The sequence below is a fragment of the Notamacropus eugenii genome, chromosome 1 (genome assembly GCF_028372415.1).
Source record: "Notamacropus eugenii isolate mMacEug1 chromosome 1, mMacEug1.pri_v2, whole genome shotgun sequence".
Taxonomy (NCBI): Eukaryota; Metazoa; Chordata; class Mammalia; order Diprotodontia; family Macropodidae; genus Notamacropus; species Notamacropus eugenii.
In genome coordinates, this window is record NC_092872.1 from 623697299 (window position 1) to 623769387 (window position 72089).

Genomic DNA, 72089 nt, shown 5'->3' on the forward strand with positions numbered 1-72089 from the left:
TTGGGATAACTTTGATCACTAAACTTTTTAAAAATTGTTTCACCCCTCCATTGCTTCTCTCTTCTTTACGAGATGACACTACTCATAACCTTATCAACATAGGATGACTGATTTAAAATGAAAAGGGACCATTGTTTCCTTACCCTTTTCTGTAAGATGTTACAAACAAGTTTATACTGCTGTGAGACATGGAACACAACAGTCTCTAAAGAACAAAAGACAATGGAAAGGCACACAGTGGGTATGAGCAGGCTAAAACATATAACTAATATGGTACTTTGAAAAACAGAAGTGAAAGATGCCATCAAGGAAATGTATGATTAAAAAAAGAAGATGGGCTGATCACTTTGTAAGGATGAAGAGTGCCATTCCATTGGTATCCTCATAATGTCAGGAGAAAATCAATAAAAGTCTAGGACATATGGATGCTGGATTGAATTTATGAACAGATATAAGCAAAAGTTACAGAGGATGGGTAAGCCTGGATGGGTTGATATCTGCATCACTAGAAGGGAGGGAGATCACTGAAATTCTAGATCTGTTTGAATATTTGAACATATCTGTAACCAGAAGACCAACCTGAATTTGGAGAAGCCTATAATCAAGAAGTTGACCACAAGGTAAGGAGTTATTTTGGCCACAGTAACATATGAAGACTATCTATTTGATGATAGTTGGGATGTACATGGAATTTTTGAAATACTGAAGAAGTATCATAAGATGCATACTTGGGTAAATTGAGAAACTATTTGGAGCTATATTTTTTCAGATCATGAATAATATTAACTAGCATTTATATAGTATTTTAAGCTATACAAAACACTTTATGTGCATTATCTTATTTGATCCTCGTAACAACCTTGTGAGATAGATGCTATTATTATTCCAGTTTTACAGGCAAGGAAACAGATAAGGCAGAGAGAAATGCTATGACGCTTGCCCAGGGTCACACAGTTAGCAAGCACATGAGGCAGGGTTTGAACTCAAATCTCCCTGTTTCCAAGTCCAAAACCCTATCCATTGTGTCATCTAGCTGCTGTATAAGAGTACTGTTTAGCAAGGCTTTACTAAATGATGCTTTAGCATCCTCTTTTTTCTACGTTTCACTGGTTAGTGATATCCAAATGGACAGGAGAAAGAAAATGAGAGAAAAGGGACAGAAATGAAGAGTAAGAAACCAATGGAAGAGGGATGGGGAAGGGTGGGAGATCAGAAGGAACTGGAGAGAGAGCATAGTAGGGTAACAAACACTGGATTTTGGAGATAAAGAAATGACTTGTGTTTGATTCCTGAATCTGCTTCTTATTATCTCTATGGCCTTGGGAAAAATGTATCCCTTTGCAAGGCTTCAGTTTCATCATCTATGAAATGAAGGGCTTGGATTTTATGATTTCTATAGTTTCCTACAGCTCTAAACTTTATGGGAAAAAGAAAAGATAGGGTCTGGAGTAGCATAGGGCCACTTGGTGTTAGGTAAATTGGTGAGGAGGGAAAGTGATGGTAGAATATCACCAGGGATTGCCCCATGGACATGAGTGCATGAGTTTGCTTGGGCCTGCAGTATACACTGTCTAAAGGACCAAACTGACTTCTAGGGGGCAGATTAGGCTCTGGATACCCTAAAATGTCATGTGAGACTACCCTGAACTCTATCCATTCTTGTTTCCTAAGGGGAAAGTTATAGGCTACTAGCACTCAAAAAGAGAACTTCCTTTCCCCTCCTTCCCTTCCAACTCCTTGTTCTTGAATTAAAGGGTCCAAGTAAAGTCATAAAAATTGTAAAGGTTTGAATAATAGCCCTGGAGATGCATAAAAGTCAGTTGGTTTCTTTGGCAGTTAGGCTACTTCTCTATAAAAGAGAGCTCTATTCACAATTGGAGTCTAGGCAGCAGGAACCCCTTGCTCCTTCCTTCCCTGGCCTCATGGGAAATGACAAGATCAGCAGCTTGCTAACACCACCCTCTGCCTCCTCCCTTACCTCGCTCACTGCCTTGGAGGTTCAGAGCATTTTGCTTCAAAGGGACAGCCATAGGAGTGTGGCCTGAGGGGAATCTAGGGAGCTGCTGGAAACTTTCTTTATAAGCTCACCTCCTCCCTTCTTCCCACTGTCATCCTTGAGCTGCTTTGATCATCACAGGACCAGGAGATGCCTATTAGCAAAGGGGCCTGCTTGTCTAGATGGCACAATTAGCGACAATTCTTGGAGACACAGTGCAGCGGAGCAGGATGAAGCTGGAATCTGGAGCCAGAAGACCTGGGTTTGAGTTTCAATTTTAGCAGTACTTTTACCTGTTGGAGATTATGTTCCCTAATTGGTAAAATGAGAAAAATAGGTTATCTAATCTTATGAAGTAAATGCTCTCTAAACTTCAAAGAGTTTTATATATATATATATATATATATATATATATATATGTGAGATATTATTTTCCTTCAAAGAAATGGAGGCTTCATTCTTCTCTCTATCCCCTGTATCTTCTTCCACTTTTCATTTTTCTCTGAGTTCTCAGGAGCCAATAGCCCTTATCCAATCTGGTGTGTTTTAATCATTTTACTTGGCACCTCATAAAGATAAATAAATGTTATGACCCTCTGTACTGTAATAGCAGTGGATTTGTAGTAAGTAGAAAGAGTTCTGAGCTGGCATGCTGGAGACCTGAGTTCTAATCCTGATTCTGCATGACTTTGGGCAAATCATTGCTTCTCTCAGTCTTTGGTTTCCCCATCTGTAAAAGGAGGGGCTTGGAAAAGAAGATCTCTAAAATGCCTTTCAGCCCTACCTAACATCAAGTTGGGCTCTCACATCTGGGGCTTGCACTGGTAGGTAATGACAGGCTACCTGAGAGAAAAGATTGGCCGATGGGCCATATGACACCAGTCACCACATATGTGCCCGTCTTCATTCTCTGGGGTGCTGCTGTGGTATACTGGAGCACATATCTAAGTCCATGCCATGCCATCATTACTCTGTGATGAATATACATTCAGCTCTTATTCTGTGCTCAACCCCTTGGGGGATACTGTGGTACAGTAGAAAGTGATGACTTTGGAGAGGCACATAGTAGGTATGAGCAGCTTAACACATGCAACTAATAAGGAACTTTGAAGAAAAGGAGAAGGAAGTGCACCATTAAAAGGGAAACCAGGTTGGTCACTTGAGAATGAAGGATAACGGGTGGTGTTTCATTGGTATCCTCAAAATGTCAGGAGAAAATACATACAAGTCCCAGGATAGAGGGACCTTGGGTTGAAGTTATGGAGAGATGTGCATAAGAGTAGTTTGGATAGGTATGTATGGATTATTATCTGCATCATTGGAGGAAAATCATTGAGAACTCCAAGATTTAAATATTGGCTTTGTCAGTTGCTACTTGTGTGACCAAGATACTTCACATCTTTGAGCCTTAATTTCTTTATCTATAAAATAAAGGGGTTGGACTAGATTTCCTATAAGGTCCTTTCAAAGTCTAGAGATATGATCCTAATTATAAGGTATAGCTTCTTCCCTCGAAGTACAAATAGTATAGCGGAGGAGACTAGATTAAGTCAAATCAACAAGTGAGACAACAATACTAAAGTAATATGGAACCAAAATGTAAATTAGTACATAGGCCTGCATACACCAGGAATTTAGTATGAGGAGATTAGCATTGTAGGCTGGGGTTATTCTGGGAAGACTTCAAGGAAGAGAACGTCTTTAACTGCACTGGAAAGACGTGGAGGAAGAAGAGGAAAATATTTCAGAAGATGGAGGAATGAACATGGAAGGAAAAAAATGGCTGAATTAATGACTGAATGAATGAGAAAGAATTTAAGTACTTACTATGGGTAGAGAAATCTGTTGAATGCCAGGGATGCAAAAAGAGAAATAAGACTGATCTTGTTTTCAAGGAGCTCACATTCTAATGGGGAGGGCTACACATGTACATATACATATGCATATATACACACATGCACATATATACACACACTTATATACATATACGTGTAGGTATATACATTATGTGTTTATATAGCTATATGTGTATACCTCTGTACATACATATTTGTATATGTATGAAGGTTTTAGCTGCAAATCCAGTGGAAAGATCCAGTGATCCTGATGGTACAGGAACAAGGCACATAGATGGTAATGTATTTTCTTTAATGTAATTTCCATTCCTAACAGAATATCCATTTCTGCTGGTGAGATGTTTATTACTGGTCATGATTTTGCTGTTGAAAATGTTCTTTTCTAGATTTTTGTAGCAGTTACTTCTGAGATCGCACTGGCAAAGGCCGTTGCCAGATCACATCTCCACAAAGGTTTTTTCCTGCACCATGACTGGGAATAAGGTGAGAGGATAGAAGTAGGGGCAGTGATCAGGGTAGAACTGCTGTTCTTCTTAATTTAAGTTTTAATCCCAAATTCTCTCTCCCCTTACCTTTCCCCGTTCATTGAGAAAGGCAAGAAAGATAAAAATGATTACAAATATCTATAGACATACAAAACAAATTTCCATATTAGCCATGTTCTAAGAATTAAAAACAAGAAAAATAAAGAAACAGAAGGAAATATTCTTTAGTCTGCACTCTGAGTCCCTTTCTGGAGATGGATAGCATATTTTATCATGAGTCTTTTGGAATTGTGGTTGGTCATTGTGATGGTCAAAATTCCCAAGTCTTTCAAAGTTATTTGTCTTTATAATGTTGTTGTTTTGCATAAATTGCTCCCTGGTTCTGCTTACTTCACTTTGTATCAGTTTATACAAGACTTCTCAGGTCTCTGAAACCATTCCTTTCATCAGTTCTTTCAGCACATACCATTCCATCATCTTCATATACCATAATTTGTTTGGCCATTCCCCAACTGATGGGCATTATCTCAGTTTCCAATTTTTTGCTAGCATAAAAAAAGAGTTGCTCTAAACATTTGTGTATATATGGGACCTTTTCCTCTTTCTTTGTTCTCCTTGGGGTGGAGAACTAGGAGTGGTATCTCTGGGTCAAAAGAGTATGGATAGTTTAATAGCTTTTTGGGCATCATTCCAAATTGCTTTCCAGAGTGACTATTTCATAGTTCTACCATTACTGTACCTATTTTCCTGGACATTAGTGTACCTATTTTCCTATATCCCCCCTAGCACTTGCCATTTGTCATCTTGGCCAATCTGATGGATGGATGTGAGGTGGTGCTTTGGAATTGTTTTAATTTGCATTTCTCTAATTATTTGTGATTTAGAACATTTTAAAAATATAGTTATTGCAAACTTTGATTTCTTCCCTTGAAAGCTGCATGTATGTATACACAGATATATATATATAGATGTGTCTATATATATATATCTGTGTATACATATATACACAAATATCTCTATATCTATCTATCTTTCTATGTATCTATGTATGTATCTGTCTGTCTATCTACTTTGTCCATTTATTAATTGGAGAATGGTTTTCATTCTTGTAAATTCGACTCTATTCCCTACATATTTTAGAAATGAGTCTTATCAGGGAAATTTACTTCAAAGATTTTTTTTTTCTCTGTTTCCATTCTTCCTTAGTTTTAGAGGCATTGGTTTCATTTGTTCAAAATCTTTTTAATTTTATGTAATCAACATTATCCACTTTACTTCCTGTGAACTTTGCTATTTCTGGTTTGGTCATGAACTTTTCCTCTATCCATCGTTCTATCAGTTAATTTCTTCTGTGCTCCTCTAATTGGCTTATTTTATTTGCTTAATTTGCTTATCCTTTTGGTCTAAATCCTATATCTGTTTTGAGATTATCTTGGAGTAACATTTGACATGTTGGTCTCTGCCTAGTTTCTTCCAGACAATTTTCTAATTTTCCCAGCAGTTTAATCAAATAGTGACCTCAATAAAACTGGGATCTTAGGGTTTATCAAATACTAGGTTACTGTGCTGATTTGGTTGTTGGCCCTATAATATTAAAAGCAGTCCTAGGCACTATTGGGACCAAGTGAAATACATCATGAACAATCTGGTCATGCTTCCAGAGGTTCCAGGAATGAGTGGAAGAAATGTTGGCAAAGGTATTTAAGGATAAGAAAGGGTTCATGTTATAGATGGTCAATAATTAAGCAGCCTATAATTTTGTTACCTTTAGTCAGATTTAGTTGTTTGAGAGTAAAGATTGTCAAATCCTGCCTCTTGTGAGTTTTCTAGAAAGTTTTCCTGGTACAGGCATACATTGCTACGTTTTCCCTAATGTACTGATAAGGGAATAGGCATCTGGGGTAATAGCTGGTTGCATTTGCATTTTGTTTCCTGGGATGTCTTCTGTGCTGTGGCTATTCATGGTGCTTAACTAGTAAAGCTATTTGGTGGGGCAGGCAGTTCAGTCTTACGCTAAGGGGTGAGTGTGCAGCAGTATGTCCCTTCAGCCACAGACCAGGCAACATTTCTGATATAGTGAGTACTCTGAGACTCTGGACTATTTTAGGAATCCCAGGTATAATGTGTGGAGCAGTCACTGACCATCTTGACTAGAGTAGAGAGTCCATGTTGGAGAGTTATAAGAATAGCTACCCTTTATATAGCACCTTAAAATTTACAAAACACTTTATACGTATGAACTTATTTGGCCTTCACAAATACTGTAATGTAGGTGCTATGATCTCCATTTCACAGATGAGGAAATTGAGGTTTAGAGAGGTTAAATAGCTTGCTTAGGATCACTTGTTTTTTAAGCATCTGAGGCAGGATTTGAACACAGGTCAGAGAGAAGTTCTAGTCTATCATCTTGTTTGGGACAGCTAAGTGGTTATTTGGGGGGTGGGCAGTTTAGTCTTATGCTAATGGGTAAGTATACACCAGTATGTCCGTTCAACCACAGGAAAGGCAGCATTTCTGATATGGATAAAACACTGAACTTGGAATCCTGAAGATTCATCTTCCTGAGTTCAAATCTGGCCTCAGACACATGTATTTGTGTGACCTTGGACAAGCCACTTAGCCCTGTTTGCCTCAGATCCCTCATCTGTAAAATGAGCTAGAGAAGGAAATGGCAAACCACTCTAGTGTCTTTGCCAAGAAAACTCCAAATGGGGTCATAAAGTGTCAGACATGACTGAAAAATGACTGAAATATTATCTTGTTGCTCATGTGACCTAGAAGTTGAGGAGATGAGGTAGAAAGACAAGATGGGGCCAGTTGATTGAAAAGTAGGATTGCTAGGCTAATATGTTTTGATTTGATCCAGTAGAGATGATTACATATCAGGAATCAGTGTGAAGGAAGGACCAGAGGGGAAGGAAGCTAGAAATATGAACACTATTATTGTAATGTAGGGATGCCATGAAGAGGGCATAAACTAAGATGGTAATGGTGGAAATAGAAAGGAAGTTATAAGTCCAAAAGTCATTGTGAATGAAGACTTGTAAGGACCAAGTAGCTAATTTAAAAATACTTTTATATTCAATCTCTATTGTCTAAACTCTTAATTATGGATGAAAGATGGTGGAAATTAAATTGAGCCTGGGACATGTGGAGAATAGTGTAAAGGTGAGAAAGTTCAAGGATGAAGAGTTAACGGGGGTAAGGCATATTAAGTTTGTTGTGGTCCTTAGCCATCTAAATAGAGAGAGTTCTATAGGCCACAGGAAATAATGGCATTGGAAGATGGGGTAGGAACCACCGCTAGAGATGTACATGTAGGAATCATGAGCATAACAGCATAGAGGAATGGAAAGAATCTGGATTGAGAGGATCTGGGTTCAAATTTCTGCTCTCTCCCTTTTATGATCTCATGGCAAATCACTTATTTCCTTTTGTTTCCTTATCTGTAAAATGAGAGAGTTAAATGGAATGACTTCCAAGAGGTCTTCTAGCACCAAACTGATGGGCTTATGAATGAAAGACGAGGGTCTAGCTGGAAGGTTTAGCTGAAAATATTGCTGGGTCACCAGTATGCCCACCATCCACTGCCATGTGTCATGGATCCTGTTTTTACTTTAGGTGTAGTGGCAGGTACATGGTATAATGGATAGAGAGCTGGAGGTGAAGTCATTAAGACCATAGTTCAAATCTGTCCTCAGATATTTACTGTCTCTGTGTGGACAAGTCATTTAGCCTGTGTTTCACTTTCCTCAGCTATAAAAAGGGTATTAAAATAGTATTTGTCTCATAGAGTTGTTGTGAGGATCAGCTAAGGTAATAGTTGTAAAGCAATGAGTACAGTGCCTGGCACTTAATAGGGGCTTGTTTCCTTCCCTCCTTAGGGACAGCCACTAGCACTAACACTTCCTTATTTTTAATAAAGAGGAATCAGAAATGTCAGGGAAAAGATAGAATCATAGAATCTCAGAGGGAGAAGGTGCCTGCAGTCCAACTCAGATCCAATGTATGAATGTCCTTTACAACACCATTGACAAGTGGTCATCCAAAAGAATGAGCCCAGTCCCAGAAGCCGAAATATATAGCCAATGTGTGACTGTGAGGATAAGCCTTCCCTAACCACCTTTCCCAATCATTCTCTGGCTTAGGTACTTGCCTCATACTACAAGAATAGACAAGTGGCAATTAAGATAAAATGAGGAATTGCATTCTAAAGATTTCAGGAGCCTGTCTCAACACAACCCAATCCTCCTACATGTTGGGAGATGGTATCAGAGTAATAGGGCCTAGAGTAAATGGCCCTATTAAAGATCCTTGAGGGCATCTTCCCTTTTAAGAGATAGCATAGAAAACCTCTTCCTTCTTTTAGGGATCCTTGTGTAGACACTGGTAACTAGTATTGCTCACATTTGGCAGTTGTATAGCAAGTATGATAGATGTTTAATTCAGGGCTTTGAAGGATGATAGCTGCTTGTAATGGGGGACAGTGAATGATATTTATGATAATGGAGAAAAAACTAGAATGTTAAGATCTGAGAATAGGAGTTAAAAAAACACTTTAAATATGAGTTTCCATTCTTTTTATTATACATGTATGTTCATGTTGGTGCGTGTGTGTGTGTGTGTTTTGTATAAGTGTGGTAATGTCAGGTGTGTGCTGATGTCAGGTTTAACAATCAGCTCTCTGAAAAAAATGTACATGACACACCTTTGAAATATGCATGATCAACATCTCCATCATTATTTAAAGTCTAGATGATCCAGAAAACAGTAAATCAAATCCTAATTTGTAGTGTTTACTGATTTTCAAGGTGCAAATACTCTCAGAAAATTTAATTGGCTCTGGAGAGCTGGTTTGAGCTAGCTTCAGCATACCTCTGGGTACAATGGAAAGAATCAAAGCTATGTGATCATTTTAATTATTTTCAGTCTTAGTTCCTTTTCTGTGTGTGTGTAATCCCTACAACTACCCAGATACTGAGAAAAGTTTCAAGAGTTATAAATATTGTCTTTCTATATAGGAATGTAAACAGTTCAACTTTAGTAAGTCCCTTGTGATTTCTCTTTCCTGTATATCTTTTCATGCTTCTCTTGATTCTTGTGTTTGAAAGTCGAATTTTCTTTTCAGCGCTGGTCTTTTCATCAAGAATGCTTCAAAGTCCTCTATTTCATTGAATGACCATTTTTTTTAAGTATTATACTCAGTTTTGCTGGGTCAGAAATTCTTGGTTTTAATCCTAATTCCTTTGACTTCTGGAATATCATATTCCATGGCCTTCGATCCCTTAAGATAGAAGATGCTAGATCTTGTGTTATCCTGATTGCATTTCCATAATACTCAAATTGTTTCTTTCTAGTTGCTTGCAATATTTTCTCCTTGACCTGGGAACTCTGGAATTTGGCTACAATATTCCTAGGAGATTTTTGGACCTCTTTCAGGAGGTGATTAGTGGATTCTTTCAATATTTATTTTACCCCCTGGTTCTAGAATATCAGGACAGTTTTCCTTGATAATGTCATGAAAGATGATGTCTAGGCTCTTTTTTTGATCATGGCTTTCAGGCAGTCCCATAAATTTTAAATTGTCTCTCCTGGATCTATTTTCCAGGTCAGTTGTTTTTCCAATGAGATAGTTCACATTATCTTCTATTTTTTCATTCTTTTTGTTTTGTTTTATAATTTCTTGGTTTCTTATAAACTCATTACCTTCCATCTGTTCCATTCTAATTTTTAAAGAACTATTTTCTTCAGTAAACTTTTGAACCTCCTTTTCCATTTAGCTTATTTTGCTTTTTAAAGCATTCTTCTCCTCATTGGCTTTTTGGACCTCTTTTGCTAATTGAGTTAGCCTATTTTTAAAGGTATTATTTTCTTCAGCATTTTTTTGGGTTTCCTTTAGCAAGCTGTTGATTCACTTTTCATGATTTTCTTGCATCTCTCTCATTTCTCTTTCCAAATTTTCCTCCATCTCTCTTACTTGCTGTTCAAAATCCTTTTTGAGCTCTTCCATGGCCTGAGACCATTGCATATTTATATTGGTTGTTTGGAATGCAGAAACTTTGACTTTTATGTCTTCTCCTGATGATAAGCATTGTTCTTCCTCATCTGAAAGGATGGGAGAAAATACCTGTTCATCAAGAAAGTAATCTTCTATAGTCTTATTTTTTTCCCCTTTTTTGGGCATTTTCCCAACCAGTTACTTGACTTTTGGGTCCTTTGTCAAGAGCAGGGTATGCTCTGGGGACCTGTAATTTCTCAGTTCCTCCAAGGTGGCACAATCAAGCCTGTGCACTGGTCTGGGAGCAACAAGAAACTTTTCTGCCCAGAATCTGTGAGTAGTAGATTTCCCTTTCCACAACCATCTCCAGTTCTGCCACACCAGCACTCAGGCCTGAGATTCAGAACAGCTGCTGAATTCCTCCAGGGGCTTTAAGTTGACGGCTCCAACAATGGACGCTGCCTGCTGCCTGCTGCAGCCACCACAGTTGCTGCCTGCTGCTGCTGCTGTTGCCTCTTCATCGTCTGGAGCCGGAGCTGGGGGGGACCCTGCTCCCTTCTCACTCAGCTGAAAAAGTCCTCTCACTGACCTTTGAAGCTGCCTTTGGCACCTGTGGGTTGAAGGATCTGTGAACCTCTGCTGCTGCTGGGGATTCCACCCTGAGGCCTGCTCTGTTCCTGCTCCTCCTATAGTGGCCAAGGCTGGGCTGTGCTCCACTCCACCTCTGATATGACAGACCTTTCCATCAGCCTTCCAGGTCACCATGGGCTGGAAATCTCCTCCACTCCACTGTTTTGTGGCTTCTGCTGCTCTAGAATTTACTGAGAGTGCTTCTTTACAGATATTTTGTGGGCTATGGGGAAGAGCTAGAGTATGTGCGTCTTTCTATTCCACCATCTTGGCTCTACCCTCTTAGCTCCTTATCTATAAAATGAACATAATAATACTTGTGTTGCCTTCCTCATATAGTTCTTGTAAGAAAAGTATTCTGTAAACCACAGAGCACTATAGAAATGTTAATGATCACAGGTTTTAGAGCCAGAAGGAGACCTAACAGATTATCTATCTAACCTCCTCATTTTATAGTTGAGATAACTGAGAATTTGGAGGTAGAGTAGGTTGGGATGGGAGGTCAATGGTACTAGAAAAACCAAAGGACATAGAGATGCCAGAAAGTAAGAAAAAGCCCCACTATAACCATCATAAAAATGTATTTGAGCCCTAAAAATAACTACAAAGCATTTTACCTAATTCCTTTTCATCTCTGTCCTATTTAGGGAACTGGAATGATATTTTTCTGGTGTATGGGCACAGAAAGGAACAGGAATAGTTAGTCAATAAACATTTTTGAAGTGCCTACTATGTGCCAGGCACTGTGCTTAGTGTTGGGGATACATATTGAGGGATTCACCTACAGAGTCCCTCAGAACCAGGCCAGGTCCAAGTTGAGGTTATCTGGAAGGTGAATCTAACCCCACTATTCAGGATGAACAGAGGGCTAGCAGGTCTTTAAAAAAATTTAATGCTAATGAATTCTAAGTGGACAAAGATGATTGAACCTGATTCTGCTAGTGGTAAGAAGGATTTAAGATTGAGAAGTCATACATAGACAGTACCATTAGATTAAATTCTATTCAGCCAATATGTAGAGTGTCCTTGATATGTTAATCTTCTTCTAGGCACTCTGGGGATATGAAATATACAAAAGATATGGTGATTACCTTCATGAAGCTTATAATTTAGTTGGCAAGACAGGAAATTTATACATATAATTATCATTAGGATTATAGAATTTTGAGCTGGAAGAGACATGAGAGATCAAATACGTGATATAGCAACTAATATCTCAGTTTCCAGAAGTCAAACTTCTAGTAATCATCTTGACCACAGTTTGGAAGCTGGATTTCTAAGAAGATAACTATCAGTAAGAATAGATTCACACTCAGCACTTGTGAGTCTAATTGAATATTGTGTTGGAAGGCAAGGCTGCTGGTTTAACTAAGTTGGTTATGTGGCTTTCCCTGACAATCAAAAGCAATGGAAATTGACAGCAGAGAGTGAGAGACAAGAAGAATGATCAATTAGAAAACCACAGTATTTTGGGATTTGTTAGAAGAGGGATAAAAATAATGATAAAATGTAAAATAAATATCATATATATGTAAAATACATACAAAAGTAATTTACAAACATTTTATATATATCATCTCATTTGAAACAACAACCCCGGGAGGCAGGTGCTGTCATTATCTTCCTTTAACAGGTGAGGAAACTGAGATAGGTTAAATGACGTTCGGAGACATAAAACTAGTGAATATCTGAATCAAGATTGGATCCTGTCTCCAAGTGGTACCCTTTATATCCTGCCTCTATAGCTCTCTTCATCTCAATTAATCCTTGAGGGCATTTCATGTCTGTGATGACACAGATAGCCAAGAGTTAAGAAACTAGTATGTTGCTGACTCCAGAAATATAATGATTGTCATTTATAATGATGAACCTGAATCACTGAGAAAATATGAAAAAATGTTGAATTTAATTATAATGTGCATACTAAGTTTGCTACTTTCACTAAAATCCACTGATGTTTCAGCATGATATAGAAGTGGCCCTAGGTTTTTAAAAGCTATGCTACCAGTGGAGGTCCAAACCCTGACAATTTGTACCAAGCTAGAATGGCTTTTGAGTATACGCAGGCCCACCAATGAACGTTGTTTGTTGTTCAATGGTCAGCCTAGCTAAGTTATCATTTGAAAGTGGGTCATCAGGTGGTGATCTATTTTGGCAATAGAAATCACAAAGATCATTGCATAGGAAAATTTCCTCTTGGGTTGGTAGAGGGAGGACCCACACTAATGAAATATCAGGGGACTCTCTCTACTAAAGAATGGATACATGTAACATGCTTTAGAAAGATTTCCATTAAAAATATAAAAGATGTTTTTTTGGATTTAAAGAAGTAGACTTTCACTTATCTGGAAAATTGACTCATCAAAAATGGCTTATTCCCTGAAAAAGTTAGATGAATGAGGCAACTCTTTATATAGTTAATTACCAAAATAAATGGTAATTGCAAGGAGTGTATTAGGAGTTTCAAGACAATAAGTGCATTAGGAGTTCAGAGAAGACAGAGATCAATGTGAATGAGTGTGAGCAGAGAAGACTTCATGAAAGACAGGAAGTGGGCCCTTAAAGATGGGTAGGATTTGGATAGGCAGAGAAAAGAGTAATCGATAGAAGGTATAGGAACCAGCGCTAAAATAAAGACACAGTTAGGAGGTTTGCTTCCTGATGGACCTGAGAAGGTCGTTACATCTCTTCAGTCCAGCACTGAACCATCTATGGAAGCTAATTAGTTAATTGGAAGCATGACAGATTGATAGAGTTAGCAGGGCAGGGGCTGAGACTTGGTCAATCCATAAATATCTGAATGCCCACCGTATGCTACGTATGGAGAGGGGACTAGCCTAGGATCATTCAGCAAGTAAGAAATGGTACTGGGAATTGGACCCGGATTTTCTGGCTTCAAACCTGATACTCTTTCCATTAAACATTGCAACACTTGGGAGATGTCATGCCTAAGTTAACTTACCAAGCCACTTTGAGTCCCCAGTGGTCAGTCTAGGTTGAGAGAGCTGGGGGCAGTGTCTGGGTTGCCCTTGGTTCCCTGACTCAGAGAGTGGTTATAGGGATTTGGGGGTTGGGGGAGGAGAGCAGTCCTTTTGTAGGAAGAAGGGGGTGGGGCAAGAACCTCTTTCTTCACACTTGCCCTTCTTTTCTCCTCCTTAGTCTCCTCCCCTTCCCACTGAAGTGGCCTGGGACTGATAATCAGACTGGGCAGCACCAGAAGAGCTTTGCAGACGAGATTAAAAGCAAATCAAAGAAGAAAAATTGTGGCTCGGTTTATGTCTTCCTAATTAAAACCCCGCCAGTCTCCCTTCTTTTTCTTTCCAGCTAATGTTACACTAACGAGCTGAGTTTAGTGGCATTTATGTAGATAAAAGTCCCAATGATTGATCTCAATGGCTTGTTAAAATTAGTTTCAGTCCACCATATTGATTTAATTCCATTGCTTGAAAGTGCTAATTAATAATGATAATAAAAGTGTCTCGGCCCATTATTATCAGTGGGCAGGCAGGGGGGAGATGGCTGTTTTCAGTGTCACTTGCTTTGTCTAAGGGTGGCCTTTGAAAACTGGGCTGGGGGTGGTGCAGAAGGCAGGGGCTGAGGGGTGGGCGAGAAGAAGGGGTGCTGGAATTCCCTCAGGGAATTGCAGGGGTTTCTGCAATCAGGAAACTTTTTTATGATACTTCTGGAAGCTTCTGGTAAGCATACACCTCTGAATGGGTTTGCAGCACCAGGAAGGATGAGCTTCCTGATCAAGTCTCTTAGGTAGAAAGGAAGGCGTAATTTTCATCTGCGTATCACTGGAGGATGAGCGTGTGAGGTGGCGCTCTGTCTGAATTAAAGCTAGGTGCCAAGCAGAGGTGCTCCAGTCCAAGCCTCAAGGTGGAGAGAGCCCCTTGGTCACCAGGCTGATGCTCCAAAACTTAGCTTGCCCAGCCCCATCTCAGTGGTAGCAGAAGACAGGGTTTAGAAATATGGAGGGACAAGGAGAAATGAGAAAGGAGTGGAGGGATGGGGGAGGTGAGAAGAGTTGGACAGGGTTGAAAAGGAGTGGGGAAAAGACAGCCTTTGGGATGAGGCTATAGGAGAGGAGGCACGATTTAGTTGAGTAAGAAGACATAGATTCTGCCAATTAGAAGTTGGGTGATTTTGGACAAGTTATTTGCCATCTGTGAACCTGGATTAACTTGTTTGTAAAACTAAAGGACTGAACAACCTGATCCAACTCTGACGTTCTGAAATCTGTGGGAGTTAGAAATTCCTCACGATTAATCCAGCTTTACTTATTTTGCTTAGGGGTGTTTCTTCATCCTCCACATGTCCCAAGTTTATGTCAGTTACAAAGGCATATATCCCCCCTCTAAAAAAATTATGTGGACCTGGATTGGGAAGCAGGGGAAAATTATCCACTGCTAAGGTCTCCCTTTTCTTAATACTGTGCCCTTATGCTGGTCCTTATGCCTAGAAAGTTCTTCCCTATTGTGTGTACATTTTTAAAAGTCCATTAAACACTTCCCTCTCTTTGAAGTACAAGGTGGTCAGCGTTGGTCAAGACAGCGGTACACAGAATGGTGTCAAGGAGCCTTAAAGGCAGGGGTGAGATAAGTGAAGTCAGAAGTCCAAATGTTCAGGTCAAGAGTGGAGCAAGACTGGATCAGGAGAAACAGTGTAGGTTTCATTGGTACCAGAAGGTCACCAACAGGACCAGGAACATGATGCTGAATGATGGTGAATAAATAAACAGGTCAAGGCTTCAGGGGTGGCAGGGGAGGAGATGAAAGCTGATGAGGATAAACTGAAAAGTAAATGGCAGTTTGAAATGAAGCTGTCTTACCTGTTAGTCACTCACTTTCTTAATGCGAATCGGTTGTTATAACATGGGGGAGGGGGGTTCATACATCCTTGCTGCTTTGCTTATCCAATTTCTACTGAACACTCATAATTTATTGCCAGTGCCACTTAGAATAATAGAGCTGGGAGTAACCTTAGGTTTTCTTTACTTAATGCATACCTCCTCTCCACCCCCATCACTTTACAAATGAGGAATCTCTGACCTAGACAGGAGAGTTAACTTGCTTAATTAAGGTTTCACAGCTAGTTGGTGGCAGCATTAGGGAAAAGGACTCAGATTTCCTAACTTCTAAATGTACTATACCATGCTACCTTTAAAACCTGACTCAAATGCCATCTTCTACATGAAGACTTCCATGATTCCCTGCCCCTTCCCACACCCCTTGAGAAATAATTAGACACCACTGGCTGCATGTAGTCTTTCCTGAAGGCTCCACTGAATTTCCTGCTCCTTTGTGCCTCCTTTCTTGTCTATTTACATTCTACTTTGCATTATTCAATTCAGTACCATTCACTTCAACAACATTTAGCAAAAGGCTACCGTGTAAGGCACTGTGCTGGATGCTGTGGATACAAATCAGCAAAAATAAAAGTCTCTGTTCTCAAGGAATTTAAATTCTACTGGGGAATACAACATGCACATAGAAAAATAAATACAAGATCATTTGAAGCCAGAGAAAGCTCTAATGAAGAAATAACACCTGAGGTAACCTTTGAGGGAAGATAAAGATTCTGGAATGTGGAGATGAGAAGGTAGCACATTTTAGACATGAGCTACAATCTTGTGTGAACCCAAGAAGGTGATAGATGTAATGTTAATTTTGAGAAAACAGCAAATAGTCCAGGTAAACTAAAACAAAGGGCAGCCAGGGAGCTCAATGGATAGAATGTCAGGCCTTGAGTCAGGAAGGCTCATCTACATGAGTTCAAATTTATCCTTACTAGCTTTATGATTTGGGGGCAAATCACTTAACCCTTTGTGCCTCTGTTTCCTCCTCTGTAAAATGAGCTGGTGAAGGAAATGGCAAACCACTCCAGTATCTTCGCCAAGAAAACCCCAAATGGGGTCATGAAGAGTTGGACACAACTGAACAACAAAAAAGTTAAAACATACCAAGGGAAGTAATGTAAAATTAGATAGGCTGGAATCAGATTACAGAGAGCCTTAAATGCAAGGCTGAGGAGTTTGTGGGCCTTTTGGCTTAAACTTGTGGCTTCATTAGCATGGGGAATTCTGGATATGGAAACACCTTTTATTGATGTAGATGGACAACTTGTCTGTATCTTAAGAGTCTTAGGGAGTTACCTGGCTGACCCATGAGTACTGATACATACAGAGTATAGATTAGAGGAAAGTCTTAAATCTAGATATTCTTTCCTTGTTTGAGTCAGATAGGTGGTACACTTGAAAAGGTTGCCTGACCTGGAGTCAGGAAAACCTGAGTTCAAATCCAGTCCAAGATACTTCCTAGATATGACTTGGGCAAATTATTTAACTTCTCTCAGCCTCAGTTTTCTCTTCTAAAAATGAGGACATCAGAGCACCTACCTCCCAGAGTTGTTGTGAGGATTAAATGAGGTAATATTTGAAAAGCACTTTGCAAACCTGAAAGTGCTTTATAAGTAATGTCAACTATTAGTACTCCAAAGGCAGCCCTCTCTCCCTTACTTCTCCTGAGGAGTTTATATTAGAATTTATTTCAATTCATTGAATATTTGTTAAATGTCTTCTGTGTGTAGAGATTTGGTATTGAATAGTGGATGGTGAGCTGGCCTTGGAGTGAGGGAGTTCAAGACAGTTCAGATCCTGGCTTTGATATATAGCAATGAATCAATCAACAAACCTTTATTAAGTATCTACTGTGTGCCAGGTACTATGGTAGGCACCAGCGATGCAGTGAAATCATACCTGCTTGAATTCCCTGTAATGGGGTAACCAACAAGTACCTATAAAATATATGCAGTATAAATATAAAATTATTAAATACATAGACAAGGTATCTCAAAAGACATGGTTCATTACATAGCTAAAAACAATAGCTTTGTGGTTCAGTTGTGTCCGATTCTTTGTGACCCCATTTGGGGTTTATCCTGGCAAAGATACTGGAGTGGTTTCCCATTTCCTGATCCAGCTCATTTTACAGATGAGGAAACTGAGGCAAACAGGGGTAAGTGGCTTGCCTAGGGTCACATAGCTAGTGTCTGAGACTAGATTTGAACTCAGATCTATCCTGACACCAGGCTTAGTGCTGCATCCACTGTGCTACGTTGCTGCACCTCATCCCCAACCAACAAACAATAAAAGACTTAGTTTATTGCATGACTAAAATAACAGCTACATAATATCTTTAATAAACTTTGAGTTTAAAATTACACTAAGACTTTTGGGACGCAATACCCAAAGTAAATACAGAGTTGTCAGGGAGAGAGGATACTAGCAGTTGGGGTGATTAGGGCAGGCTTTACGTAGTCTAGAGAGTCTGAACTACTACATCTTAAAGTATGAGAGGGACTCACATACTCTGAGATGGCCCCCACGTGAGGCTGAACACGTCATTGGACTTTGCAAGTGCTCTAGATGACTAGTTACATCAAAGAACAGTTACCATTTTGCATGGATAGAGACTGTTTCTTCACTGGGAGTTCCTGAAATAGAGAAAGTGTAGAAGCACAAAAAAAAAAAAAAAAAAAAAAAAGGAAAGAATACATCATCAATTCAAGGTGCTGGGAGCACACAAAGGAAAGGGAGCCTTTGTCCTGAAGGAGCTTAATAATGAATGATTTGTGTGCATGACTTACCTCCTCAGCTAGCTGATAACCCACCACGAGCAGAAGGACTGTGCCTTATTCTTGTTTTCTCCCCACAGGACCTATTTAATATTTATTAAATTAATGATTGACCGCTCCATTCCCTCTCAGGTCCGAGAACTTCCTCATCTCACAGACTTTTGTTGTTGTTGTGGCCCTTGTAAAGGGGTAAAAATGAATATCTCTATTCTCAAGTTAATTGGCAGGTTCTATAATCAGAATGTGGGTTCCTAGAGAACAGGAAATCTGTTTTTTACTTTCTTGGTGTCTCTAGCATTTACCATAGTGATGCTCTTAGTAGAAGTGATATGTAGGTGAGTAGCATGTGATGTATGTATGAGCCACACCTGATGTACGTATGTGGGTATGATTGGCCACTGATGTATAGGAGATCTGCACATGGTTGGGTCATCAAGGTTCTGAGAATCTGTTTGTGAGAAGAAGCCTCTTAATGAATAGTGGCTGGGGGACTGATTGGATGGATGATTTTCCAAGTGATTGATACAAGGGATAAGGTGCCTGATTCCTGCTTTGCTTTGGTCATTAAGGAAGATCTTTTCATCTCTGTGAGTGGGTGAGTGGTGCTCCTGGGGATCTTTTTATGTGGAGGGTTTGGAGTGGGCAGAGCTGTGCCATTAGGAGGTCCCTATCGTGTGTGTTCATTGCCAAAGAAGACCATGCCATCAGAGAAATGATGACATGACTTGCACTTGACTTTGTTTTGAGCGAGGGAGGGCTGTGCAGGTCACCAGCCTCACTTCTCCCCCAGAGCCATCTGAATCCAGTGACCAGATATTCATCAGGATGACTGGAGATGACTCAGGATGAGGCAATTGGGGTTAAGTGACTTTCCCAAGGTCACACAGCTAGTGAGTGTCAAGTGTCTGAGGTGAGATTTGAACTCAGGTCCTCCTGACTCCTGCACTGGTGCTCTATCCAATGCACTACCTAGCTGCCCCTTTACCAGGTGGGTGATGCTCCTGGATGCTATGTTGAAATCCCAGGATCAATGTTAGCAGGTGGCAACGTTGCAAGGAGGCTCAGGTGGGACACTAGATGATAGTGGCTACACAGGGAGAAAGGGTTGGATGGATCTCAAACAGGGTAAGTATACCATTAATTGCTGCTGCAGTCTGAAGTCCTATCCAGTCTGTAGGGTCAGAGTGCCCGAACAGGGGTCCTGAATTTAGTTTAAGGTGAGGACAGGGCTTTCAGAAGCTCAGGCTCACTGCCTATGGTCACTTTTAACGTTTGGGGAGTACTCTGCTGCACTGCCTCAGAGGCCTGTGTTAGGAGGGGTTAGCTGAACCCCTGAGGATGGGTTGGGGGTCTTGGGTTTTGTTTATCAGGGAACAATGGAGTTGCTGCAATCTTGTCAGCATATCAGCTGGGCTTCCAGCTGCAGAGGAGGGAAGCTGGGGGTTGATGTCAGTGGTGAGTGGGGCTCAGAACAACTCCAAAGTGACTGTTCAGTTTCAGCAGGGTGGGCTCTTAGAGTCTACAGAGGGACATGGGTGATTCAGGTCAGTCAATGTTTTAGCATTTGAAGTGTAGGGAGAAGGTTCTTTCTTACTGCTGTTGCTTCAGAAAATTGTTTTCCCAAAATGTTCACAGTTCTCTGGACGTTGAGCTTGAGCAGGGCTCAAATTGTTTATTACTTGGGTTGAGATGAAAAGATGTTTAAAATAGGTTTGTGCTTTATTCAGTATTGGTGTACAAGTCCCAGATAATGAATAGATTGTGATAATGATTTTTTTTTTTTTTAGTATAACCAAGTGCCTTTGATTGAACAATGTGATTAAAGAAGATCTTTCCCACCCATTAATGGGGCTGGGAAGATTTGTAGGAAGGTCCACACCTTTTGTTAATTTCTAATGAGGCACTAGTTTTCAAGAATTGTGATGCCCTCTGACTCTGAAAAGTGTATAGATGCTCTGAGGTGGGGTTTTACTTTGGGGGCTTAGATGAGACTCTGGGAGGCTCCTAAGCAGCTCCCATGGTTTTTAAAACCCAGATGTTGTTGCTTCTCTCTCTGGTAACTGTGTATGTATACAATGGTCAGACAGTTGCATCTGTCTGTTGATGTGTAATGTACGTATCGCTTATGACAGGCAGCTGGAAGCACTGTCTGTTGATCCTGATTTCTCTGTATTTTCTCTGAAGTACAGAGTGTTGACTTTCCCCCCTGAACTAAGTGAGTGATGCATGTGCTTGATTAAAGGAGATTGTTAACCCCTCAAAAGTTGCCTTTCCTTATAGAACAGCAGATCAAAGAACCTGTGATAGCAGGCCATCCTGTGTGTATTGAGGTACTTGCTTTTACAGAGGGTCATGTCAATGATTTTACATGTGATTAATAGGCTAGGTGGCACAGTGGATAGAGTGCCAGGCCTGAAGTCAGGAAGATCTGAGTTCAAATCTGGCCTTACACACTGTGTGACCTTGAGCAAGTCATTTAATTCTGTTTGCCTCCATTTCCTCATTTGTAAAATGACCTGGAGAAGGAAATGGCAAATCATTCCAGTATCTTTGCCAAGAAGAGTCTGAAACAACTGAACAAGTGATGTGTTTGTAATCAGAGGTAATGTACACTATCAGGCAAGTCAAGGGATTCCTAAACCAGCCCTAGCCCACTCTAGAAAAGAATCCTTTCTCAGCCAGGTCAATGAGGCAGAAAAGCCAGGGCAGTTGTAGAGCCTTCATCTTCCCCTGTATCCAATGCTCCCCTTTGTGTGCTTCTCCAGGGCTCAGCATTGGGGTTGAAACTGGTGGATGGCATGGAGGCAATTTTGCTTGTTGATTGACTGACCTAGTATAGTAACCCTCCAACTCTATTTTTTGGGACCGTTTTAGTGGGTTCAGAAGAACTGTGGATCACTTATCACATTCTTTCTTGCTGCTACGTCAGAAAATTGTTTTCCCAAAATGTTCACAGTTCTCTGGACATTGAGCTTGAGCAGGGCTCAAATTGTTTATTACTTGGGTTGAGATGAAAAGATGTTTAAAATAGGTTTGTACTTTATTCAGTATTGGTGTACAAGTTTCAGATGAACCCACATTTTGTGAGATTCACAATGACGCAGATGACAGAATGCAGCGTTGGACAGTCAGGTAAGTTAGATTTGGGGCATTGTGGACCTCTTTAATTAGGTTAATTCAAGTTGGCAGCGGACAAGGTTTAAAATAATATTTTGTGCTGTCTTTATTCTGAACAAGTTAGGTTGAACCTTGTTGACCCTTCTGGGCACCTGCTAGTATATTATTGGTACTTGAAAACTATGGGCCTTGTATATAACAGTACCATGTCCTGATCTAATGGAATCTCTGCTGCCCACTGATGTCCATAGTCCAAATCACAGCAAATCTGGCAAGTCCTTCTGAAATGACTGTAATGCGGACAAGAAGTGCCAAGGAGTGAGCAACACAGTTGTGTTTGCCAAGTTCAAGACATGGTTTTTCACCAGTAGTCAGTCTATGTAGCTTGGGAGGAGGGAGCCCTGGTACAACGTACCAAGAAAGGATCACATCAGAAGCATCAATTGTGAAGCTGAGAAAGGGTCCAGGAAATCACTGAGGCTAAGATGGATTCTATGAGACATGGAAATAGTAGAATGATGCTTAGCTTGCCCAAGGACTCCTAAGGATCATCTACTCCTCAAACCTGCCTCACTCAGGTGTGATGGATAAGTATTGTCAGCTGGCACAGACAGGTAGGACTAGGAAACAGTATTGTTGATGGGCAAAGTTCAAAGTCAATGAGTCAAGCCAGTTGTCAGAGGTTCCTGTGGTAAGAAGTCAGACTGGGTTAGAACCTTACTTCAGTTCCAAGATAACATTATGGTCTCCTGGCTGCTAGTGGTCCAGATGAACAAACAGATGTATGAAGCACATGCTTTCCTACACTCAAAATGAAATAGTGGAAGAGGAAGTCAGGTAGACTAAACAAGACATAAAGAGGGGTTTAAGGAGCATGCAGTTAATAGATGTTAGAATCTGGAATCCAGAGAGACAGACAGGGAGGGGTTCACCTCCTACATCAGGAAGGCAAAGAAGCCCATGTAGCAGTGCTGGAGGGCGTGGAATAAAGACTGCTATAAAACTTGGAGCCTCTGAGTGGGATTTCATCTACAGTACAAGTTCATTGTTTCCTTCCAGCCATGTTGGAAGATTCTGTGTGTGTGTTTGTGTCTTAGACTCCGGACTTGACCTATTGACCTAGAACTAGAATGTTCACTTTACAGTTTTATTAATGAATTTTGGACTGATCCTTAGTTGTGTATCTAGTGCCTCCCTTGAAATATTATTTATACTTATTCCATCGCACCTTGTGAAAGACTACGCCTGATGTGAGTGTGATTTTGACTTAAGCTCTGTGGACTTTTGACGTGGAACTGATAATAGCCCAGCATCCACAACTGAAAGCAGCAACTGGATAGAAATTTAGAATAAGGGAAGAGCAGCTGAAGGAAGAACCTGACAAAGACTTTGAGAAGTCACCAAGTACATGCCTAAGCTATGCCTAGAGGCCTTTAGTTAATAGAGTCTGAGAATGCTGGAAAAGGGGAAACAGGTGTGCACTAGGGTATACAGGTATGTTTGTGGGGGTAGGGGTGTGGGTGCGGTGGGAGGTCAGAGATAGTTGTAATTTATGCCCAGGGATGATATAAAACGTGTTAGCACATACCCATACCACTGGTGTTTACAAAAGTTATTGTGTGTTACCCAAGAACACATGTAACCATATCTACCTTTAATCATCAGCCACATAGAAATGCCCATACATAAAGAATACAAGGAGGTCGGTGTTCTTTGGTCAGCCACAGCCACCGCAGGTTCCCTGTCTTTGTATTCCTTAGGGAAATGAGGTCAACTATATCCAGACAAGAATAGTTCAACCAAGGAATGGCCCAGTTTTTAAGGACTATTCAATTTTATACTGAGAAAGACAGAGGGACTTGTAGACATTTTAAAACTGAGCATTCTTAGTGTAAAAAGACCTAGGTACCTTTGAATACACGGATCTTGTGTAGGCCAGATAAGGCTAAACACAGGGATGGAGAGAATTCCTTTGGCTTCTGGTAACTGTATTCATAGATTTCCACGTATCATTTGTCCTTTTCTCGGTGAAGGGCTAATCTCACCATCCTGCCTCACACTAATAGTAAAAAGCAGACCCTGAGTATGATAAATGGGTAAAGGATGTGGATTGAGAGCTAACATTGTAGTCAGAGTGACTAAATCCATGTAAAACACACTAGTGTGAGACAGAAAGTGAGTTCAGCATATGGGAGCCATGGCAATTTGTATATAAGTATGAATTGAGGGGGGTGAGTCTGAGTATAGGGGAGAGAGACAGATGGAGAGACACACATACATAGAGAGAGACAGAAGTACAGAGACAAAGAGAAAGAGACAAACAGAAAGACAGAGACAGAGAGATTCTGTATGAATGGTTTAAGGTTGGGTTCCTCAGCCCCAGAAAGTTACTCAGATTCAGTATGGTTAAGGGTATATGCGCACAGGTTTTTGCTAATTTGAGTCCTAGTTACCTCCTCCTCCTCTCCATTCTTATGGGCTAATTGTCAGTATGTAGGGACCCATGATCATATTTCCGTACTGTGTATATCAGAAGGGAAGTTTTGGAGCCCCTGGATCCCTTATTTCTAAAGAGAATCCTCAGAGGTACAATGAGAATTTACAAAAACAGGTATGAGTGACATTAGTCATACTATGTATGAAAGGTCCCTAACATTAGGGAGGATTCATGCTTAAATCTTAAATATTGCAAAAGGGTAGCGGTGGGGAGACAGATCTTACTTTGGGGATAAAATTGTTTAAATGGAGTCAGTGGAATTGGAACCTGGAAAAGGATCAGTGTGGGCAGATCTTGAGAGAATGATGGCTACTCTTTCCAATTTGGTCATCCTTAACTTCATATTTTGGCTTCTTTCTCTTCCCCTCCATTTTCTCTTCTACCTTCCCTTTCTGCTTGGCTCCTTTTTCTTCACTTTTGCTTATCTTATTTGTGTGAACCCAGTACAAATTCTTCCATTTCTAGTCATTTCTTGGTCTCTCTTGGGAGTGAAGTAGTGTGAAGTAGAGTGAAGCAGAGCAAAGTAGTTCAGATTAACCTTAAAGGGAAAGGAGAAAAGGCAGCTATTGTGCCAGGAAGTGGTGGTGAATGAAATTTGTCTACATTAGTAAATCCAAGACACAGAGGATGGAAAGACCCTCTAAGATCTTTTCATGAGGATTCTTGGATACTCTAGAGCAGGGTCCCCACCCCTGTTCTAGACAGTTTAGGAGAAATTCTAGCTGATAAGGCTTTGTTATATCACCCTTGACCTCAGCTTTGGTTCATTGTTGCTTGCAGTTCCTATCGTCTCTCCATCCTGAACTTACATTACAGTCAATCAGCAGTAAATCAGTATTTATTAAGTGCTTACTATGCACCAGGTACCATGTGCTGCTCCCTGAGGGAGAAGACAAATGGCAAAGACAGTTCCTGTCCTTAAGGAGCTCATATTCTAATGGGGAAGGCACCATATAAATAACAATGTACATACAAGTTATATACAGGACCAATTGGAGGAAGTCTCACAAGGGTAGTCCAATATGAAGAAGGGGACAAGGGTCTTCTGATTGTAGACTGGTTTCCCTCAAATGGCACACCATTTTTCTTGGATCCTTTAAAGGGTTAAAAAAAGAATTATTGGGAAATATATGTGGAGTGGCAACAAATAAAAAGCAGAATTTCTGAGGCATATATGTCTCTTCAGTCAGTCCAGCGTTTTCCTGAGAGTTGCTTCTAGAGAATTAGCCCTAGTTCATTTTTAGTCCCTCCTCCCATTCCCTTTTGCTGAGTTCCTAACCTTGGTTTTATCTCCAGAGTTAGCCAACTATACGTTATCTTCTGGGTAAGATGATGAATCTAATCAGGGCACTATCATAAGAGGTTGTTACAATCATCCAGGTAGGAGGTAATTAGGTCTTAGACCAGCTGGTAGAGTGGAAATAGAAAGGAAGGGACAGATAAAGTAATGAGTCAGCATTCATATAGCAGTTTAAAGTTTGCCAGGCACTGTATCTGTTATCTCACTTATCTTCATGACAACCTGTGAGATAGTTGTTATCGTTCTCCCCACCTTACTAATGAGGAAGCTAAGGCTGAGCAGGGTGAAGTGATTTGCCCAGGATTATACAGCTAGGAAATGTCAGAGGCCAGATTTGAACTTGAATCTTACTAACTCCAGTTCCAACACTATTCACTGTGCCATTGAATCTTCAATCACCTCAAGCTGTCATTCTATCTGTAATCTTTCCTCTCTTTTACCACCAAATTTTGTTGCCCTACATTCCCTTTGACCACTCTGCAGTTTTTGACCCTGTTGAATACTCCCTACTTATGGAAATTACATTCTACCTTGGCTTCATCAACATGGTTTTCTTTGATTGATCCTGTCTCTCAGTTTTTTGCTGAGATACATTTCAATCGCCTTTGCTGACTCACCATCTGTTTCCCATCAGTAGTCATCAAACCTCTGTTGGTCCTCTTGTCCTCTCTCTATACTCTTAAGGATCTCATTTATTTCTCTGGGTTCATTTTCTCCTGTCTATCCAGACAAATCCCAAATACCTAACCCTAATCTCTCTGCTACACTCTGGTCCTATACCAGTCTGCTGCAAATCACCTGGATGTTCCATGAACATCTCAAACTCAACATAGCTAAAATGGAACTCCTTATCTTTACTTCTAAATCCAAATTCTTCCAAACTTCTGTCTTTCTGGTAAGAGCACTGACATGCTCACCTCTGGCCTGGATTTATGCCATCATCTCCTGATTGCAAAGAGCCCTGAGAGGTTGTAACTTGGGAGCCAGTGAGACCACAATGAAATCCCAAGGTCTCTTGTTTAGCCTTTCTGCCATCCTCTTTTGTCCTCGCCCTCCTCTCTTCCTCCCAGCCATTACAATAAGCTCCCATAGCTGAGCTTGACCATGTACTCCTATTGACTTGATATTTCTCATAGATTAAAATACAAATTTGTCAGCCTGGCTTTTACAGATCTCTGAAGTCTGACTCTAGCTTACCTCTTCAACATCATTTCATATTGTTGTCCTTCATATATTCTTCATTACAACCAAAAAAACTTACTGGAATATATTCCCTATATTTGACATATATCCAACCTCACTCTTATCCCTGGAATATTCTCCTTCTCATCTGCTTTAACAATCCTTATCTTTCTACAAAGCTCCACGTAGAAGGCACCGCCTTCATGAAGCTTTCTTTTCTGGTACATTTCCTCCTCCACCTAGTCATTAGTGTTCTGTATGTCTTTCATATTACTTATTTATGTACATGTGGTATCATCCCAGTAGGAACAAAAGCTCAATCTGTTTTGTTTTTGTTTTTATAACTTGTAACACAAAAAATGTGGGCCTTCCTGTCATGTAGTTGACACTTAAAGTTTGAATTGAATTAAATCCCAGTCATTCTCTCAATAAATTTTTATTAAGCACCTACTATGTGCCAGGCACTATGGTAAGCCATTGGAAATTCATAGAAAGGCAAAGACAGTCCTTGCCTTGAGATGGAAGGGATTTCAGAGGTTACTAAGTCTAATCCATAGCTATATAGGCTCTCCAACAGTATTTCTTCAGTTACCTCCCAGGGTAGACTGATTCACTTTTGTATAGCTCTAATTATTCTTCCTATATCAAACTGAAATAGGAATCTCTGCAACTTTTGTCCATTGCTCTCAGTTCTGTCCTCTGAGGTCAAGCAGAACAAATCTGTTCCCTTAAACACATGACACCCTTTCAAATACATGAAGAACACCACCATGGCTCTAAATCTTGCTTCTCCAGACTAAATGTCCTTCCTTCCTTCCTCCCTTCCTCCCTTCCTCCCTTTCTCCCTCCCTTACTCCCTCCCTCCCTTCCTTCCTTCCTTCCTTCCTTCCTTCCTTCCTTCCTTCCTTCCTTCCTTCCTTCCTCCCTCCCTCCCTTCCTTCCTTTCTTCCTTCCTTCTTTCCTTCCTTCCTTCTTCCTTTTCTTTCAAATGATTATGGCATGGAATCCAATCTTTCTTTTCTGGTGGCTCTCTTATGCATGTGCTTTAGCCTTGTGTAAAATCAAGGACTCCAACATACACCAGCGGGTCCGCTATCACAGGTTCTTTGATCTGCTTTTCTAAGTGGAAAGCAACTTGAGGGGTCAACAGTCACTTTAATCAACACATATATCATTCATTTAGTTCAGGGGAAAGAGTCAGTACCCTGAATTTCAGAGAAAATACAGAGAAATCAAAATCATCAGACAAGGCTTTGAGCTGCCTGATCAATCAACATAACTATCTGACCACACATACGTAATTACCAGAGAGAGAAGCAACAACATCTGGGTTTTCAAAATGGGGCTCTTTAGCAGCTGTCCAGAGTCTCCCCTGGCCAAACAAACACTTCCAATAAGTAAAGTAAAACCTCACCTCAGAGTCTTTATATATTTTTCAGAGCTGGAGGGCATCACAACCCTAGGGAACCAGTGCCTTATTAACAAAAGGTGTGGGCCTTCCTAAAAATCTCCCTTAATCAAACTCCCCTTAAGGGGCAAGTCCATTAATGGGTGGGGAAGATCTTTAATCTCATTAGGATTACACCTTGTCATGTCTTTCCTAAAATGTGCCCCATGGAGCACAGCGCTCTAGATGCGGTCTTATTAGAGTGGACCATGATAGACTCATTTTATCCCTCGTTCTGGAATCTATGTCCATCAATTCAGGCTATCATTACTATTATTGTTGGGGGGGCTATTTCACAGTGAAGGAATTGTGAATGTTTAACCTGAAGAAGTGATGTGTACAGCCCTGAGATACAATGATTTTGAGATTTTGAGAAGTTGACATCAACCCCCTAAAGACTATTCTTTGGGACAAGTCACTCAAAAAGTTTTTAATCTTACCCTAACTGTACTGTAGCCACCTGTCTGCATCTTGTTCACTATGATAGCATGAGGTACTTATGAAATGCTTTGATGGAATCTCAGAATACTACTATGCCTATAGCATTCTTTCAATCTACCAATCTAGTAACCCTGTTAAAAAAGAAAATTAGTCTGTTGTAACCTGTTGTTAATGAAGTCATGCAGGCTTTTAGCCATCTTCGTCATTATCATCATCAATAACGTTTATATAGCACATATGTGCCAGGCACTATGGCAAATGCTTTACAAATATTATATCATTTGGTCCTTATAACAATTCTAATTGTTATCCACATTTTATTATTATTATCCACTATTTTTATTATTATCCACATTTTACAGATGAGGTAGATAGTAGTTAAGTGACTTGCCCAGAGTCTCATAACTAGTGAGAGTATGAGGTCAGGTTTGAACTCAGGTCTTCTAGACTCCAGGCCCAGAACTCTATTGACTCTGCCACCAGCTGCCACTATCACTGCTAAAAACCTATCATTTTAATAATATGTTCTAGAATTTTTCTAGGAATAGATGTCAAACTCACTGACATAGTTTGCAGATATCATCCTCTTTTCTATTCTGAAAATTAGATGCTTGTTTTTTTAATAGTCTTGCATCACTCCTCCCATTCTTCAAGATCTTTTAATGAATACTGACAATAGCTCAGTTGTCCAATTTGCTGGTTTTTGCAGTGCCCTAGAGCACAGTTTCTTTAGAGGACTGGTGACTTGAACTCACTGAGGATAGCTACATGCTAATCTGGCTAAGCTTTTTATTCCCTGATAACCATTTTAAAAAAATGCTTCCCACTCCAAAGATCATTATCTTTGGAAGAGAAAATAGAAACAAAATAAGTACTGAGTAGTTGACATTCACCCCACTGTCTGTTATCATCATCCCATCTACCCCAGGCTGGGGTAATATCCCTTATTTAATTCTCCTCTTGCTCTGATCATCACTTATAAACAAACATACACATAGCCCAACCCTCATAAAAATTACCTTTTTAAAAAGTCCATAGCATGCACTATCAGCTTCTGCGCATTCTAAACTTAATACTTCTGACAATATTCTTAAAATATTCCTTTTTTGTAATTCATCCTGTTACTTGACCATGCTTCTATTTCTATACTTGTTTTTTAAAATGAGTTGGTTGTGAGTTTTGAGTAGTCACATTTAGTCAGTTTCCCCTTTTCTTCCTCATTGGAACCATTTCTATTTGTATCTTTAGGATTTCATCCCCACATGTCAATGCTGGGACAATTTCCCTAGAAAAATTTTAAGCCACTGGATGCTGTCTTTCCTTCATCTGAACTCTTTGAAATTGACTCTCTCCAATTCTAGGGTGTGTGTTAGGTTATGCTCCCTTGTCCTTTCTTTCTCTATCATGAACTCCCTAACACAGCAGTTGCTGGTCCACAGAGTTGTGCCATTTATTTTTACTATAGCAACCATTTCCTCCTTGATGAGGAGAATCAGATCTGTAATAGAAGTCCTCCCTGTCACTACCTCAACCCTTTGAAAGTTGAAGTAATCATTAAGGCAAGTCAAGTTATTATTTTTACCTATTCTGCTTTTGATAAAGAGAGCTTCCCAACAGATGTCCAGATAACCAACATCAATAATTATGACAATAGCTTGTTTCTGTGCTAGGGGTATGGTTTGTTTCCTGGACTTGCTTATCCAATTTCTCCTTCTTTCTAGGTGGTCTATAGAATATTCCCATGATAATATAAATTTTCTAAGTTAATCCTCATCCAAATACTACTCACTATATTTCCTCTTCTTCCTGGATTTCCTCACATGAAGATATCTTTTTAATATTCAATTTTATTTCACTGTCACTTTTATCTATTCTGTTCTTTTTGAATGAACTTTATCATTTAAGAGTTCTGTCATTGTCATATGTTCCACTCCACTAAGTCTTGGTGAAACTTATGAAGCCAAATTTGCCTCTTTGTGTTAGGATCTCAACTTTCCTATTTGTATATAATCTATATTTATTGCATTTTTACACAGACATATGAAGCAATGGGTTTTATTCCTGGGTCTCTTAAGTATCATCTTCCTCCCTTCTGTTAATGTTCCTATGATGTACAATCTACTCTCCATATTACTAGATTTGGTAGATCAATGTGGACAGTTTTCTCTTAGCTTCTCTGTTTTGTTTAAAACTCTCTTCTTCACTTCACAAGACCCGAGGCAAATAAGTTTTTATCAACCCTCACTAGGTGCACTCCATCTCTGGCAAAGAGTTCATCATTTCTGTATTTTAAGTGATCATTCAGAAATCTATATGATGCCACTATACCATCAAGTTGGCAATAGTGGCAAAAAACTGCACCTATATTTCCATCATGATTTCTTCAGATTTTCCTCCCAGGATTTCATAATCCTTAGTAATGCTTTCAGCATTCCTTCTGGAAGTTCTTGTCCCCATATGAGTCACCAAAAGTGGGCAGTGGTCATCAGATTTGAAAAGTCTTGGTAGGTTTTTCATCACATCCAAGATCTAGGCTCCAGGATGACAGCAGACCACTCTGGCTGTCCAGTTGACAAATAACTACCTTGGAACCCTCAGCCCAGAGTCACTAGCCACTACAAACCAGCTCTTCTTTCAATGGGACCCACGGAGTTACAGCATCATTACTTGAATCATAGGAAGCTGTTTTTCCCTAAGATGGTTCAGCTCCCCCTTCTAATGGAAGAGCCTCATATCTATTACTTAAGCTCCAAACATTTAGTCATCTTTCTTCTTCCTTTTTTCCTACTTGTTGACCTGCTGACTAATTGCCTGACTTCTCTATATTATGTTCTTTTATCCTCCAGTTTCTTGCTATGAATTTAGTCTTCCCTTTACCTCTTAAAACCTTTTGCCTTCTTTGTCTTTATTTTCTCTGGAGCACTTTTATTTTTATTTTTTTTGAGGAACACTTCATTGTCCCTGATAACACGGAGTGTATAAATATATCCCTATAGCCATTTCATCTTCTCATTAATAGGACAGAAACCAAGTTGCACTTTGTGTATACATAGGTATTTCTTTATACTGTCAGAAACACATACATAACAGGCTCTTCAGGTCACAGTAAAATTCCCCTTACTGTCCATTTTTGTGCGAAATAAAAGCTATAGTCCTTTATTTTCTTTTTGGTGGTAGCCCTCTCAGCTAGTCCTTATAGTTTAGTACTATGACAAACCGCCTAGCTGTCATGCCTATTTATCATGCTGAAGGCTGCTTTGACAGAGGCTAAAGGAAAAACCCATAAGACATGTATCTCCGACTATTGTCTTATCACTATTTTTTGCTCATTATCCATGGTCTACCTCCATATATGGATGTACCCCAGAAGTCTTTTCTGGATCCTGGAATCTCATTAGCTCCTAGGGATTTTGTTAGCATTTAGGGATCTCATTAGCTCTTAGGGATCTTGTTAGCTCCCATGGGTTCAATCTAGATGAAGATAACTCAACATTTTTAGTTCTCATCTCTCTCTCTTGAATTCCAGTCTTGCATCCCTACTTGTTTATTGGACATCTCTACCCAGATACCCCTGGGGTATCTTAAACTCAACATGTACAAAAGAGAATTCATTATCTTTTCCCCCAAACCTGCAACTCTTCCTAACTTCTTTATATCAGTTGTGGGTACCACCATTCTTCCAGTCACCCTCTTTGAAACCTAGGAATCATCCTTCACTCAGGAGTCACCTTTCCCACACCTCCACATATTCAATCATTTGTCAAGTCCTGTTGATTCTATGTCCATGCCATATCTCACTTCTGTCCCCTTCTTTCTGCTACCTGAATTCAGGTCCTTATCACCTTGATGGTCTTCTAACTGATCTCCCTTAATGTTACCTCTCTTCTCCCCAATCTATCCTCTACAGAGCTGCCAAATTAATATTCCTAAAGCCTAGTGTCACCTCTCCACTCACCAAGCATCACTGGCTCCCTATTGCCTTTAGAATAAAACACCTTTAGCATTTAAAGCCTTTATATTCTGCCTCCAATATATCTTTCCAGGCTGATTACACATCACTCTCCCTAATGTTCTACCTCAGGAGTGGGATACCTGTGGCCTTAAGGCCACATGTGTCCCTTTGTTCTGTGAAGTTTGCATTTAGTCAAAGGGCCACACTTGAGGACCTATAGAGCCACATATGACCTTGAGCCTGCTCCTGGTCTAGGCAAAAGAACTGAGGTAATAAGGGGGCAGGGTAGTGGTAGTATCAGTGAATAGCTATATGAGATGCTATGAAGGTAGAAATGACAAGATTTGGCAGTTGATTGGACATAGGGCATGGGGTGAAATAGAGTGAAAGTTTAGAATGAAACCTAGGCTGTGAGCCCAGATGACTATGAGAATTAATGAAAGGAAAACCTTCCCAGCAATTAGAACTGTCCAAACATGGAATGGGACCCCTTGGGAAGTAAATGGGTGAGGGCAGGAACTCTTATTTTTGTGTGTTTGTTTGTTTTTTGCCTCTTTTTTGTATCCCCAGCACTTAGTACAATGCCTGGCACATTGTAGGCACTTAATAAATATTAATTTTATTTATTTGAATTGAATTGTTGACCTCTTCACTGAGATCAGTTCCTCACTGCAAAAGGAATTTTTTTTTTCAGGAGTGACTGATGAGGTCTCTTCCAACTCAAATTATGTGTTTCTTTCCCATTTAGTTTAAATGTGTTGAATAAATGACAGACCACTTTTGAATCACTCAAAGGTATTTTAATCAATTAATTGTACCATGTCTATTATTTTCTTGGCATAGTCAATCAATCAACAAGCATTTATTAAGCACATTTGTATCAGACATTGTGCTAAGCACTAGGATATAAAGAAAGGCAAAAATATGGCTCCAAATCTCCAGGAGCTCACATTCTGATGGGAGAAGACAACATGGGATAGACTGTACATGTAAGATACATAGACTGAAAAGGAAAGGCACTTAGTGGGAAGGCACTAAGAGGTATGTATATGTGCAGGGGAAGGGAACCTGAAGAAGGCCTTCTGTGTAAGATGGTTTTTGAGTTTTGAAGGAATCCAGTAGGTGGAGGTGAGGAGAGCTGGCATTCCAAACATGGTGGAGGGTAAATGAAAAGACACTGGAGATAGGAGATAAAGTGTCCTGTGGGAGAAATAGATTCCAAGGAGAAAACTTATTATACCTATGCAGATCATCACTTGCCCTATAACATATAGTTTTAGGGAATTGCTTGGTAGATGGACTGATTAAGTGACTTTCCCAGTGTCTTTGAACTAATACATGTCAGAAGAAGGACTTGAACCCAGCTAATATTGATCCCAAGGTTGTCTCTCTATCCACTATACCATGCTGCCTCTCATTTTATTTTTTTAAAATTATATTATTCTTCCCAACATCCTTGGAAGGTAGGGGCAGAAGCAGGGATTCTTGCTATAGCCTCTTCCTTAAGATGAAGCTGAGAGGAAAGGCAAGGACGAGGCTCGGTCTCCTCTCTGAGCATAGAATAAGGCCCAGAACTCTTGGCCTGTAAGTACAAAATGTTGACGAGCCTCGGTTCATCATCTCGGGATGATCACCCTGGCTCTCTGGGTGCTTGTAAAGAATCAGAAATAGTAAGAGGATGTTGGCATGCTCTATGTCTGAATGGCTGTAGTGCTTATTACGAGAAACAACAATAATAATGATAATTGTAATAAGTATCATGAAAATAATGATGATTAGATAGCTGCCCAGGCTCTGCTCTCTCTAATGGCAAACACTGTACCAAGGAGAACAGGATTTCTTCAGCTTCCCTGACTTCTCTATCTTTGTTTTCCAAGGTCCCAGTCCTCTCTAAACCTTCATGGCCCAAGAGAGGATAGACCAGGAAGGCTGGCCCACTTAGATCGAAGCTGGCACAATACAAGGAGCCATTTCTAGTCCCTTTGGTCTTGACTGAAAACAAAGTGAAGGTCCCTGAGTTCTCCTATAAACGATAATGATAACACAATTATCATGCAAAACAAAAATTAAGTTTAATGGTGCAAAGCCAGGATGTACTGGGGAGGTAATTCATATTAATTATGTTTGGATTAAAAGCTTATTTCTTTTGTTAGCATCTGCAAGTAGAAACTTAGCTGTTAAAAAAAAAGAGAAGTTGCATATAATTACTGCCTCTCATGGAGGAGCGATGTTGGGCTTAATGGAGCATCTCTGCTGTCTTCGAGTTCCTGGAGAATGGTAATATTTCACATTTTATGAAATACAGAAGAAATAAATTACAGGTTTAATGATAAGAACTACTTGGGCTCATAATGAAATCTGATTGGCCAGTTAATCCACCGAGACCCTCAGATGTGAACCATCCGAAAAGGGTAAAAATGATGAAAAATGAAATTAAATGGAAAAAAAATTCTCACTGCCGCCTCTTCTTCAGAGCTAGGAGAAAAATCCCCTTCAGGCCAAGGAGAAAAATCACCTTCTCAAGGTTTGGAGGGAAGCAGGCAAAAAGGAAGGGATTTCCCTTTAGCTTTCTGCTGGTTCCTGGTGGAAATGAAATGTGCTCTATTTCCCAATGGAGAGGGAGAGAGAGAGAGAAAGAGAGAGAGAGAGAGAGAGAGAGAGAGAGAGAGAGAGAGAGAGAGAGAGAGAGAGAGAGAGAGAGAGAGAGAGAGAGGAGGGAGGGAGGGGGGAGAGAAGAAATTCAGAAGAAAGACAATTTCTCATGGGAAGAAGAACTCCCAGAATTTCCTTGAGCTAGTTTTCCCCACGTAGGTGAGCCAAAAGTCACAGGGCTTGGGCAAAGCTCATGAAAGCTTTGAAGGCCTTCCCCAATCTGGATTCAACCTACCTTGACAGTCTTATTTCAACTGACTTGCCTTGCATATTTTGTTTCTGCCAAACTGGTCTACAAGTTCTGCCTTGAATTAGATATTCCATTTGCCACTTTCATGCATTCATACAAACCATGTCTCATTCCTGGAATGCACTCCAATTTCAGCATCCCTTCACAAAATGCAAGCATTCCACTGAACCTCAAAACAGGTTGCCTCTCCTCTATGGAGGCTTATCTGATCCTCTCTCCTTTTTACTCTCCTCCTCTTGCAAAGAATCAATGTCCTCTATCTCCTCAGTTATTTGTATATATGCTGTATCACCCCCCTGCCCCCAAAAGAATGTAAGCTGCTTCAGGACAGGCACTGCTTCATTTTCGTCTCTGTATCCCTAGTACTCTTGCACATAGTAGGTATGAAGTAAACTTTTGCTGATTTGATTTGATTTGAAGGAGATATTTCAAAGTTGATCCATTCAGGTAGAAAAAAAGCTGAGGTCATATTTCTCCTTCTTCATCCTCAGCTAGGAGTAACTGCAAACTCTGTTCCCTTCTTAATTTTGTTTTTCCTTGTAGTGTTTAACAAAGATGGCCTGCCTGCTAGAGTTAGCCCGTCCTTATCTCTTAGTAAAGAATGGTAAATGCTCCTTATTGACTTATTCAGTTCCCAGAGACGACCAGCAGCTCTGGGAAGTTTCATGGGGAATTTTAATCTTTCCAAAAATGTGTTCTATCTACATGTTTGTTGTGGGTCAGACATGCAAATTATCACAAATCCACAGTCTCATGTTAAATCAAGTTATGAGAAAGTTCCTGCACTGAGGTCTCTTCCTTCAATGTATCATTGTGTTGAAGGGGTAGGGGGAAACCTGGGTTCTTGAAGGCTGGATCAGGAGAAAATAAGTTCTGCCTCATCCTATCAAGTTGGGAAGTTTTTTAATACTGTTCTTTCTTGTCCTTTGAGGACCCACCTGGCTAAGTACAGGGTATCATTAGAGTCAGGGGTTTTAATAGAGTCTTTGGCAATCTAGAAAAGTCTATGAACTCCCTTCTCACAGTAATGTTTTTACGTGCATAAAATGAAACCAAAGGTTAAGTTTTCCCCATTCAGGTCCACAGATCCCCTGTAGTGTATTCATTGACCCCTTGAGAGTCCATGACCCTGAGAATAAGAATTAATTAATTAAGAATTAATGCATTAGAAGGTTGGCCATCAGATGATGACTCTTTTCCCTTACAGAAACTCATGACACAACAATGTCTAGGGTGAAAGGGTTGCCATCTATGCTGGTGTAGAGAGTCTACATCTGAGGCCTAGAAAGTAAAGTGGCCAGGCCCAGATTGGAACTCAGGTCCTTTCACCCCAAATCGAATGTTCTTTCCATTATGCCATGCTTCCTATGTATAGTTCAAATAAATGGATGGTACACATTCTGAGGACTGATGGAAATGCTAACTTCCATTGTCCCTTCTAGGTTTAAATCCTATGGTCCCATATATACAGGTATATGTATATATATTTATATGTATATGTATATATATATATGTGTCTATACATATATACATGTATATATGTATGTGTATATATATATACACATACACACACATATACATGTATATATATATATATATATATATATATATATATATATATATATATATATGCACACACACATACATAATCTTAGGGGAAAACTGGGATGTTGCTTAGTATACAAGCAAGTTACCTATAGCTCAATATCCTCAGACTCCATTTGAGCCAAAGAAGTAGCTTGTTCATGGATAAGTAAACAGCTAGGCTCTGATGTTATCAATACTACTTCCACTACTGACCCAGACATGTTCAGAGCCAGTCTCCTCAAGGCCTGATCCTCATTACTTGGTAGATTTATGGCAAACTACCCTAGGAGTTTCAGCAGCATGGAGCCCTTTGTGCAGAGTGTACCTTGTGAAAGTTCCTCTGGAATTTGCTCCTTGGCAAAGTCTCCTTCTCAGGGCCACTCTGGGCCAACATCTGTTGGCAACAGATGCCCGCCATAATTCAGCATGGCATGGTAGAAAAAGTCTTAGACTGGGAGTCAGAGTCCCTGAGTCCTGGCTCTGTTGCCAGATAGATGTGTGACCTTGGCAATGTCACCTTCCTTCTCAGAACTTAAGTTTTCCCATCTGTACAATGAGCCCAACATCCTCCAAGGTCCCTTTCAGCTCCTAAATTCATGATTCGATAAGCTATGAGTCTGGGGGAGTGATATTACTTTGGCCAGATATATTCATATAATTACAGGAAGCTAGCTTTCCTCCAGCCATGGTAGAGGAGAGAGACAATGGAGAAGAGGGGATGGACTGAGGATGTCAAGACTGCTCATTCCTGTCAATCAGCAGTGACAACTAAACAAACCATGCCTTTCAGTCAGAGACCATTTATCGTCTCCTGCCTCCCATCTCCTTTCCTTGCTCAGTCAGGTTGCAGCTCTGAGAAATTGATTGAAGTCTTCCATCACCTGGACTGTAACTAAAAACACAGGTGTATTTGTCACAGGCAGGAGGGTAATTGCCTTTTAGTTCAGCTTCTTCCAGGACTCTCCCATTCCATTCACAGGCAAAGAGGACATCATGTTGAGACAGGTATAGTAATACGTAACCGTAGTTGTTGTTCAGTCATTTTTCAGCCATGTCTAACTCTTCATGGCCCCTTTTGGCATTTTCTTGGCAAAGATATTAGAGTGGTTTGCCATTTCTTTCTCCAGCTTATTTTATAGACAAGGAACTGAAGCAAACAGGGTTAAATGACTTGCCCAGGGTCACACAGCTAGTAAGTGTCTGAGGCCAGATTTTAAGTCAGGAAGATGAACCTAAGATAACCATAATTAGTGCACTTATTAGACATATAAGACAGGTCTAGCTCTGGTATTTTGTGATTTTAAGAACCACTCTTTTCTTAGGGATCTCAGGGAATCTCTCTCCAGTCTTACTGGACCCAGTAGTCTATCACTGGATCATAACATTTTATAGAAGAAAGGGATCATTCAGTTTATGGGTTGTCCAGTTCAACCTCCTTATAAGACATATGAAGAAAGAGGTCCAGGAGGAGTAAGGGCCTTCCCCAAAGCCACAGAGTGAGTAGCAGAGCCAGGCCTAGAATTCAGGTCTCCAGAATGAGTAAAAGTAATTTTTTCATTTTACTGGGCTGCTATACATACATGGCATCTGTTGTGTCTCATATGTTAATACTGTGCAAATGTGTCTTGGAAAGGCCTAATTGCTACTCACCAGCCTAAGTCTTGGGGCATCTACGTGGTGCAGTGGATAGAGTGCTAGGCTTGGTGTCTGGAAGGCTCACCTTCCTGGGTTCAAATCTGACCTCAGGCAAATACTGATCCTGTGACCTTGGGCTAGTCCCTTAACCTTGTGTGCCTCAGTCTCCTCATCTATAAAATATACTGGAAAAGGAAATGGAAAACCACTCCAGTAAGTTTTGCCAAGAAAACCTCAAATGGGGTTATGAAAAATTGGAAGTAACTGAATAATAACAACAAAAGTTTTGTTCTCTGAAAAATGAGGAGGAGATTTAGCTGGATGACTTTTGAAGTTCCTTCCAGTTTTGGATGTTATGGTAATTGTGGATGGATACTCATGTCCTCCTGCTCTGACCCTCAAATTACTGCCTACCACTGCTACTCTAGCAAATTAAGTGGTTTACTCAAGGTCATAGAGATAGTAAATGGGTAGGTGGAAGAGGTGGGATTGAACCCAGATTCTGGCTCCAAATCCAGTTGTTTTCAATGTGAAAGAAATGTTTTGGGAAAATTGACTTGATAACAGGTTGCAGAATGAATTGGAGAGAAGGAGAAGAGACAATGAAACCAGCATAGTGTTGTAATGTCCCAGATATGAGGTGATGAGAGCAGAAAACAGTGATGGTAAAAGGAAAGAATGAATAGAAATGTTTCGAAGAAAGCAGCACCAGCTGCTTAGTTAACTGGGTATTTCCTCATCTATACAAAGAGGAGGTTGAATAAGATGGTTATAGAATCACAGAATGTCAGAGCTGGAAGAAGCCTGAAGGATCTTAAAGCCTAACAGTTTTACAGATGAGAAACTGAGGTCATGACTGGTTAAGTGAGTCGCATAAGGACACATAGGAAAGAGAGTCACCATTTGAAGCCAGATCATCTGACTTCCAGGTCAGTCATTTGTTGTCCCAACAAACATTTATTAAGTATAATTTTTTTTATGAGAATAGGTTAGCTGATAATCGTCCATGAACTTTCTGCTCCTGGGGCAAAGGTGGAAATAGTGAATGTCAAGGAACTGAAATGACTTCAGATAACTAGAGACAGCATGTGCCTATGTCCAGTTCCAAGTTCCCCTTCTGCCATCGTTGGATGGTAGATTATTGTAGGAGGTAGGGGTTTGTATGGAAAACTGCTATGCTCCTCAGTCAATCAATCAATCAGTCAACATTTGTTAAGCCCCTACTATATGCCAGGTACTTTACAAAGCAATGAATGAATGAATGAAAATGAAATTCTTAAGTAATAGTAAGTGCTAGACATCATTTTAAATGCAGACCCTAAATGCAGGAGGGGATACAAAGGCAAAAAACAAGACAGTCTCCTGCACTCAAGGAACTTATATTCCAATAGGAAAGGGCAGCACATATAAGGCAGTGTTAGCCAGGGAGAGATACTTTGGTCTGAGAAGTCATAGGGTTAGTGAGTGGAATCAGGACCTTCTACTGACACTTCTCTTCCAGGTAGAGTTGATTTGATTACTGTAAGAGAATGAGAGGAAGAAAGAGTGTTTATGTGCACAGGGTAGGGGGTGGTGGTGTGAGATTGGCAATATCACAGGAAGATGGTTGGTATGCACCCTGGGGCTGGTGAGGTATGATCAATTCTCACCAATCAGCAAAGCATGAAAATAGAGAGACAAACATGAAGTAATCTCTCCCTTCAAGGAACTTACATTTTATCAGAGGAGATATGTACAAATAGAAATATATCTATACAAAATATATGCAAATGAAAACAAGATCATTCAACTCTCTCATGTACAAATAATGAAACTGAGTCCTAGAGGAATGAAGTTGCTTGCCTATAGATGGTTAAGGCAAGGTACACTCATATCACAATAAGCAAGGCATCTTCTAGCACTGGTAGAGAAAAGAAGGAAATGACTGAGGATCAAAACAGACCCTTCAATGCCACCTCGTCAAACCTTGTTTTGAGAGGTGGTGTGGGGCAGAGGGGATGCACTAATGGTGGGGAAGGGGACTAGAGCCTCCAGTCAGAGGAATCATTTGAGGGAGCTTTGAAGAAAGTTAGAGATTCTGTGAGGTGGAAGGGAGGAAGGAAGACTGTCCAGGTATAAGAAGTAAGCTGTTCAAACCCAAGGAGGTGGGGAATGGAAAGCCGAATGTAAGGAAAATAAAGTTGGACTGGCTGAATTATAGAGTGTATAAAGGGTGAGTAATATATAATAAGGCTTGAGAAGTAGGCTGGAGACAGTTGTAAAGGACTTTATATACCAAATGGAGGAGTTTGTTTTTGACCCCAGAGGCAATAGGGAGCCACTGGAGTTTATTAACTGGGGGAATGATATAGTCAGGCTTTGGCTTTGGAAATATCACTTGGCAGTTATGGGGAAGAGGGATTGGAGAGGAGACAGAGACCACAGGGAGGGAAACCTATTAGGGTTTTGTTGCAATAGTATGGGTGAGAAGTGATGAGGGCCTGAATTAGGGTTATAACTGTGTCCTTGGAGAGAAGAATATGGATGCAAGAGATGTGGAGGAAGAAATAGTAAAATTCGGTCACTAATCAGATATGGGGGAGGGGTGTGGGAGAAGGAGGTCTAGGATGACTCTAGGGTTGTGAGACCCTGCGAGACTGAAAAGATGATGGTGCCCTCAACAGAAATACAGAAGTTTAGAAGAGGATTTTATTTGATGGAGAAAGATAATAAGCTCTGGTTTTTTTCTTTTGACATATTGGAGTTTGAGATGCCTATCATTCAACAAATCTGAAATGTCCCATATGCTGTTGGTGTTGAAATGATGGAGCTGAAGAGGGCTAAATATATAATCTGGGAACCATCTTTGTGGAGATGATAATTGAATGCATGGGAGCCAATGAAGTCACCATCAGGGGTGTGGAAAGACAGATACCCTGAGCCTTGGAGAGGACATACATTTAAAAGGTAATTAATAACTCAGCAAAGGAGAGTGACTAAGAAAAGGCACTTGGACAAGCATGAGGACAACCAAGAGAGATCAATGTCATAAAAACTCAGAGAAGAGAGAGTATTCAAGTGTAGATGGTGATCAACAGTGTCGAATGCTGCAGAGAGGTTAAGAAAGATGAGGACTGGGAAAAGGCTGTCCTCTTTGGCAGTTAAGAGATCATTGGTAACTTTGGAGAAAGTAGTTTCAGTTGACTGATGAAGCTTAGAAACCAGATTACTAGGGAATGAGAAGCAAGAACTGTTGTCCTCCCCACATCCCTAAGGGGCATGTCCCTTAGGATAGCACCTTTCCATACATTATGCCCCTGAACAGTAGATGTCAATTCAGTCCTACCCATTAGGGGACTGGAGAACTTACCATATGATAATTGGTTGGAGAAACTTGGAATGTTTAGCTGGGGGAAGAGTAGAGGTAGAGGGGGCATGATAACTGTCTTCAAATATTTGAAAGGTTGTCATATGGAAGACAGATTAGACTTCTTAGCCCCAGAGGAATGAGCACTTGGAAAAAATTGCAGAGAGGCAGATTTCAGTTCAATATAAGAGAAAAAAAACAACCCTTCCTCCCAATTAGAGCTATCCAAAGGCAGAATGGGCTGCCTTGGGAGGTAATAATAATAATGACAACTGACATTTATATAGAACACTGAAGTTTTCAAAGCACTTTATCCGTATGATCTCATCTGAGTCTCACAATACGTGAAGTAGGTCCCCCAGGTATTAGCAGAGGGTTTCTCCTCAGTTGAGATCTTCTAACAGAGGCTACGTGACCATTTGGGGGATGTTGGGGAAAAGATTTGTGTGTGTGTGTGTGTACATAAATGTGTGTGTGTGTGTGTATATATGTATGTGTGTGTACATATGTATATATGAAATAGGTGTGTGTATGTGTGTGTGTGTGTGTGTGTGTGTTGGACTGAACCTCTGAGATTATTTCTAGTGCTAAGATTCTATACTCTACTGGAAGAAACTTTTGGCTCTGTTGTATCTCTTAACTCTTGTAGTCCTTTGTGCATGATTAAAGTTGCAATCCATTTTCATCCCTTCCCCCAATAGCATCGTTTTTGGAAAATTCTATTTTCCTTAAAATGGCATAGTACATTTGAAAAAAAAAATCCTCCTTATTTTTTTTGACAGTTTCTTGTTTCTGTAAGCTTTGAATACAGCAAATCATTTTCTAAATATGACAAATTATTAATATTTCTGAAGCATAAGGTTCCCCCTGCCACCACCCCCTGATCTCTCTAAAGCATGTTCTGCAATCCTTGGGGGAGTGGGTAGCAATTTGAGGGAGGCAGCCATTCCCAGCTCTACTTCTGTGATCTTTCATGAAGAACTCAGCCCTATTTGGGCCATCTGGAAAATGGCATTTTCAGACAACCTTTTTCCTTTTTCCAGACTTGGTTTCAGAACGAAGGGAATGTTACCTGTGAAACACTTGGGGAAAAGGTGGCTTCCTATATGATTTTACAGAAGAATATAATAATCCAACCTTGTGAATAAACAGAGGGAATTTATTATCAGAGATTTTGTCTTGGCAATGAGGTCCTTACCTCAGAATGCATGCAGGCAGATCTTTCTTCTTTGCTTACCAAGCATTTTATCCTTGGTCAATGGGCAAGTAAGCATTTGTGTGGCAGCAAGCTAGGACTCAAGTCTAGCTAACTCTCCTTTATTTGTGTGCTTCTTATCCATTTAATACAGCAGCTGTCAATAAAGTGTTAACCCTAGCCTGGTTTTCTTACATTACACAACACCCTCCTCTTCCTCCTTCCCCTCCTCCTGCCCCTCTCTTACCCAGATGATGTGTGCTTAGGAAATGCAAACTAATTTTAAAATTCGTTGAAGCAAAACATAATTAGGATGGTAAATCTGCTGCCAAAAATAAAATCATCTAATGCATTCCATATATTTAGCCTTCCAAAGCTAAATATAAATGACTTTTGGGTTATCCAGAGTTTCGGATTATCAGCATCACTGTTCATCTCCATTAGTGCAGATAATCCAAAGTTGACTATGTTTCTCTTGTGGACAAATTAGCCCCTTTTGAAAGCTATCTCAACTGTCCCCCTGCCTCCAACTCCCCTACCCCAGGCCTCCAGGGTAATGCTTTTCTACCTTTTTCATTTGCTATATGCTTGCAGAACTATAAGAGCTAGGATTAGAGGTAAGGAGTGAGGAGAGACTGTGTTCAAATCCCACCTTCTGTAAGAAGTTTTTTGCTAGTATCTTCCCTTTATTGATCATCTCCAATTTACCCTGTATGTATCTTGTTTATCCATAATTATCTGCTTGGTGTCTCCCAAAATAGACTATGAGTTCCTTGAGAGCAGGGACTGTCTTGCTTTTTAATTTTTTTAATATTCCTAGCACTTAGCACCAGTCCTAGTATATGTTAGACAATTAATAACACCAACTATTTTATGTTATTATATAACATTGCTTGTTGACTTGATTTGACTTGATTCAACTAGAGTCAGAATTCAGTTATATCCAATCCACTTGCCTGTTATGGCATTGTCTCCCTGATGTCATGATCCTCTTTGATAATGAAGGACAGACAACAATGCAAGGGGAGTGGGTACACACTAAGCACTTAATAAATGACTGTTGACTTGACTCAACTATACAAAGTTAAGTTACATGGGAGGAGAGTTAAGAGGAAAGGGGGAACTTCTAGCTGACGTTCTTTTTAAAAAATTTAAATGAATTCATATGGTGCAATAGAAAGATTCTTGGACTCAGAATCAGAAGAAACCTCTGTAACACTAACTAGATGTGTAATTGCCCCTCAAGGCCTCAGTTTCCCACCTGTAAAATGCAGATGATCTATAGTTTTTTACTTTGCAGTGTCATTGTGAAGGCCAGATGAAGCTAATGTATGTAAAGCCCTCTGTACAAATGCTAGCTGTTATTATTTATGACTTATAACACTCCTACTTTCCAAGAGGATTTGAGGTAGCATCTAGATGAGTTTGGGCTGTGTCTTCTTCTATTCTTGTATCAGTCTCCTTTATTGGTCCAGCTCAGTCCAAATCTATGATGCCATGTATTCTTTAAAAGTAATAGTAGCTAACATTCATACAATGCTTTAAGGTTTGCAAAGTGCTTTACAAATATTATCTCATTTTTATCCACACAACAAACCTGAGAATGTTGTTGTTCAGTTATGTCTGAGTCTTTGTGACCCCATTTGGGGTTTTCTTGGCAGAGATACCATAGTGGTTTGCCATTTCCTTCTCCAGCTCATTGTAAAGATGAGGAAACTGAGGCAAACAGGGTTAAATGACTTGACCCAGGCTTCTATTCTCCTTCTCACCTATGATCAACAGCGTATTAGGCCCAAGGAAAACAATGAAGTGAAAGGCATGCTGCTGCCTTCAAGAGGCTCATAATCTTTCTGGGGGAGTCTTACACCAGCATATGCCAAACAACATTTAACAACACAAGAGAAAATAGAAAACGTCACTTTGTGTCACTTAACCTAGAAGTAGTGTAGAGGAGATAAAGTTATTAGTTATGGCCAGAGAGGAAACTACGGTATAGTGGAAAGAGCTCTGATTTTGGAGGACCTTTCTGACAGACCTCTGGTCTATTACCTGTGTGACCTTGAGCAAGTTCACCTCTATAGGCCTTAGTTCCCTCATCTGTAAAATGATAAGAATGGACTAAGTGATCTCTACAGTCCCTTCCAACTCTAGATCCTATGATTCAATTCAGCTCTAACCTTTATGGAGGCAGTAGGATGTGAGGAGGAATCTTGAGTGCAAAAATTTAAATGGGACAGCGAGGAGAAGGGAAAAAATTCCAGGCAAGGGAAACAGCATGAAATGAGTGAATATGTGGAAGCAGGAATGGGAGGCGGTATGCTTGTGAAAGTGGGAAGCCTGGACTTACCCCAAATCTAGGAACTAGATGAACTTTGTCTGCGTGGGTTTTCTAACAAAACATAACAAAAACAAAAAAAAAAGGAAGGTTAAAAAGGAAGCCTGTGGCTTATAAGGCTTTGGTTCTCAACTTCAAGTTATCCTCAGGAGCAGAGGTATTAAATATGTTGCCTGAGGGCAGCCAGCAATACTCCCCAGTGCAGCCTGAATCAGATTAAAACATAATTGGGAAATATTTAACAAAATACATAAAAACAAAATAGAACATAGATAAAGTTAACATGTGGTTTTCTAAGTCAAATGCAGCATGGAGGGAGGCTTATGTACAGTTTAGGGACCTTTGTTTTTGTTTAAGTTTGACCCCCTCACTGCTCAAGAAAGTCTCAAAGAGGCATCTGAGCACATCTGGTTAGAAGGCTTGGTGGCCATTGGTTCCCTCCTCCACCATAGTCCCAATTTGAGCTGTGGCAGGTGCCACATCATTTTGAGAAGGCCAAGGAGATCTCCAAAGCAAGGAGATACGGTGGAAAATTTTCTGGGTCAAGACTTAGGAGACTTAGTTTTTAGGTCTTGCTCTGTTATTAGTTACCTGTATGTCTTTGGTCAAGTCATGTTGTTTCTTTGGACCTGTTTCCTCATCTGTAAAAATAGGAGGTTGGACTGGATGTCCTATCCAGTCCCCTTCCAATTCTTATAATCTATGAAATGAGTGCTTCTGTCTGTTATTAGTGGTCTTTTCAAATTGTTTCATTCCTGGCTTTGTTATTTAACTAGTTTTGGAACAAACCACTTAACCTCTCTCTTAACTTCTTTTGGTTCCTTTATTTGTATGTAGCGTAAGATCAAAATTTGAAAGGGCTTTCTTAGCACACATACATATGGAAGGCCAAGAATATGGCTAGAAATTACGAAGCCTGCTGGACACAGTGTTATTTCAATGCCTTTCCCCTTCCAATTCATCAACATGAGAGAGTCAAAGAGTTTGAGAAGCCCTTGGTAATTTGTTGAAAGACCACCATATAAATAGGTGCTAGTGAAAAGTAATTTAGCAAGTGGAATTAAGCAGGGTCTTCACACAGACTTTCTGACCCTATACTAGAGAGAGGTTTCTGATAGAGAAGGAATCATTATTGACCACGAAATACAATTGAAAAAATAGAATGAAGCCCAAGTGTAGTAGTAAGGTTGAGTAGTTCTGAATTCTCAGAACTTGGTGCGTAGGGGCAAAGAATCTACTTCTGGAAAGGAAACACCAAGTTAAAGCTTGAAGAAAGAATTAGATTTTATGATGGAAAAGAAAAAAAGCCAGGAAAGTTTCCCCTCTCCCTCCCCCAGTCCTGATCCAATGACTATATGTCTTAATAGAGTGTGTGTATTTGTCCTTCATTGCCAAAGAAGACCACGTCATCAGAGAAATAATGACATGACTTGCACTTGACTTTGTTTTGAGTGAGGGAGGGCTGTGCAGGTCATTAGCCTCACTTCTTCTCCAGAGCCATCTGAATCCAGTGACCAGATATTCATCAGGATAACTAGAGGTGGAACCAGTGCAGGAGTCAGGAGTTCCTGAGTTCAAATCTCACCTCAGGCACTTGATACTCACTAGCTATGTGACCTTGAGCAAGTCGCTTAACCCCAATTGCCTCATCTTGGGTCATCTCCAGCCTTCCCTCACTCAAAATAAAGTCAATTGCAAGTCATGTCATTATTTCTCTAATGGCATAGTCTTCTTCGGCAACAAAGGACGAACACACACACTCACCATAACTATGTATATCACACAGGGCTCTCTCCTGGACCCTTTTCTCCCTTTGTACTGTTTCACTTGCTCTCATCAGCTTTCATGGATTCAATGATCATCTCTGGGCTGATGATTTTCAAGTGTATTCATCCAGCCCTGATCTTATTTCTGACCTCTGGCCTCATGTCTACAACTGCCTATTAGATACCTCAAATTGAATGTCCCACAGACATCTTAAATGCAACATGTCCAAAACTGAAATCACCAATTTTCCCCTCTAAATGCTCCTGTCTTCTAAAATTCTGTATTACTGTTGAGGACACAACTGTGCTCCAAGTTCCCCAGACTCAAAATCTCAGTGTTATCCTGGACTCCTCACTCTTTTTTTTATCACTTCCCCATCACCCTTCCCCCTTTCCCCACCTAACATATCCAAGCTGTTGCCAAAACCTTTTAATTTTACCTTTGTAATATCTTTTGAATACACACTTTTCCAGCACCAATATTGCCACCACCATGGTTCAGGCTCTCATTTCCTCATACTTTGAATACTGAAATAGCCTGCTGGTTAATCTTTCTGTCAGAAGTCTCTCCATACTCCAATCTATCCTCCACTCAGCCATCAAACAATTACCTTAAAGCACGGATCTGACCATGCTGGGGGCAGGAGATGGTACTGCCCATCCATGTCTCCAGTCTTATAACCTACCATTTATCCTGATCCAGTGATATTGGCCTGGAATGATACACTCTAGCTCTCTGCTCCAGGTCTTTTCACGGGCTGGCCCTCATGCCTGAAATTCTCTCCCTCCTCACCTCCACCTCCTGACTTCCTTGGCTTTGTTCAAGTCCCAGTTAAATTCTTACCTTCTCCAGAAAGTTTTTTCCAGCTCCTCTCAATTCTAGTGCCTTCACTTTGTGAATATTTCCTGTTTATATTGTATATAGCTTGTTTGTACATAGTTGCTTGCATGTTGCATCCCCAATTAGATTGTGAGCTTCTTGAGAGCAGGGGCAGTCTTCTGTCTTTCTTTGTATCCTCTGCACATTGTCTAGCACATAGTTGGTGCTTAATAAATGTTTAGTGACTGACTGGTTTGGGGCTAATTTCATCTACTGGCTCATTGTTAAAGTTAAATCCATTGACAGGGGCTCATGAACGATGGTGTTGAGCAGTTGGAAACCCAAAGAAGAGGTTCACCTTGAGTTAACCTTGTCTGAGGAACAAACAAATGGTGAATGTTGGGTGGTATCCTCAGGTACAATTATGTAACATAAGGGGATGAGAATAAGCGATCTTCAAGGTTCCAATTTTGCATCTACAATTTTCTAAGCTATTGTGCTAGTAGAATTGAAGTTTTTTTGAAGTCAGGGATAATTTTTTGTTTTGTCTTTGTGTCCCCTATTCTTAGCACAATGCCATTTGGATAGTAAAACTTAAACACACATGAGAGAGAGGAACACGGTAGACATCTGTCCAGAATGACTTTCCTACTGCCCACATCACTCCCCTTCTCAAACTTCAGTGGCTTCCTATTATGTTCAGGATAAAATATAAAATCTTCTGTTTGACTTTTAAAATTCCTCACAATCCATCCCTACCTTTCTAGTCTTATTACACCTAACTCCCCCCACTGACTCTATGGTCCATAGAAATTGAGCACTTTCCCATTCTTCACATTTGACACTCTATCTCCCAACTTAATGCCTTTTTACTGACTGTCCTGTATCTGGAATGCTTTCCCTCCTTACCTCTGCCTCTGGGCTTCTCTCGATTCCTTTAAGACTCAGTTCAAATCCTACCTTCTGTAAGAGGCCTTTCTTGCCCTCTGAGATGACCAGTGATTTACCGTATATATCTTGTCTGTACAAGGTTCCTTGTATGTGGTCTCTCCCATTAGAATGTGAGTTCTTCCGGGTGCAGGAGGCACCATATTTTTGCTTTCTTTATATACTCGTCACTTAGCATAGTTCTTGGCACTTAGTAAATGTTTAATAAATGCTTGTTGATGATGATGATTTGGGGTAAAATCGGACTGGTAATCCTAGGGGCCATGGTGATCCTGGATTTGTTGAACTCCTTGTTAGGGAATAGTGGAAAATAAGATTAGGGAAGCAAAGTGAGGCCAGCCAATGTTTGTACCAGAGAACTTTTAAACTGGTGATTCCCATTTCAGTACAAAAGCTATTGTGTAAAGCAAGTTGCTTCTGTATCAATTTTAGCAAGGCACAATTTCAGCATATCTTGCCCTAGTGGTCCGAATGACTTAGTATTTTATAATGTGGCCAAGTTCTCCTTTCAGAAGTTGCATTAAGTGAAATAATAAATCACTGTGTTCAGAGAACATTAGGTATAGCAGTAAGCAGGATGGATTCTAGTGGTTTGACTCATAACTCTGCCACAGACATACTAGCTGTGTGGCCTTGGGTAAATCATTTCCCTTGTCCAAACCCAGTTTCCATGGAAGTGCTAAGTGGGAGGAGCAGAATCACATGGCTTGGGTTCCAAACATTTATGGATGATTTATTATGCACCAAACATGACCCAGTCACTGTGCTAGGGGCTGGGGATAGCATCACTCCCCAGTTTTTTAAGCTTGTGCCAATTCTATCTTCTTTCTGAGTCCCAGTTTCTTTATCAGCCTGGAGTCAGGAAGACCTGAGTTCAAATTTGACCTCAGACACTAGCTGTGTGACCCTGGGCAAGTCACTCAACCCTGTTTGCTTCAGTTTCCTCGTCTGTAAAATGAGCTGGAGAAGGAAATGGTAAACCACTCTAGTATCTTTGCTAAGAAGTCCCACACCACTGGATGACAACAAATGGGGCTGCACTCTACATCTCCCACCTCCATCCCTCCATGGGTGCACAATTTACACTTCTTTCCTCAGGGGCTCTGCAAGACCCCTCTTCCTTCCCACCTTGACCTCAGACTGCTTTTGAAAAGGCAAGGAGCTAAGAAACTCCTATCCTACGTCTACTGGGGTGGGTGGCCCCTTTGGAGGAGGTGGGTAAACGGGGAGGGGCATTACCAACAGAGGCCCCCCCTCGTCCTGTTTCCCCACTGCCTCGGGGCAGGCCCAGTCCACCAAACACCCTTTTGCTGGGAGCCAGAGGCAGAGTAGAGGCTAGCCCTCCCTGGGGATGAACCTAACCTCTCACATCCAAAGAGGAAAAGTCGACAAATGAGACAAAATGAAAAATATAATGATGCATATTATATTAATCATCCTCCCCTTTTCTGACACAATAAATCTTCTCTTTAAACTCCGGGTAGCGATTGCATCATCTCCCTCTCTCTTCCAACAGCACAGATTAAGATAAAGTGATAGTACTGTGTCAAAGAGAGCTTTGCTGCCACACTTGGGATACAAAGAGAGAGGTTAATTTATCATCGCTGGGGAGAACTGACAGAAGAGAGATATACTAGCGAAAGGGGATTTAGCACAGGGCCAAGAAACTTCACACTATTTTTACCATCTGTCACATGCTCTAATAAAGCAGGACAAAATATGAAGAAAGGAAAAATGAACTATCAAACACTGATGTAATGCAGCCCATAAATCTAATTTAATTACTTTGCATGGAGACAGGTCCTCGAGTCTGTGTGAATATACTGGATTTTCTTGGCAACTTAACAACTAAGTGTTTTAATAACATCACACCATAATTTATTCTGCTTGAAACACAAAACCCCTTTTGTGAGAGTTTCATTTTTGAGAACTGTTAATTTTTTCGGCTAATGTCAAAACTGGCATAAATTCACATGTGAACTTGAAGCCTGACTGTGAAAAAGGCTTAGGTTACTGTATGCCTTTGTATTGTTTGCTTTTCTCTTTTTTCCCCTTCTTTTTGCTTTCTGCATGCATTAGAAATAATTGGGCTTTGTTGATGACTTAGGTGAAGAGAGTTGTCTTGCAATTAGATTTTAGTGTAATGACAAAAGGGTGGGGGCAAAAGGGAGGGGCATGAGTCTTGGTAAAATACCAAGGGGGTGGGGGAAAAGAGCCCAACGGAAAGAAAAAAAAGTCCTTCATTTCCCCAATTTTTTTGAGCCAGAACAGCAAAACCCAAAGAGCAGCATTTGCTGAGGCCGAGCTGGTCGGTTCCTGGAACGAGGAGAATTTCACAGGAGAGGCAGGACGTCAGATCTTAGGGCACTAGGGACTCTGGGAATGCAGTCCGCCCTAGAGGGAGTTGCAAGGCACAGAAAATAAATCAAAACTAAAATTAATATTCATCGAGTGTCTTCCCGAATTTGGATGCAGTTACAGAAATTATTGTTAATAATGAAAGCCATATATCAAAGGTTATAAAATTCATCTGTGCTGGGACACTATTTTTTTAGGCTTTGTTCTGAACCATTAAAGATGACATATTGCATTTGTGTGCCTCTCCATATAATAAGATACATTTAAGGCTGATTCTAACCTAAACTGGCAATTTTGGCATTGAACTTCAGTCCTTAAATGGGAGCCCTGACACTACCATCTAGAGGAGGTCAGCTGATCCCATCAGTTCTCCCATGACCTCACTCAGTAAGGCAGGATGGATGGGTAATTAATTTGTTAGATCATCAGTGATTCATGTTGGGAAAATAAAACCCGCAGCCTCCTTACAAATTCAATTGAAATAGAATCATCATTGTAATAAAAAACACACAACCCACACACATACATACACATCCCCAAAAGAAGATCCCAAATTTGGAGTAGAGACTGTATTGGAAAATATTGGATTTTGAGATTCAGTGAACATGAGTTTGAACCCTAGTTCTTCCAATTAATATTTGTGTGATTTTGGGCAAGTTACTTGATCTCTCTGAACCTCCGTTTCCACATTTATAAAATGAGCGTATTGGGTTATATGATCTCTAAGGTCCCTTGAAGCTCTAAATCCCACTATCTTATTTATTTGTTCATTCAGTCATTCAACAAATATCTATTAAACCGTTTCCATATCAAGGCATTGTGCTGGATGTTCTAAGGAACTCAAATGTTTATAATGCATGGTCTATACCTTCTCAGAGTGTTCAATCTAACACGGCAGACAAGGCACATACAGAAGCAACTATAACAGCAGGCATTATATAAAAGTATAACTAAATATCATATAAAAGTATTAGGCAGTATTGCCTAATGGTTATAGGACTAGCAGGGAATTCTGAAAGTTTTAAATTTCTGTCATTTCTCTGATACATAACTAGTTATTTGACCCTGGTCAAGGTACTTGGCTTTTTGGTGCCCTAGGCAACTCTTTAGGACATAAGTATAATGAAGAAACAAAACAAAAACAAACCCAACTTATTTGTAGTCAAGAGGACCAACATTCAATTTCCACTTCTATCGTTTGTTACCTGTGTGACCTTGGGCAAGTACCTTGACCTTTCTGGGTTTTAGTGTACATATCTTCAAAATGAGGGGTTTAGAATAGATTACTTCTAAAGTCTCTTTCAATTTGAAGTCTATAATCCTTTGAGTATAGATTTTAGAGGAGCTGATGATCTGAATTGTTGGAAAGAAGTCTCAGACTGGGAACAACTTATGGGGATAAAAGCACAGGTCCAGACCAAAATAAAATAACATTAAGATTAAAAAAAAAAACAATCTAACTAGCTTTGGCAAATCTCACACACCAGGCAGATTTGAAGCTGGTCCAGTTTGAGGAAAAGAAATGCAATTTCTTTAGAAAATTTAACAAGGAAAGGCATTAACAGGGAATTGGCCAAAACTGCTTCGTTAACGTTGAGTAATAATAATAGCTAACATTTTTTTAAGACAATAAGGTTGGGAAAGCTCTTTAAATACATTTTATCATTTGATCTCCACAATAACCTTATAAGGTAGATGACATTAATATCTTCATTTTATAAATAAAGAAACCGAGACCTAGAGAGTCTTAAGTGACTTCCCCAGAGTCATATAGGTAGTAAGTGCTTAAAACATGATTTGAACCTACATATTCCAGTCTTCATCGTCAGCATTCTATTGAGTGTTACACTATGGTGAGTGAGTGTTATAATGTGCTAAGTGTATCTATAGATAGGTAAGGGTTCTTTGCTCTCCAGGAAGCTGGAACAGAAAACCTTCTACTTTATAATTCCTTTTCTTTTTTCATCTGAAGTTCATATTCCTCTGCTCAGACTCTGAAAATATAACCAGTCGTCAGACAAACAGAATAATAATAGCTTATATTTCCATAACGCTTTATAGTTGACAACCCTCTGATCCAGATAGTAAAAGTATTATCTTTGTTTTTCAGTGAGGAAAGAGACCCAGAGAAGTTAACACTTAGAATTGCCTCTATAATAAAATGTCTCCTTATTGCTGTACATTTTATTGTGGAAACTAGATAACCACTTGTCACAAGTTGCATAGATGGAATTACTTGGGATGTTCAGGGAGAACTAGCACATCTGGTATGAGGACTGTCCAAATCCTTCTTAGAGCTGCTCATTCACCTTTGGTGTTCACCTCTCACCCAACTCTTACCTATGGCTCCAAGAAGTCATAGCATGTACAGAGGCCACACTCTAGGAAAACCATCTTGGCAGATGGGCTAAACCAGGTTGAGGGTAACCAACAGGCTTCAAACCCATCAGTGAGTTAGGGGAATGTCTACCCCAAGCATGTGAAGACTTCCCCTGGTGGAATGGATGGATGAGACCAATTTGTTTCAATGGCCATTAAGGTGTCTAAAGCAGGCTCTGTGGGATGCTTGGAACTTGGTCAGACATTGAAGACATCAAGATCATCCATTGCATCTCAGGCCATCACCAGTCATCCTGAGTTTTGCCTTGACACTGGACTTCGATGACTGGAAAGGAGAGTGAGAGGCTTATAACTTTGTACAAGTCTGCGTCATTTAAATTTAATTCACCAGCAAGTCAAGACATCACTCTGTGATGTCATCAGTCATCTTTAAATATGGAGGATGAGCCACAACAGATAGAATTATTGCTTCAGTGATGTATTGAATTAGATGGCCTTTAAGGTTTTTTCCAGCTCTGAGACTCAGTGGTACTCATGGCTTACTTAAGGTCAAACAATGAATAATAGAATGTCATGATGCAATATAATATAGCTATCATAGAACAGAATGTGATGTCATCATACAAAGTAATAAGTAATAGAACGTTAAGGTAACAGAATGTTAGCATTTCAAGGAACTTTGAAGATCGTCTTGTCAAAATCTCTTGTTTTACAGATGAGGAAACTGAGGCCTGGAGAAGCAAGAGGTCATATAACTAGGTATTATCAGATCTAGAGTCTGAACTTGAATTTTCTGACTTCTTTTCCAGAGGTTCACTGAAGTATTAGTATATGTAGGGAAAACATACTTCCTCGAACTTGGAATCTTGCCTGAACAAAAAGAGGTAGTTCTCAGATGTGTTTTCTTGAATATTCTCATTGGCATTTGAAAAAAAAATCCCTTGATAATTTCTTAGTGACCTTGAGCTGTGCCACTTACCTGTTTTAAAACTTTCAATGACTCCCTGTTACCTAGAGGGAAAATTACAAATATCTTATTTTTGGCATTTTAAGCTATATACATCTACAACCTGTGATTTAAGTAGAATCTACCTACCTACCTACCTACCTACCTACCTACCTACCTACCTACCTACCTACCTACCTACCTACCTATCTATCTATCTATCTATCTATCTATCTATCTATCTATCTATCTATCTATCTTTCTGTCTGTCTACCTAATCTATCTATCCATCTTTCCAGACTTATTTCGTATACTCCCCTTCATTCAGTCTATTTCTGCCAAAACTGACCCCCCCGTTTTCTACCTCTGTGGATATTTGCACAAGCTGTCACTCCTTTGCCTAGGATGCTCTACTTCTTCACCCTTCTTTTCTCCAGTGTTCAGTTCATTTACCGCATTTTCTGTGAAACCCTCCTTGGTGACTACAGCCCTGTGTTTCCCTCCTCGATTTTTTCTTAGTGTGCTTTGCCTGGACTCCTCCCAAAAAGTTAAAAATCCTGCTGCGTACAGGAGGCCTTTTCCTATCTCCGTTAGCACCACTGCTATTCCCAGCCCCGTTTACATTGCATATCTTTGAAGGCCTATTTCATTTTGCGTGTTTTCTCCCCACTTAGAATGTGAGTTCCCTGAGGACAGGGCTTATTTTTGCCTTTCTTTGTATCCTTAGAGATGAGCAGAACACTGTTCCTTTCAGTCAGAAGACTGGCCCAGAAAATCCACCTTCATTGACTGACTTTGCCACTCTATGTTATAATACCTGTCCAAACTGCATCTCCCATAGTAGAATGCAAGCCTCTGGAAGGCAGCCTTATCTTGTTCCATCTTTGTGCCCCTAGTGCTGAGCCCAGTACCCTACATGGAGTAGGCAGCAATGCATGTTTGTTAAACTGAATTCAATGATAAACATTAAAAAAAATCCTCAAACTCTGCCCATTAATTTATGAGGTGATTTGGTTTTAAGTACAGTGATTCAACTGAAAGTTTTGTGGACTGTTATTAGATGATTTTTTTTTTAACTGTGGTGATACTTCTCCCCATCCTGTACTGAAGGCCCCCATACGGTAGTTATTTTTTTGAAGGACCTACTGAAATTCTCTACATGTGGGCGCCCCCTTCCGACTCAACAGCAGACTGCATCCATCCAAGGCCTTGGCTTCTACACAGTAAGCGCTCAAGAAATGATGAGTCCCTGATGCTGTCTGGAAAGGAGTCTTGCCCCTGCTAATGCAGAGCTCAGCACACTCAGAGAACAGGCAGGAGTCGGTGTCTACTCAGTGGCAAAGAAGAAAAACAAAACCCTGCAAAGGCACCCTCCGCTCTCAGGCTCCTAAAGGAGAGTGGGAAAAATGCTAAGAAGCCTACAAAATTGACTGCTTTGTCTCCCTTTAATGGGTAGCTGTTAGCCTGAGCCTGCCTGACACAAGGTTAACCTGACCTCGCGAATAAAACAATTGTACTTCAGTGGCCCGTGTTACTGTGTGGCTCTTCACATCCTTATTATAACAGGTACCTTGCTTTAACCTTGCTGGTCAAGATGACAAATCATTTACATGAACAGATTATGCGGGGAAGGCTCCAGGGCTGAGTTGGAAATGCATTAGCACCAGGTGGTGAGGCAGGCCCGGAGCGAGGAGATGAACCTGACACCCAGGCAGCCACTAAACCAGCTTGGGAGTGGAAGGTCGGCTAGAGAAACCTTCTAACCCCAGCAGTCTCTGTTGGCCCCAGGGTGTGTGTGGACATTTCTTCCTTTTTTAAATCTTGCTTGCTTCTCAAGAATCACTCTTGATAGTTTTTTGTTTGTTTGTTTGGTTTTTTAGTTTGGAGATCTACTAAACTCAAGGTATTATTAGCCAAATCTTATGTCACTGACCTTGTAAATTTGGTTTCCCATCTGCCCATACTTCTTTCCAGAGGAATCATAGGATTTAAAGCCACAAGGGACATTACAGCTCATTTAACATAACTCATTTTAAAGAAAACGAAACAGGTCTAGAGAGCTTAGATGGTCTGCCTAGCATTATGCAAGTAGTAAGTAGTAGAGCGGGAATTGGAATCCAAGTTTCCAAATCCAGAACTCCTTTACAGTCACAAACTAATAAGTAGTAGGAGTCAAGGTATGTATGTATGCATGTGTGTGTGTGCACATATGTATGCATGTATGCATGTGTGTATGTGTGTGTATAAGGGTGACTAGGAGCTAGAAAACTTCCAGGCTCAAGTTACCTAGACCTGCTTTTTAAACCCTATGGCAAAGGGGTCCTGAAATCGAGAGATCAGGGAGTCCCACCAAAATAGGTTATCCCTTATAAATTTTTTTCTCTCGGTTCTGAGAGGTTGTGTTGGTGGGGGACTTTTTCTGGGACTGAGCATCCTAGAAATTAGGATCCTTAAAGATTTATATGGTGCTCAGTTCCATTTTTAGGAGTCAAAGATATTCCAGTAGACACAGACAGAATTTGGTTTGCCATACTCATTGGAGATATGGAGTATGAAATAATGGATAGAGGACCAATTTTAGAACTACAAAGATTTCATTTTAGACCCTGTCTTGAATGCACTAGGTGCGTGACCATGGGGAAGTCACTTAACCTCTGGCAAATGTCTCTGGCAATGCTTTGAAATTTTTAAGTTATAGGTGAACTGCAGATTTGCATGGTACAGATAGAACAAAGACAGCTTCCTCACATTGATGAGATCACAGATCTGTCCTTTCACCCCACCCCACCCCAATATGCAGGTGGACATATTGGAAATCTGACCTTGAAGCTGGTGAGTTCTTGAGACTCAGGGTGAGGTTCCAGGGTTAATTACCAAAGGTATCAGCATGATACTGCAAAGAAGTCAGGATTACTGCTCTTCTTCTGGTCATTCAAGAAGGCTGGCCTAAGGGCCTCGAAAATCCATCTTATTCCACTGGGAGTAAAAGAGTGTTTTTTCATGGCAAATGACTTTGACACCTAATATATTTCTGGCTCCACCTTCCTTCAAGTGTAAACTGAACTCCATCTGACATTCTGAAAGTCAATGCAAATGAGAAATCAATTACAAATAGAAGGATACCTCATTTTAAGAAAACTCAATATAAAAACCATGATGGATAAAGAGATGCGGAACAAGAACAAAGCCTGGGAGGTTTGTTGCTGGGCTATCTATCTGTCTGTCTGTCTATCTATCTGTCTGTCTGTCTATCTATCTATCTATCATCTATCTCTCTACTTATCTCTATATGCATATATATTTGTATACATGTACAATATACACACGTGTAAACACACACATGCACACAAAATATATGTGTATAAACATATATGTATATGCACAAATATGCATATGTACATATATGTATATGTGTATATGTACATATGTGTATACATATCCACATATATACATACATATATGATTTCTGTGTGTGTATATGCCATAAGGAAAATAATAACCTTTCCCTTTTTGGGCTTCCTCAATGATCTATTGTTGGAAGTCAGTCCTTGAAGTGATTTGAGAGACATACAAGTTAGCCATAAGGAAGTAGCAGGAGTTGAAGAGGACTTTCTTTTTTTTTCATTTTTTCATTTATTTTATTTTTTGTTTAGTTTTATTTATTTATTTTTAGATTTTGACATTTATTTCCACGAAAATTTGAGTTCCAATTTTTCTCCTCATCTCTCCCCTCCCCCCACCCATAACACCTTGCATTCTGATTACTCCTTCCCTCAGTATACCCTCCCTTCTATCACACCCCACCCTTCCCTTATCCCCATCTTCTCTCTTTTCTTGTAGGGCAAAATTTCTATACCCCATTACCTGTATTTCTTATTTCCCAGTTATATGCAATAACAATTCTTAACATTCATTTCTAGTACTTTGAATTCCAACTTCTCTCCCTTCCTCCCTCCCCAACCATCCCCACTGAGGAGGCAAGCAATTCAATACAGACTATATATGTATCATTTTGCAAAAGACTTCCATAATAGTCATGTTGTGTAAGACTAACTATATTTTCCTACCCTGTCCCTCATTTATTCTATTCTCTCATTTGACTTTGTCTCTTCCCCAAAGTGTTTACTTCTAATTACTCCCTTCTCCCATTTGCCCTCCCTTCTATCAACCCCCTCACCCCACTTGTCCCCTTCTCCCCTACATTCCTGTAGTATATGATAGATTTTCATACCAAATTGAGAGCATGTTATTCCCTCCTTAAGCCATATGTGATAAAAGTAAGCTTCACGTTTCCCCTCTCACTCCTCCCTTTTCTCCTACATTGAAAATCATTTTTTTATCTCTTTAAGAGTGATAATTTGCCCCATTCCATTTCTTTCTTTTTCCTCCCAATATATTCCTCTCTCACCCCTTAATTTTATTTTTATAGATACCATCCCTTCTGATTCAACTCAACCTGTGCTGTCTGTGTGTGTGTGTGTGTGTGTGTGTGTGTGTGTGTGTGTGTGTAATCCCTTCACCTACCCAAATACCGAGAAAAGTCTCAAGAGTTACAAATATTATCTTTCCATGTAGGAATGTAAATAGTTCAGTTTTAGAAAGTTCTTTATGATTTCTCTTTCCTATTTACCTTTTTATGTTTTTCTTGATTCTTGTGTTTCAAAGTCAAATTTTCTCTTCAGTTCTGGTCTTTTTCATCAAGAATACTTGAAAGTCCTCTATTTCATTGAATGACCATTTTTTCCCCCTGAAGTATTATACTCAGTTTTGCTGGGTAGATGATTCTTGGTTTTGATCCCAGTTCCTTTGACTTCTGGAATATGCTATTTGCCCTTTGATCTCTTAATGTAGAAGCTGCCAGATCCTGTGTTATCCTGATTGTATTTCCACAATACTTGAACTGTTTCTTTCTAGATGCTTACAATATTTTCTCCTTGACCTGGGAACTCTGGAATTTGGCTACAATATTCCTAGAAGTTTCTCTTTGGACCTCTTTCAGGAAGTGATAGCTGGATTCTTTCAATATTTGTTTTGCCCTCTGGTTCTAGAATATCAGGGCAGTTTTCCTTGATAATGTCATGAAAGATGATGTCTAGGCTCTTTTTTTGATCATGGCTTTTGGGCAGTCCCATAATTTTTAAATTGTCTCTCCTGGATCTATTTTCCAGGTCAGTTGTTTTTCCAATAAGATATTTCACATTATCTTCTATTTTTTCATTCTTTTTGTTTTGTTTTATAATTTCTTGTTTTCTCATGAAGTCATTAGCTTCCATCTGCTCCACTCTCATTTTTAACGAACTATTTTCTTCAGTGAGCTTTTGAACCTCCTTTTCCATTTGGCTAATTCTGCTTTTTAAAGCTTTCTTCTCCTCATTGGCTTTTTGGACCTCTTTTTCCAGTTGAGTTAGCCTGTTTTTAAAGTTGTTACTTTTTTCATCATTTTTTTGGGGTCTCGTTTAGCAAGCTGTTGACTCACTTTTCAAGCTCTTCCATGGCCTGAGACCACTGCATATTTATTTTGGAGGTACCGGATGCAGAAGCCTTGGTGTCTTCTGATAGTATGCATTGTTCTTTCTCATTGAAAAGGATGGAAGGAAATACTTGTTCACCAAGAAAGTAACCTTCTATGGCCTTATTTTTTTCCCTTTTTTTGGCATTTTCCCAGTCACTTACTCCTCACCCCAGCACCACTCTTAGGGCTGAGATTCAGATCAGCTGCTCAATTCCTTCAGGGGCTTTAGGCAGACTACTTCACAAATGGATGCTGCAGCTGCCACCACCACTGCTACAGCTACCATCACTACCACTGCCACCACCTGGGGCTGGTGCTGGGGGGGGACCCTGCTCCCCTCTCACCCAGTTGGGAAAGCCCTCTCACTGACCTTTGAAGCTTTCTTTGGTGCTTGTGGGTTGAGGGATCTGAGACCCTCAGCTGCTGCTGGGAATTCTGCCCCACAGGCCTGTTCCAGACCTGTTCCTCTCCATGCCTCATGGCCAAGGCTGGGCTCTGCTCTGCTCTGCATCCTGTGTGATAGACCTTTTCTGTTGGCCTTCCAGGTTGCCTTTGGCTAGAAATCTCTTTCACTCTGTTGTTCTGTGGTTTCTGCTACTCTACAATTTGTTGAGAGTCATTTTTAACAGGTATTTTATGGGCTGTGGGGGAAGAGCTAGAGTATGTGAGTCTTTCTACTCCACTATCTGGACTGTGTCCCCCTAAAGAGGACTTTCTAACCCTAAGACAGAGACAATGATCCTGTTATTAGGAGGAAGTGAGTTTACAACAGAGTAAATACCTATAAGCTCCAATTAGATAACTTGCCATTCTGGATTCCAGAAGAGTTTGGCGTCTTTGAAGTAAAGATTCTGGGAGTCGAATGATCCTTTGATTTTTAGAGGAAAATCAGTTGAAGGTTTTCCTAGCCTGGTGACTGGGTACGTGAAAGCCCTGCCTTTCTAAAAAAAAGCTTAAGCTTTGGAGGCTAACCAAAAGAGAAATGGTAGGGTCCATTCTTCCTCTTATTCAACTTGGGATCCCAGTTCAAGTCTAATAAGGACAGATGGGGTTCAGTAGAGATCTGATGGCATCCGGGAGAACAACAGAGATGTAACACTTAGCTAGGAGCAGAGAAATTCGATGGTGATGCCTAGGTTGGGACAGAATAGAAATCAAGGTGTGGGCTTAGACAGGAGAGCACAGTGACATCATCAGAAAATACTAGAAAACATTCCGACTGCATCAGAGTCCCCTAAAAACGAGGCTGGCCTGAAGACTGTAGGAGGAAAATAATTAGCCCCAGTTGTGATTCAAGGAGAACCTTTCACACAGTACCAGGCTGAAGATATATTGACTAAGACATACTGCCTACACTGTCAATTTCCTTCAAAGCCCTCATACCACAGAAATGCTGTGTGAAATATATTTGCTTTTCCTGATAATGGTATTATATGGCAGATCCCCAGGTTAGCTTGCAACACCCCCTTCTCCCTCTCTGCCAGCTCATGCATTTTCTCAATCATCCCTCTATTTCTTCACCTGAACTTCTTTCATTTTCAAATTCTGTCCCCTCTTTTTGGTCACAGAATGTAATGTTGCCCTTTCTTCTTACTCAGATGCTTGTTTCTGGGGATGGAGTAGAGAGAGAGGAGATTCCTGGAAGATCTCATGGAATCACAAGGATCCTTTGACCTTCTTTTGAGACATAGTCTAGAAGAATTGAATTGCATGTTATAATTTTCAGAGTGCGGGGGTAAGGTCTTGAGAACACCCCGAGACTGGACGGCTTCCAGAAAAGGCAGGAATTGAGCCTGTGGGGTAGAAGTAGTATAGTCTCCACATTCAGGGGTAACTCAGAATGCCCTTTAAGGGACATTCCGCTGTCTTCCTCCCTAGATTTCTCCTCTTCCTCAGCAACAATACTTCCCAGTCCTTCTCTATGCTCATTCCCATGGTGAACCAGTGCCTGGTTTCCACAAAAATATCATATCTTTTTGGGAAAGACACTCTAGCAAACATTCTCCTCTCCTCCCCTCCTTATTGCCTCCTAGCTCTCCTCTGCCCTTCTTTCTTCTGCTCTCTGCCCTACACACCCACCCCCCAGGAAATTCAAAGAGCAATGATGATAGTCTGGCAGAGGTCCATCCCTCCCACTGGGATGTGTGTGCCTGGCTGTGTGGGTAGGGAGGAGACAGATCCTGCATCTGCCCCCTCTTAGTGCTGATCCCTGATCTCTGATGCCAATTTCAGGCATAGAACTGGGTGACAGAGATATGCAGTGCTGACCCTGGGAGCCTGCTTGCCAGCAGCTTCTCCCTACATGCCTCCCACCCACAGAGACAGCTCATAATTCACTCATGCCACAGGTGGGGATGGAGGCAGGAGAGAAGAGGGCATTCTCTCACTGCTGCAAGTAACTTAACCTGCCCTTTTCCTAGGGATCAGAGTTTCTATTTATTTCTGCCCCTTTCCACCCTTTTCCATGAATCTCTAAAGCTTTATATAGTGCATTAAGATTGACACTTACATTGGGAGGGGCTGGGACTCAGATTTAAGAATTTTTTTTTTATCATTTTGTTTATTAAAAGAAAATGGCTTTGCATTCCCAGGCCCTACCCCTGCTACTCGTAGCAAAGTATTCATTGCTGAGTGATTGGTAGGGAATGGAAGCCCAAGGCAATGAGCTGTGGAATGTTTGAGGTCTGAGAGACAGGCTTAACGGGCATAGATACCACAGAGGTGACAATCTCCAGTCCTTAGAACAAACTGCAGTTCAGTGGATCATAGCCAGCATCAGAGTAAGCCCGGGCTTTTTGGACAGGAGTGATTTAGGGATGGCAGGATTATAGGACCATATATTTAGAGAGGTCATTTGGTTCAATCCCTTCAATCCCATGACTTGCCCAAGGTCACAGGTTGAGCTGGAATCCAAACTCAGACCCTTTGTTTCTAACCTGACTCTACTTCTACTGTACCATCTTGCCTCAGGCTTGCTAGTAGTAAAATTGGGCAGGACAAGAAGACAGGGATTAGTAATGTGAGTCAGGATGGCATAATGGAAAAGATCTTTGGATGTTGAGTCAAGAGGACCTTTGTTCCAAAGCCAAATTTGCCACTTCCGGGTTGTGTGAACATGGGCAAATCATTTATACTTTTTTTTTTTTTTTGGTCCTCAGTTTCCTCATATAGAAGTGAAAAAGACTGGACATGATTTGTCTCTAAGGTTTCTTCTTCTAAATTCTAATGATCCTATGACTTGGATATAGGATGATTTCAATCCATCTTCAAATGGTGAAACAGTTCCTCCCCAGACTTGGTTGAATAGCATCGACTGAAAAGACTGGCTCCTCTTGTATATTCATGCTCTCCCCAGCCCTAGCTACTCAGTGCCCCCATGCTGTCCTGACAGGCTAGGGCATCACTCTATAGTATACTCCCCAGGAACCAAAATTTCTGGGGCCTGTAGGGTTCATAACAAGGATGATCTGTTGCTTATGTAGAATGGACACATGAGATTGGACAGATAAATGAAGGTCTCCCTAAGCAAAACATCTTCTCCCTTAGCTCAGGCATTCTTGCCTTTGAGTTAAGGTCCCTCTTAAATATACACATTTCTTTGGAGAAATAGCACATTACTCATGCGATCAAGAGCTAGGTAGGGCATCTATGATGGGATCATTTAGTCACATAACTAGAGCTGGAAAAGACTTCAGAGGCCAATCTCATCATTTTACAGAATAAGAAACTGAGACCCAAGGAAGTAATAAGACTTGCTCCAAATCATATTAGTGATGGAAGCTGAACCCAGGTCCTAAGTGAGTTCTAGGGAGGTTAAGTGATGTCCTTAACATTAAAAATGGAGTTAGCAAAAGAGGACAGTTTTGAATCTAAATCCTTAAATCTAAATCTGAATCTACCCTTCTTACCATACTTTGAATCACCTCTCCATCTAGTTCAACCCTCCCATCATACAGATGAGATAACTAGGGCCCAAGGAGTTTATGTGACTTTGCCCAAGGTCATGCAAGTAGTAAGGCTCAGAGGAAATACTTGAATCTAGAACTTCCTGGACCCAAGAATAGCTCTCTATCCACTATGTTGTGATGCCTTTCATTATTATCATCATGACAATCATTTCCCTAGTCTGTTCTCTTCTCAATAGCTTTGATCAGAAAATCCAGCGATATTCTGCATTTGATTATAGCGACAGGAGCCGTTTTGGTTGAGTAGAAAGTAAGTTCCAGGCTTGGAACTGTTCTGACCCTAACAGTTAACCTGTGGGAAACCCATCTTGGGCTCTGGAATGATGTCAGGATGTTTGTATGTCTCACTTTTTTTGAATGCCTAGCCATTCAATAAAATGGGGTGGGTGGGTGGCTGGGTAGGTGAGGATGTGGAGATCTGAGTTTGTATGTCTGTGTGGTGCATTCATATTTTGGTCCATATGCCTATCTCTTTCACACTTAAAAATCTGTCTCCTTAGGCTGCAACCAGAAAGAAGTTTTCATTATTAGGCTACATACATTATTAGCAAATAGCATTTTTAAAATGTGGGCAAAGACAGTTAAAGCCTTTCCAAAGATGGTTTCCAAAGGGAAGGAGGTGGCAGACATACCCCTCTGTGATTTCATTCCCACCACTTAATACCTAGTTTTACTATTTTGATGGAACTATTACAAATGAGTCTGTTGTAGAAGGTTCACATGGATCTTAACATATGTGCCTCCAAAGAATAGAGTCTGTTTTTAGCATATACTGATTTGAGTGGTGGTGGAGAAGATACTCAATTCAGGGTCAGGAGACCTAAGTTCCAATTTAGCTTCTGCTATTGACTAGCTGTGTGAGCTTGGAAAAGTTACTTCCTTGCCTTCTGGATCTATTTTCCTATCTGTGACATGGAGGTAATGAATGATAGATGATTGTGAAGAAAATCTTCTGTTAATCTGAAAACATTCTCTTTAATTTAATTTTAATAAGCATTTATTAAGTGCCTACTGCACTGTGCTAGGTGGTGAGGGTACCAAGACAAAAACAAAATATTCCCTGCCCTAAGAAATTTACATTCTACTGGGGTGGGGGGAAGGGGGTAGAATGCGTATGTGCATAGCTAAGTATTCACAAAGCATATTCAAAATAATCCAAAGACACTTGAAGACAGGGGGTGCTGTGCCAACTGAAGGGAATCAGGAAAGGTCTTGAGGAGGATGGGCCCTAAGCTTTGAAGGAAGCTAGAGATTTTAAGAGTCAGCTTTGGAGGAGGGAGTCCAAGACATGGCAGCTTGCCTGTGGAAAGTCAAAGGACTACAGGAGGGAGATAGAGTGTCCGGTACAAGGAATAGCTAGTATGTCAATGAGAATGGAGCAAAGAATGGAAGGATTACATAACTGTGAACTGTTCTGATTATTATTTAGTTGGGGAAAGGTGGCATTGGAGCTGCTGGGTCTTTGGGATCTTCAGTGCAATGAAATGTCTAGTGTTTAAATTCAGTTGCAGCTCTTAACTTAGGTAGATTGGTTCTACGTGGGTGCACATTCACATACACTGGCTCCCAAATCTCAGAACATGTATGCATAAAGTAGATGGTAGATTAGGTTACCGGGAAAGGAAATGTATAAATGTACCTTTGCAAGAAGATTAACTGACGGTAGTAGCAAGTTGCTGATGAAGGCAGTTTGTGTAAGAGCAGAGCCTGGCTGCTGGGGCTCATCTGTCTCTGCTGTCACTCCTTCATTGCCTTTCTTTGCAGCAAGCAGGAGTGAGCCCTTGGCTTTCTGTCTCAAATCCTCCCTCCTCTTCTGCCCACGCCACTTGATTTCCCATTCAGTCTGTATATAAGGAGTTTCACAGGGGTGGGGACTGGGAAGAGGAGCTGATTTCTGCTTGTGTATTCAGGAGCCTCAGCTCTGAAGACATACCAGATCTAGGTCCCTCCCATCTATGAAGGAACCAGAGCCTCTCCATAGATAAGGATGACAGCTTAAGGCAGCTAGGTGGCATGGTGTATATAGAATACTGGACATGGAGTCAGGAATTTTATTCAGTCACTTTTCAGTCGAGTCTAACTCTTCATGACCCCATTTGGGATTTTCTTGGCAAAGATACTGGAATGGTTTACCATTTCCTTCTCCAGCTCATTTTATAGATGAGGAAACTGAGGCAAACAGGATTAGTGACTTGCCCAGGGTCACATAACTAGTAAGTGACTGAGGTCAGATTTGAATTCAGAAAGGTGAGTCTTCTTGATTCCAGGCCCCACATTCTATTCACTGGGCCATATAATATCTGAGTTCAAATCAAGCTTCAGATTTTTCCCAGCTGTGTGCCTGGAGGCAAGTCACTTAATCTTCCGGGCTTCAGTTGCTTCATCTGTAAAGCAGAGATAATAGCACCTGCCTCAGAGTTGTGAAGATCATTATATGAATGATAGCTATTAATTGCTATTATAATCATTGTCATCATCATTATTGCCTCCGTGCTTTCCTTGAACACAGATCCCCAAATGCTTCTAACAAATGAAATCTTCCTCACTCCTCCAGGGAAGGATGAGGGAGAGAAAAAAATGAGCATAGATTCAATAGATTTAAAGGCAAAAAAACCCTTTAATGATCTTCTAGTAACTGTAAGAACTGGAATCTAGTTCAAACCCCTCATTTTACAGATGAGGAAGCTGAGACCTAGAGAGGCTAAATGATTTGCATAACATGATTTGATCTGAGTTTTGAACCCCACTGGGTCTTCTGGCTCAAAATGCAGTATTTTTTCTTTATATAATATGATACAAAGTAAGCAGGAAATAATATTAGTTCTGTTGTTTGTAAAGGTGGGAGGGAAACTGACGCAGCATGGGAGCTCTTTAAAGCAGAAGAGCTGGTAAGTAGTGTTTAGTTCAGTCCAAAGTAAAGTGATAACAATACCACTGTATTCTATATAAATAATTCTGTCTGAGCAGGGCCTTAAGTTATTTAAATTTGAATTGGTATTGGGCTTCCTTCTGTGGACACTGTTAACAGCCTAACAGGTAGAAGCTTGGGGTCACCAGCCAATTTAGAGTAGAGAATAGAATAGATTTTGGGCACTTGGAATTCAGTGGCCAGAAATACTTCTTTGGAAAGTCTCAGAGTCAGGGGGATATTGGTAGAGTATGGAATGAGGAGGATTTAACAGAAGAAAGAAACAACAAGAATTGTTGTTGTTGTTGTATTCATCCTTCATTGCTGAAGAAGACCATGCCATCAGGGAAATGATGACATGACTTTGTTTTGAGTGAGGGAGGGCTGTGCTAGGTCACCTGCCTCACTTTCTCCTCCTGAGCCATCTGGATCCAGTGATCAGATATTCATCAGGATGACTGGAGATAGCCCAGGATGCAATGGGAGACCTTGGTCCCTTTAGGCCAAGGCCGATTCAGGTGCTCACTTAGGGTGAGGTAACACCTATTCAGTAAATAGGCTTCTTTGAGAAGTAGTCAGGGGATGTCCCCTTTAATGAGGCAAAGAAAAATAACTACATCAGGTTGGGAGGGAAATAGCAACAGTTACTATTGATAATCATTCTTAAGCCAGGAGGGTCCAGAAAACAACCCTTAACTGGATAAGAAAGATCCTAACATCACCCGTAACCACAATGGTGTCGTTACTGATTAAGAGCCAGACATTCTGGAGCATGAAGTCAAGTGGGCATTAGGAAGCGCTGCTAACAATAAGACTAGTGGTGGTGATAGAATTCCAGTTCAGTTATTTAAAACCCTAAAAGATGATGCTGTTAAAGTGCTGTATTCAATATGCCAGCAAATTTGGAAAACTCAATAGTGGTTACTGGATTGGAAAAGAACAGTTTTTGTCCCAATCCTAAAGAAAGGCAATGCCAAGGAATGTTCAAATTACCAAATAATTACACTCATTTCATATACCATAAAGGTTATGCTTAAGATTCTTCAACCTAGGCTTCAGCAAAATGTGAACTAAAGATTGCCATAAGAGCAGGCTGGTTTTCAAAGAAGCAGAGGAACTAGAGACCAAATTGCCAACATTTGCTATATTATGGAGAAAGGAAGAAAGTTCCAGAAGTATATCTACTTCTGCTTCATTGACTACACCAAAACCTTCGACTGAGTGGATCACAGCAAAGTGTGGCAAGTACTCAAAAAGATGAGAGTGCCAGATGATCTTACTTGTTTCCTGAGGAACCTGTATGTGAGCCAAGAAGCAAGAGTTAGAACCTAACATGGAACAGCTGATTGGTTTAAAATTGGAAAAGGAGCACGACAAGGCTGTATATTGTCACCTTATTAATTTAACTTATATGTATAGTACATCATATAAAATACCAGGCTGGGTGAATAAAAAGCTAGAATTAAGGTTGCTGGGAGAAATGTCAAGAATCTCAGATATATAGATAATAACACTGTAATAGCAGAAAGCAAAGAGGGATTAAGAAGCCTGATGATGAGAGCAAAAGACGAAAGTGTAAAAACTGGCCTGAAGCTTAATAACAAAATAATTAAGTTCTTCGCAACTGGTCCCCTCACTTCCTGACAAATAGAGGGAGAAGAAATGGAAGCAGCATCAAATTCTATATTCTTGGGCTCAAAGATTACTACTGCAGATGGCAACAGCGGCCATGAAATTAAAAGACTTACTAAAGCTATGACAAATCTGGTCACCATACTAAAAAGCAGAGACATCACCTTGCTGGCAAAGTTCCATACAGTCAAAGCCATGTTTTTTCAGGAGTAATGCATAGTTTTGAGAGTTGGAGCATCCTGAGCCTTCTCCAGTCAACCTGATAAATATCTGGTCTCTGGATCCAGATGGCTCAGGAGGGGAAAGTAAGGCTTGCACAGCCCTCTCTCACCCAAAACGTCATCATTTCTCTGAAGTCATGGTCTTCTTCAAAAACAAAGGATGAACACAGACAGACAGACTACATGGAAAGCTGAGTGCCACAGAATGACACTTTTGAATCTTCTGGAGAAGATTTTTGAGAATGAGTCAAAACTTGAGTAAATTAATTCAGACTTTTCACTGGAAGGTCAAATACTGAAATTAAAGCTTAAATATTTTGGCCATCTAATGAGAAGACAGGATTCCTTGGAAAAGACTCTGATGTTAGGAACAATTGAAGGCAAAAGGAAAAGGAGATAGCAGAGGATGAGATGGATAGATAGTTTGAAGGAAACAACAAACATGAACTTGGATTGACTTCTAGAGATAGTGGAGGACAGAAGGACCTGGTGTGCTGTGGTCTATGGGGAATTGGACAGGACTGAACAAGGCATGGAATGGGGAATCTAAAAGAAAATAGTTATTATGAGGTTTGTAACAGAGTACACAGATTAGAGTTAGTTGAACTGAAGAGACATTGTGGAGCACAGATTTCCAAACATTGTGCCAAAGAGATCATGAAATATTGGGAATCTTGGGTTTCTAGCCCTGATATTGTTGTCATGGGCAGGGGGGGCAGCTCCTGGGGCAAGGAGGATTCATCATATTTAACTGGATACTCAGAAGGCATGTTGATGTGTCCCCTTTGAAGAGTGGCTTCCAGGATATTCCAATGGGTAACAAAAGAGGTTAGTATAGGAACCAAGGTACAGACATAACGGTGGACATGAGTGTGATATTTGACCACAGACATAGCTGCTTTCTTGGTGTTTAGCCCATGCAAACTGAGGCTTTTTTCCCCTCACCCCTTAAGAAAGGCAGCAGCTTTAGAGGCCCTGACATCCTGAAAGACATTTGCTTTATTTATAAATGCTTCAAATAGCTTGTGAACATAAGTGGTAGTGTATTTTGGTGAAAACAACAATGAAATGGGAGTTAGGAGACCTAGGTTCTAGAAACGACTACTATAGTGACCGGCTTTGATCCTTCCACTAGGTCTCTTTTTCCTCATGTTGTTAAAGGAAGGGGTTGGAATAGATGATATCTAAGGATTCTTCTAGTTTTGAAATTCTACATCTCTGACCAAAATATCCAAAGCTGAGCCCTACTATGATGAAATTCTTTGGAGCAATTCACTTCTTGGGGGAGAATTTATTCTTTAAGATGATTAGAATGCTCTCTGAAAGAGTTAATTCACATGTAAGAGAAGGAACTGCTCTTAAATTTTGGCCCTTGAAAAAGTGAAATAGAAATACAATTAAACTCCCTCTTAAAATACTGTTCTTGGGGCATAATACCACCTTGGTAGGCTACTCATTTTAGCTTACTGTATGAAGCTATACTTGGGGAGCTGATGTTTTGATTTGAGTGGATGAATTAATCCAGAAAATATTGCAAGTTGAGTGATAACAAGTCATGGTATAATAGATCCCTACTCTACCTTGTGATAATCACAAAAACTAATGCTTAAATGAGGTAAGGGTGGTATATAGGCCAATGGTATCTTTCAGCTGAGATCACAGCTTTCCCAGATGATGGTAAGTCTTTGGCTAGTAGTTTTAGAATGATCTTTTTCTGTAATCCTCAAATCGTTCTTTTCAGGACAAAGAGAGGAAAAAAAGGTCATGTGTAGGTCAAACAGCTGACACACTTTTGATTCTGCGTACCTGTGTACTCAAAGAGAGCAGATAGTGTCAGGAGAAGAGAATGCTGGACCATAGAATTGTAAGAAATAATTGTGCTGTTGGGAACAAATGTAATGATAATACTAATATAGTACTTATACATAGCATTTTAAGGTTTATGGAGTGGTATGCATATGTTAACTCATTTAATTTTTGTAATAACCCTATGAGGTAAGTGCTTTTATTATCCTTATTTTACAGATGAGGAAACTGAGGCACAGAGAGTTTAAGGGACTTGTCACATAAGGGTCACATAGCTAGTAAGTGTATGAGGCAAGATTTAAACTCAGGTCTTCTTGACTCGAAGTCTTGGGCTCACAGTTCACTTTGTGACCTAAATGGCCAAAGATGAAACAAGACTCATTTGCCTCAGTGGATGCATATTTCATTGGAATAATAATGATCTTCCAAAGTATCAGTACTTTTTAATTTTTTTAACAATCATGCAGCTTACACTGATATAACCAGGGTCAAAAAACTGTTTTTTTAAAATACATATTTTAAATTAGTAGGTTGGACTCAGTAGCTTTTCAAGTCCCTTCTTACTCAATGATTCTATGATCTATGACTCACTAGGCATTCCTCTTCCATTTGACAGTTGAGTAAACTGATAATAAGTAAGGGCAAGTAGCTGCCTCAGCATTAGGAGCTATGGATCCCATTACCACTGCCAGGGTGTGCTCCAGTCATCTTAAACTGACCCAAGAGATGTTTGTTAAATTTTCAGGGTATTTACAGAATTTGGCAATTGCTACAAATCAGGTCATGATTAATTGTTTTGTTGATTACCTAGACTTAAGAAAGTGATGAAGAAAATGTTAAAAATATAGAACAAACTTAAAAGTATATTGGGTGTACATGATTTTCCCCCAAAGAGCCAGTTGTTAAACATTAATCAGCACACCTCTAATCATCCTACCAGCTAACTGCCCAACACCTTACAATGAATGCTTCAATATTTAACATGAAAATTTGTGCAAATGGAATTCTCCTAATGTGAAGTATTTTAGGAAAGTCACTGAAACACTGGAGAGTGTCCAGAAGAGGGCAACCAGAAGTGTGAGAAGATAGGAGAATAGCATAAAGAACTGAGGGTGTTTATCCTAAAGAAGAGATGGCAGGAGATAGGGGTAGGGCAGGGAAGGCAGCTTCCAAGTATCTGAAGAACCTCTGGTAAGTGGAAGAGGGATGGTACAGCAGAAAGAACCCAGTGTTTGGAGTCAGAGATTGTGAGCTCAAATCCCATCTCTGTCCCTGACTATATACTACCCATGTAACTTTGAACTAAGTGACTCTGTGGATAGATCACCAGC